At 36.3% G+C, this 66,901-nt stretch overlaps 1 protein-coding gene, 2 long non-coding RNA genes and 1 pseudogene across 5 annotated transcripts in view; 1 reads left to right on the top strand and 3 right to left on the bottom strand.

Annotated features, from left to right (window-relative positions):
- LOC146907716 (uncharacterized) overlaps window positions 1–2,604 on the bottom strand; it is a 3,343-nt gene extending 739 nt beyond the window's left edge. Inside the window, exons 1-3 of the mRNA XM_085727406.1 lie at window positions 2,193–2,604; window positions 400–1,863; window positions 1–278 (exon numbers count right to left, since the gene is read on the bottom strand). The exon at window positions 1–278 is cut by the window's left edge and continues 125 nt beyond it. Coding sequence (XP_085583532.1) covers window positions 1–278; window positions 400–1,853 — 1,732 coding nt within the window. The 5' untranslated portion in view covers window positions 1,854–1,863; window positions 2,193–2,604. The remainder of the gene's footprint in view (window positions 279–399; window positions 1,864–2,192) is intronic.
- A 5,637-nt stretch (window positions 2,605–8,241) lies between these two features.
- LOC146907715 (polcalcin Cup a 4 pseudogene) lies at window positions 8,242–8,951 on the bottom strand (annotated as a pseudogene).
- A 17,167-nt stretch (window positions 8,952–26,118) lies between these two features.
- On the top strand, window positions 26,119–28,918 carry LOC146907714 (uncharacterized). 3 transcript variants are annotated; one of them, XR_015019914.1, is made up of 4 exons: window positions 26,119–26,835; window positions 27,841–27,903; window positions 28,017–28,107; window positions 28,578–28,918. It is a non-coding gene; the product is annotated as an uncharacterized LOC146907714 (long non-coding RNA). The 3 variants fall into 3 exon arrangements; XR_015019913.1 differs by having other exon boundaries at window positions 27,836–27,903; XR_015019915.1 differs by lacking the exon at window positions 27,841–27,903.
- Window positions 28,919–31,085: 2,167 nt separating this feature from the next.
- Window positions 31,086–31,471, bottom strand: LOC146907713 (uncharacterized). The gene is made up of 2 exons (XR_015019217.1): window positions 31,359–31,471; window positions 31,086–31,259 (listed from the first exon to the last, which is right to left on the bottom strand). It is a non-coding gene; the product is annotated as an uncharacterized LOC146907713 (long non-coding RNA).
- Window positions 31,472–66,901: the final 35,430 nt, after the last annotated feature.

Raw genomic sequence — 66,901 nt, 5'->3', positions numbered from 1 at the left:
CCATCTCTGCCCTAGCTTTCTTTGCATACTCGGAACCAAAAAGAGGCCCTCTAGAAAAATGAAAGTCTGCAAGTTGCGAATTTATCTTGGCCCTCTCTGCAGCATCACTTACCAACTTTGATATTACCGAAAATAGTCCATTTTTAATGTCAATATCATTACCTTTAAAATTAGGGCCAAAGTGAATTTGGGGATTAAGATAATATCCAGCTGCATGCAATGGCCTATAGAGCTGACCCATCCAACGTTGATCAATAATTTTACATACAGGTTCATAACTACAATAAAAATAAATAACAATGAACTATGACATAAAATTTATCAAACAGTACCAACTTAAACTATCACAAATATAATAATAAAAGTTTAAACAAGACAAATTATGTAAACTTAACTTACCATTTTTGAACATTGTTGAAGTTGTTTTGAATTTGTTTTTTGCAAGCATCCATCGCCTCATAAATGTAACCCATGGCGGGTTTTTCTTCTGAATCCACTAAATGAAGCACATCCATTAGAGGAGCTGCAGTTTTGAGGCATACACCAATATTCTTCCAAAAACGTTGATCCAAGATACCGGATGCCATTTTTTTCCCCTCTTCTGTAGTTGCAAACCTACTAGACTTCCAATCATTTGAGTCAAACATATTAATCAACGATGCTTTGAGATCATTGAGACATCCAATAGTCAAATATGCAGTGGCAAATCTTGTCAAAGCAGGCCTAATCAAATCCCTCCCATTTGTGAACTTCCTCACCATGGTAATTAGTATGGTTCTATTGTAAATATAAGTAGTGAACTTTCTTGCATTCTTTATGGTGACATTGTGAATTATCATCTCTTTTTCAAAATCCTCAAGTATCAAATCGATACAATGGGCAGCACAAGGTGTCCAGAACAACTTTGTTCGCTTCAGCATCAACAATTCCCCACCAGCTTTGAAATTTGCAGCATTATCGGTGACAACTTGGATCACATTATCCTCTCCAACAGCATCAACAGCATCATCTAACATCTTAAAAACTTTATCAGCTGTTTTGGAAATATCAGAAGTGTCCAATGAATATAGAAAAACTGTCCCCTTAGGACTGTTCACCATAAAGTTGCAAATTGAACGTCTTTTCCTATCTGTCCACCCATCAGACATGAGTGAACAACCAGTTGTCTTCCACTCTTCCTTATATGTGTCAACAATTTCATTAGTTTTATCCACTGCTCTTACCAATAATTTATCATTCATATCACGATAAGAAGGAGGTTTGTAGTCAGGTCCATATTTTCCAATTGCCACGCACATTTTTGCAAATGCTGGATTTTTTATACAGTTAAATGCAATCGCACTTGTGTAGAAAAACTCTGCAACAGCATCATCTGCCTCCACCTTTAAGGGTTTTTTAGCAATGGCATCAATTTTGGTTTGAGTCCCGGAAGCGGTAGCTTTCCCCTTTCCTTTTTGCTGAGGCTGAGAGACTTCAAATGCCATATTTTCAGTTACATTACCCTGAGCAATTTCAGCCATTTTTCGTTTCTTCTCTGCTGCCTCTTCAAGAGTTGCAACCCATTTCAACATTTCCATTTTTGCTTCATCTGACACTAGTGCACAAGGACCAGAATCATCACTAGTCCCCGCAAGATGATGCTTGAATCTATAAATTCCACCAGAGATGACTTTTGCGCAAAAACTACATTTAACTTTCCTAGCATTACCATGAACATCTGTTCCATATTTCCACCCAATATCAGTCCTATTACCCCTAATATTTTTCCTCCCTCTTCCTCTAAATGAAGAAGATGATCCACATGCACTTATGTTCCTTTCTAGTCCTCCACCATTACTATTCTCAGAAGCCATGATTGTGAACCTAGAAAACAAAACATAACCTAATTTAAATAACAAACTTTAACAAGCTTCTGAATATTAACAAACCAGTTATTTAGAAAAAGTGAAAACTGAAAAACACTACAAGCAGTAGCACTAGCACAATAACACCGGTTGTGAAAACTGATAAAAGAGAATCAACTGTCGGAATCGGAAAAGAAACAATAAAGGAAATCGAAGTACCTTTTGAATAAAGGAAAGGAAAAGAAACAATAACACAGCTTTTGAATAAAGAAACAATAAAGGAAATCGGAATCAACTGATAAAAGAAACAATAAAGGAAAGGAAAAAGAGAGTCTGAATTTGAAGTACCTTTTGAAGTTTGAAATCGGAGTTTCAACTGTCGGAATCGGAATTTCTTGTTTTCCGTCAGAAACCTAATTTTCGTTCGCCGCTCCCCTGTTCTTGAGGACTCAGAGAAATTGATATGAAACTTTCCCTTTAGGTTGAAACGTGTGTTGTAAAGTTAGAAAGTACTAGAAATGTTTCATTTGGGCTTTAAAATAATGGGCCAAAAAAATGGGCCATTTTTAATTTTTAAAAAAAGGCTGGACTAAACTCGCAAAAACGGTAAACTCGCCCGATTTTACGCGAGTTTACTACGAGTAAACTCGGTCAAACTCGTCAAACTTCCCGAGTTTACCAGAAATCGAGTTTACCTCCGAGTTAACACGTTTTCGGCACCTAAGCACGTAAACTCGGTAAACTCGCCGAGTTGACACGCGATTTGTAAAACACTGGACAGCAGCATGGTTTGGAAGCGGGTTGTCAAGGACATGGGGAACACTGTTCTCAAAAGTCAACCGTCCCTTTTCTATCAGATCTTTCACAATATATTTCAGAGCAAAGCAACCTTCGATATCATGGCCTTGAGCACCCTGATGAAATTCACATGTTAAGTCCTGACGGAACCTGGGAGGCAATGGATTAGGCGGAGGCTTGCCTGGTCTAGTGACACAGTGTCCCTTGGCCAGTAGAGTTGGGAGCAGTTCACCATACGACATTGGTATTGGTGGAAAAGAAGGCTTGGGTCGGGGACCCTGTTGTTGCTGTCGTTGCTGTTGAATAGGAGGTTGTTGTTGTGCTGGCTGAGGAATAGCATTGACGGGCATTGGTGGTTGACCCGGTGGCAGAGGGTATTGCTGGTAGAATGGTGGGAAGAACGGATGCTGAGAGTATTGCATGTAGTGATAAGGCAGAGGTAGTTGCATGGCTGCTGCAGACGGGTTACCAGACACCATCCCTACGTCAGATTCTTTCCTCTTGTGATGTCCGTTACCGTACTTCTTTGGTGCACTGTTTGAAGATTCACCTTTTTCTAGGACAATAATACCGTCTCGGACGGCCTCCTCTAATCGAGTGCCCATTGTAACCATATCAGAGAAGTTGTTTGGGGCAGAGACTATCATTCTCTCCTTGTATTCCTTCTTCAGAGTCTTCAGGAATGTCTGTGTCAACTCTTCCTCATCAAGTCGGGGAGAAACACGGGCAGCTGCCCCTCTCCACCTTTGAGCATATTCACGGAAGGTTTCATCTGATTTCTGAGATAGGGCTTTGAGAGAGTCCCTGTTTTGCCTCAGACGGGTATTGAATTCATATTGACCTTCGAAAGCAGCAGCGAGTTCCTCAAAGGTATGAATGTTATCTTTGCTCAGACTAGTGTACCAATCTGCTGCATCATCTGTCAAGCTACTCTGAAAGCAGTGGATCATCAGTGCATCATTGTCGGCGTAGTTAGCCATCTTTCGGACATACCGGATAACATGGTTATGTGGGCAAGAAGTCCCATTGTACTTGTCAAATTCTGGCTCTTTGAATTTCTTAGGAACTTCAAATCGGGATACCAAGCACAGATCACGAGCTTTAGCAGGAGCACCATTGTTTCCTCGGCTAGCCTTGACCTCACGGAGTTCTCCAGCCAACTCCCTTAACTGTCTCTTCATAGCTTCCATTGCGGGATCTTGTCCACGCGGAGTATCAACATCAATCACCTGTTGCACAGTGTGTACAATAGGGTCGGTAACAACAGTGGTTACTTGAGGCATAGCAGTAGACACAGGAATCTGTCCTTGACCAGCAAAACCAGAGACACCAGCAGCAGTATTAGGAGATTAGTAAGCTGAGAGGCCATAAGGACGGCCGTTGGGCATAACAAAACGAGCATCAGTAGCCACAGTAGATAGTGGGATAGAGGGAATCACCTCAGCAGTAACTGGAATAGAAGTGGCTGGCTGTTCCTGTGAAGCCATCATAGCGGACATAGCGTCATGAGCCTTAGCCAAGTCTTCTTTCATAGCAGCCAGTTCGGCACGGAGCTGAGCATTCTCTTCTTCAAAACTAGCCATCATCCTTCTCTTGTGAAATCTTGTTTGATGAATTCTGTCTGGTTGGTAGATTTTGCGAACACGAGCCACTTTTCAGACTGCGGCGGACAAAACCAGGAGGCAATGAGCACGAGAGAAGTTTTTTGTAGCCAATGAATGCATATGATGCATGAAATGTGTTAATGCATATGCAAAAAAAAAAAAGACTCTTTTTGTGTTATCGAAGGGTTTTAGACAAATTATAAACTCGTAAACATTACTAAACAACAATTAACATAAACGGGAAACAAATAACCAACATATAGTTTTACAAGACAATTTCAACATAAGCAAATGGAAATAACAACAGGCAATGGAAATCCTCAAGCATAGGAAGTGGAAGCGTCGTCCTCAGAGTCGGACTCATAGTCGCAGTATCGTGCATAGAAGTCACGGGCACTCCTAGCCCTCTTGGAGTCCCTCATAAGCAACCTATCTTTCTCTTCAATCTCCCTCTTAGCCTTAGCTAACTCTTTCTTCAGTGTCAAGACTTCATGAGTCTGCTGCTCACCTTTTCCATCCAAAGTCATGATCAAGTTCTCAGCCTCATAGTATCTAGCTCTCCACTGATGCTTCTCCCGACTCTCCATAGCTAGATGCTCCTGATACATCTCCTGGGTAGGTGGGAGTAGAGGCAAGGGCCTGGTAGGAACAGTTGCAGACACATATCTCATAGAGGGGTAAGGCGTACCAGCCTCCTCAGCTCGGCTTATCACCCACTGTGTATAGGCCTCATGAGCGATACCGGACCTCACACCCATATGCTTTACCTCTTTCTTCCGAAGCTTGGTCCAAGCTTGCATGAAATCTTCTCTAATGCCTGTGGGAGCATTGGAGTAGTGAAAGAAGTAAGGAGCTGTAGCAAGATTGATGGGCTTATCTTTCATCGGGAAACCAAATTGTCGCAAAGCAAGCTCCGGGTTATAGTTGATTCCACCCCGGGTACCAAGAAGAGGTACATTAAGAAACTTTCCACCCCCAAAGATGATTTCCTTGACCCTAGAAGCGGGAGTGAGCCAAACCACTTCATTAGGAGTGAGAGCCATAATCCTTTGTGAAATAGACCAATTCCTCGGATTGTCGTGGAAAGACTGCGGGAGGTGCGAAATAAACCACCTATAGAGGAGAGGCACACAACAAAGAATGTATCCACGACCTTTGCTGGAACGATCGTGAATAGCATGGTATGTGTCAGCTAGCAAAGTAGGAACCGGATTCTTGGAGTGGAAGATCATAATAGCATTCATGTCTACGAAGCCATCAAGATTCGGAAAGAGAATAAGCCCATAGATGAGGAGTGCAAGAACAGCCTCGAGAGTGTCCTGACAAGTGGTATTGAGGTTGGCTTTCCCAAGAAGATACTCTGAAGTGAACCCTCGGATATGTGCCTTAGTAACAAGATTCTTGGAGACATCGGTGGTCTTGAGATAGAGATCTTTAGCAATAACCAATGGAGGAAGAGGATCTTCAGGTCCTGAGAAAGGTATCCCCTTAGCAATAGATAGACCTGTCAAGGAAGAATAAGCCTCTAGAGTAGGCACCAACTGAAAGTCTGGAAAAGTGAAGCACCGATACCCCGGATCATAGAATTGCACTAGAGTGTGCACAAGCTTCTCATCCACATTAGTATGGAGAATAGGAAGTAAAGCCCCGTAACGACGTCGGAAACCAGTCGGATCCTCAATCTTGAGTGCCAAATCCCTCAAACTAGCCAAATCCACTTCCTTGAACTTGTAGGACTTAGTCATCTTCATCCCTACAATGTTTACAATTTCAACTTGTCTAAGCCCTTCGATGACAATGCATGACAAAAAAGTTTATGCATGTATGCATGTATGCATGAATGCATGATTATGTTCAAGTTCGGAGAAAACATGGTGGGTTTGAAGTTCAAAGTCGAGGAGTCATGGGTGGACACGGTGTCCGGTGAAACTAGGGCTTTAGGATAATAGTAACCGGGTTCTAAGAAGGTTCCCAAGTTGCAACCTCTCCGACGTATCTCATGGTGTCAAGAGACAACTCTCGCTCCATGATTATACGTGGAAGGTCTAACTTGAGTGTAGCATCGCGTGACGACTAAAACTCGAGACGACACTCGGTTTAGCCTCCGCACTACGTCCTAGAAAATGGCCATGGATGGGTTTGGTTATCTACGGTTCATAGCGTCATAGAACAATTAGAAGTAAAGTGCCTAAACGCGACAACTCGCGCCGACAACATCACCTCCAAAATGCCTCAGCTATGTGGGATTGATCGCATAATCCAAAACACGAGGCAACCCCCGGAATGAATTGTCGATTATATCCCCCCTAAATCCTAAGTTCACTCAGCCCGGGTGCAGGACTTTTGATATTCTCACCCCACACGTTTGCAAGAAATTAAACATTTATTCACATAGGAAAGCAAGTAAAAGAAGCAAGTAAAAATACAAGCGCAAACGTGGAAATAAAACTAGGCGTAACTCTCGAATCTCCCCAGTGAAGTCGCCAGCTGTTTTATCTTGGTTTTCGGGTGTCAAACATTGATTACGTTTGAACCTTTTAAACCGGTGATATCTTATTTTTTCTTGGGAAGGGAAAAAGTAAGCAAAACCCTTGAGAATCGAGGTCCGGGAGTTGTTTTCGCTACGGGAAGGTGTTAGGCACCCATAACGACTATAGTAACCTATAGGAACCGTCTTTAATTTCTACGCGCGCGCTTTATTTTTAAATGCTATTTTGAAATGCTTATTAAACCTAAGGATGTTCTAAGTGAAGAATTGGAGGGAGAAGAATGTTTTTGGATTTTTATTTTAGTTGAATTGAAGGAATTTTGTTCCTTGCCTACGTACCCGATTAAGGGATCAAATCCACCGTAGTTCTCTTTCAAAAAATGTTTTTGTTTTTGTTGGTTGATTTTAAGTTTGAAAATTGGAGTTTGAAGAATAGAAAGAGGCCTTAAAGGCATGGGATTGTAAAAAAGTGAGGTTGGATTAGTCATTTGCAAAAGAAGTCAAAGTTTGATTATTTTTCATTGAAGTTTGATTAAGAAAATGGAAAAGAAAATACAATGGGATATTGGATCCCAAGGTTTGTTTGGAAAAGATTTGAGTGAAGTTGTTCACATTTGTTTGGAAAATTGGTTTTTTCTAAGTATAAATCCTAGGCATTCATCTAAACATACAATCATAGACATACATCTAAACATGCATATTCTAGCTATAGTGGTGTGTGTGCATGTGTCGGTGCTTGTGTCGGTGTACATCATTAGAGTCCATTGTCCTTTACATCATACCCTAGATACATTCTATGGCCTCTTTGCCAAGAAATTAAAAGCATGAAAGTAAAATATTACAAGAGTTCCTAAGTGTTTACATTCTAATTTTTTGCATGAAATTGAAACTTAAAGTGCAAGAAATAAGATGGAGAAGAAGATGAAGTGTGGAATGCTCATGAATGAATAAAACATGAAACGAAAGTGGTTAGTAGCACAAGATATTAAGCAAGTCAAAGCTATCATAACAAAAGTAAGAAAATTTACATAAAAAACAAGCAAAAACAATGTGAAATAGGCCTAAAAGATTCATCACCAATGCAAGGCTTGAATATGACCTATAATCCTCATGTTTCAAGGGTTCCCAAAGAATTTCAATTCAGTTTTCACAAAGAGGATTAAAGGAATATATACTACCAAGCATTTAAGACAAAAATTAGGCAAATTTCACATTATTTATTCACAAACAAAACTTGGAATACAAGGCATTAACGAAACATTCACAAACAGCACCAATTTCATGGATTCGAAGTCACAATATTCATAAAATTCATATAGCAAAGTTCCATATCAAACACTCAAGATTAAGGGCCAAGATCATGCAAGGTTTTTTCCTAGTTCTTCACAAAGTATCACACATAAGCAAGAAAATTCCTACATTATTTTTTTATCAATTTTAAAATTGTAAAAACACTGCAAAAATACCACAAATGTACTTAGAAACGTATAGAAAAGAGAAAAAAAAATTAGGACATTAACATGAAAATTGAGCAACATAGGGGTATACCTGGCAAGAAGCAAGGTGCAAATAGCGGAAACTCATCAAGAATGTAGCAAGGAGCAAGAGTGTGCAAGGACAAAGCCCAGGCCCAAATTTGGGAACCATGAGGCCACGCAGCATTCTCCATCATCATTATCTGAAACATTGATGCTGCACATTTCAACAAGGAGAAAGCAATTTCGCAAAAAAACTCCATCGCCGTCGCAAACATTACTCCGATCATTTTCCGGCACTCCGCCAACGAGCATTCTTCACCAAGGCTTCTTATAACCGTATTAAGCTCTTCCGCCGTAATGGAACCACTCCCATCCATATCAAAAACAGCAAAAGCATCTTTCAAATTCTCCAAGATCTCATCAGAATCAACGCCTTTGGTGTTGAGTTCGATGAATTCTTGTAAACTGATGCAACCGTCACCGTCTCCGTCGACTTCACGGATCATGTTGTTGAGTTCTTGTTCGGATGTTGGTTGACCTAAGCTTCCCATAATGGATCCGAGTTCTAATGCAGAGATCTTGCCGTCGCCGTTGACGTCGAATTTTTTGAAAACTTCTTCGAGTTCGCCGGCGAGACGAGTGCGTGAACGCACGGAGAGGGAGGTAGATCGGGAAGGAGGATCTGAGGATGAAGATGGCTTGTTGAACATTGATTTCAAACCCATAGGCATGGCTTGTTTTATTCCTCTTAATTCTTTCTTTGTGATGGATGAATTTGTTCTGTGCTTCTTCGATCTGGATCGTTTATGGCTCCGAAACGAACGTCTTTCTTCTTCCTTCTCTGCGGTTTGAACCTTCGAGGCTGGAAGCTTCAATTCGTCCACATTTTGTTCGGTCCAGCTAGCATTCTTCCTCTTCGAAACAGGTTCCGATTTGTTGATGATTGGAACGGTTACGTTTTGGTCGGCGTCACCGAATTGGAATTCGAAGATGATGGAACTTGGAGGTTTGGAACGATTGAAATTGAGTTTGGACTATGGCAATTTGTGATGAATTTTGGTGATGAGTGTTGATGATGATGAAGGTGGAAGAAAGGTTGTTGTGGTAATTTTTGGAGGTTGAAAAATGGAGGTTGAGAGTTAGTTAGGGTGGTTATAGGTGGAGGAGGAGGTTGTTATGGTGGAGAGAGAAAGTTGTTATGGTGGTGGAAGTGGTGGAGAGAAGTGGTTATAGTTTGTTAGAAGGGAGGGAAAAAATGAGAGAAAAATAAATATGAACTTTTGTAATTTTTGTGGAGTTTTTGTGAAATGATTTTTTGTTATGAATGAATTGACCCTTTGACCAATTTATAGGCTAAGTCTTTGACCTTGGACCAATAGGATAGAGACATGTGGCGCTGGACATAACAAACTGGACCAATAGAAAAAAGACACGTGGCACTGGACTTAACAAACTTTTGGACTAAATTGCAAATGACTAAAAATAAGGGACTAATATGCAAAAATGACAAAAAGGACTTAAAAGTAATTAATAATAAAATTGGTAAAAACGTAATTTGGAAATACACGTAAAGTGAAACGATTAAAACTGACAAAACGGACTAAAACGAACCAATGGCCTAAATGAGGTACTTTAAAGTAACCTCTCTCTGCCGAAATTTCGTGTGAAATGACCAAAATGCCCCTGGGGCTAAAACGACTAAAAATGACTCAGATGCAATTGGAGAAAATGGATTTTTAACAGAAATTGAATCAAAGACTCATACAAGCAAAATTAAAAGACTCAGAGACAATTTTTAGGATTTAAACAGTGACTTGACACTTGAAATGACCAAAATGCCCCTAGGGGCAAAACTGACTCAAAATGACTTCAAATGCAAATTTTGGAATGGATTTTGACATAGAATGAAACAAAGACTTATTCAACCTATTTGACAGGACTCAAACAAAGTTTTGAAAGACTGAGAGAAATTTGACATAGGAAATGACTAAAATACCCTTGTGTGTAAATTTTGCAAACAATATTGAAATAAAATGCAGGGAAAGATGCAATTGATCCGAGACATATCAAATGACTTATAATGCAAGAAAGGAAAAATTGACTAGTATTTTTAGGTCCAAAATTAGGGTATAACAGTACTTTTCAATTCAAGAAAGAAGACGTTGATAGTAATAATGTAAACTTCCATTTCAATAAATAACTTTGAATAACATTCAACGCACAACTGAGAAATGCCACGCCTCCAAGCACACTCTAGACCGTGATAGATACCGTACATCACTGTACGAAGAGTATCACAAGCATCAATCATGTCAATACTACTTTTGTTATTATTACAATACTCTAACCCGTGTGATGAACGAGTTTTTGCTGTGATTGACCGTGATTCATATGCATTTGAAATTCAGTAACATATTTAACTATGATCACTATCATTGTGAACAATTCGACATGCGTGCATAGAAAGAAGCAATAAAAGAAAGAGAAAAAAAAATGATCAATTCACATAATTTGGAGAGAAGGAAAATAATCTAAAAATCATGACGGATCTTCTGGTCACTAGTAATCATGTATTTCAATATAAGCCATTCAACCCGTGCAACCAAAGTTCTAACAACAATTAATACATTTTTTTTGGTGGTGGCCGGGGTTCATATATTATGCATTGTCCATACCAACTGAGCTAAGATCACGAGGACCAACAATTAATACACTAAAATAACTCTTTAATTTCAATTCATTGAAATAATTGTTTGAACCAATATTTAAGAACAAAAAAGATACGTGTAACTGAGTGATAAAATGATAGTTAATCAGAGATTTGATGTGTTGAATATATCGTTTCAAAGCGAAATTATTTCACAAAAACTGGTGTGATTTATGATAAATTTTGAGTGTCTTTTATTGAAAGTCCACCTTCCCATGTTTTCTATTTACTCGTGATTTTTGCAATGACTTGTTACTATATATTAGGAAGAGCAGGTATTACTCTCACATTAATATTTTCTTTTTGACCAAATCAAATTATCTTTCACATATTTGGCAAACGTGACCCATCGTTTTAGGATGATTACAACTAATTTTGTTCCTTTAATATAAGTAAATCTCAAGCATTTGCAAGGCAGAGAAATAATATATATGTTACCCATATGGATTGTTGAAATCTTTATTCCACCATCATCATACAACACAATTATGTGCAAGACAGTGAAATAATATATATTTGGAAGTTCACATTGGGGTATTAACATTATAAACATCATCTTTGATGATTGAAGGATAAGTTCCTAGTTACCTTGTTCTTTTTTCTCATTTCTTGATAGTCTCGGTATGATTATCGTTGAAAAGAATAGTTGTATTCTGAAGTTGCCCGGTCAGTCTTGCGGATAAATGTTGTGGGATTCATCGGTAATGTTAAATCTTTATTCTCTTAAATCATTCAGAAGAATCAGGTTCATATTCAGTGGCGAATCTTGACTTAAATATTTGGGGGTGCCAAACTTCTATGAAATATATATTAAATGGTTTCAACCAATAGCAATAATTAACAACTGGCCTAGTGGTGTGAGTTGTTTGAATGTAGCAGGAGAATGTGGGTTTGAATCCCATCAAAATCGTTTTTTTTAATACAGTTTGTAAAAGTAAAAGATAAATAAAGATAAATATGTGAAAAAGAAGCCATATAAGAAGCCATATAGATATCGAACCTGCGACCTTTACAACATTGTACCCTCAACCACTGCGGCAGATAGAATTTGTTGGACAAATTACATCTAATATACTATATAAGCAAAATCTGGGGGTTGCCGTGGCCCCCGCCGACCACTGAAGAGATCCGCCACTGTTCATATTCTAAGCTTTAAACCTCCCAAATAGTATTGATTTTTGTGTTGAAATTGTGATTGTGTATATATTGAATCTGTTTGGAATACCATGATTCTAATATCACTTGATTAAAGAATATTGAGTGAGGTGACATTTTTTTCGATATATGTACGAATTTCCTTCTAATTGAAAGAATCTAAACTATGTTTGTGTACTATTGAACGAATATTGAGTGAAGGTTTATTTTTAACCATCCATATCTTGAGGCTCATTTAAAAATCTTTTGAGATTGCTTTTTCTGGCTCAAATCTTTTGACATTTGGAATTATTTTCTCATTTAAAAATTGTGAACAAATTAATGAAATAAAGCTGTTCTTTATTAAACGATGTTTTTTTTTATTGTGGTAACGAATTATTTTAATCTTAAGGCCCATGTTTATTATTGAAATTACTAATATATCCATATATGTATATTTTATTTTTTTGAAGGAATATATGTATATGTTTATTTTATTAGTCATCTTTTATCTGAATTTGATTTTAGATAGTTACCTCAGTTTTCAAATGTGATTTTAATTGGTCAATTTAGTCAATAGAATTACTTGTTGTTTGATAAAAAAAAAGAAAAAAGAATTACCTGTTGTAAATTTTGTGTATGTTGCAAAAGTTTTAAGTATATTGTGTCTCATATTTTTAGTTGAGAAATATGATGAAAAAACCACTTGGTTTTCATTTTGAGATTTCTTGCTGAATACTTGTAGTAGTTTACATATAGCTTAAGTAGTGTTTATGTGTAAACAGAATTTAATGAGGCTTAATGAATTGTTAGCTGTGTTTTATAACTGGATTTGGTTTTAAAACATAACAAAATTTAAAACCATTCAAAACCAAACCTGGAATAAGTGGGGTGTTCGAACCCCGACTCTGTATATATTATGCAATGTCTCCATCAACTGAGCTATGCTTACAAGGACCACGTGAAACTAAATTTGAATCAATTCAAACCAGGTTTATTAGAACTAAACAATTACTTTTTTTTGGTCCCTACAAACTATTACTTTTCAATCATATGTAATTATAAACATCTGGGAATATACTTGAAAGCAATTACAAACAATTAATATTGAACCTTGCATCAATATAACTCAAGATCATAATATAATGATGTTCATTTTCAATTAAACTATCAACGTCTTCTTTCTTGAATTAAAAATTACAAGGAAGTTTATATCCCATCCGTGACACTAACATAAAAATAACTAATGCTAATGAAAAACAAGTAAAAAACCAACCTAGATTGCAATAATAACTTCATCAAAATATATATATGAATATGCAAATACATAATAATAATAATAATAATAATAATAATAATAATAATAATAATAATAATAATAATAATAATAATAATAATAATAATAATAATAAGTATGTCAAATATAGTTAGGATGACAACTGAGAAGCCCAGAGAAGAATATATGATCACATATCATTCCTATCGTGCGCCGCCGCATGAAGTTTGGATATTGGGTCACTATTATTTTAAAAAGGATGAAGAGGAGGATGGAGACAGTGTAAAGTAAGAATGTTGTCATTCTAATTCCCTCAACCTCTTTCCCTATTTGGGGTTGGTAGTTCATAATAGAATCCATTGTTGAAAAGTATCAACATGACCATTAATTTTATCGTTACATAGTCGTTTACCTTTAATTTGAAAAGTGTGTCCTGTTGTTCTTCGACGGATCTATTCACGGGTGTTCAGTAGACATGTTAGCTAGAAAAGAATGGTTATTCTAGAGAGAGAAAGAGCATGTGTGTTTGCGCGCGTGTAGGATCAAAGCTAGAAGTTGTTGCATATATATTTCAAAAAATACATCGAAATAGTGGATGATTTTTTGACTAAATGTATGCAGAATTTCCTTAACTGTTGGAATCCTCATCATCCATTTTCATTACACCACTGAAATTTACTCTCACACATTTTTCATCACCAAAAATCACTCATTTTCATTCTTAATCACCTAAAGATTGAGTCAGAGACACATTTTTCATCACCAAAAATCACTCATTTTCATTCTTAATCACCTAAAGAATGAGTCACAGTGAATTTCGGTGATGAAGAATGATTCAAAGTAAATTTCTGTGGTGGAATGAAAATGAGTGATGTGGATTCCTACATTCAAGGGAATTCTGCAATCACTCAGTTAATAAATCCTCCACTATTTCTATGTATTTTCTGAAATATATTGGCCAACATACTTCTAGGGGAATGGATCCTCTCCAGTTAAAATTCCTCCTGTTTTCTCCTGTGGATAAATCTCAGCCCTCCATTCCTTTTTAATGGCAGATCAATGGCTTAGAACAAAACCAATTAAATCTGATGGATTTTTCCTAAAAGAACAAACCGATGAATTTTGTCTCTTTCCTTTCACACATTTGACATTCCTCACGTGTCCCCTTCCTTCATCCTTCTCTTTTATCCCTCTTCCTTCCTTTTCACGTTCTCTGTGTATATTTTCTGATGTTGTTTAAGGTTGCTTTCATTTGCTTTCCATTTCTTATTGCTCTAATTAACCTAATTTTGAATTTACTTGATGCAAAATGGTTTGGTTGAATATGAATTTCAGAGTTTCTTGTCTCTGGCCGGGTTGAAATAAAACATTACATGCTTGGAAATAGTTACAATTGCTTGGATTTGCTTTGAAACACTAATTCAGATCATGTCATGATAATTGCTTGAAACCACTTATTTTGTTGTTGTTGTTGTTGTTTAAGATGACAGGGTTATGATGTTTTACGGAAAGAGTTTCTCGATGGAAGAAAGAGGAAAATGAAATAAACAAAATTTATGTTGAATTTAATTGGTTTTATTCTAAGCCATTGATCTGCCATTAAAAAGGAATGGAGGGCTGAGATTTATCTACAGGAGAAAACAGGAGGAATTTTAACAGGAGAGGATCCATTCCCTAGTTCTAGCTATGATCATACGCGCACACACACGGTCTCTCTCTCTTTCTCTCTATAAAACAATCATTCTCTTCTAGCTAACATATCTAATGAACCCCTCTTGAATAGATCTCTCGAAGAACATGACACACTTTTCAAACTAAAGGTAAAATACTATATAACGATAAAATTAATGGTCTTGTTGAAGCTTTTCAACAGTGGATTCTATTATGAACCATCAACCCCAGAAATAGGAAAAGAGGTTAAGGAAATTAGAATGGTAGCATTCTTTTGTTACACTGACTCCATCCTCCTCTTCATCAAAATAAAAAAGACCAAATATCCAAACTTCATGCGACAACACATCATAGGAATGATCTGTGATAATATATTCTTCTTTTGCTTGGAAATTGAACGAATGACGTTAATTATGATGATTCGAACAAATTTAGTTGGTTGCTTGAAAAAAGAATAAGAATTTGCAACGAAGGCGGAAGAAAAAAAAAACAAAGATGGCGGCCAAAGTTTACGCAAAAACGAATCCTAAAAATCAAGAGCTTTGTGATACCCTATTGTAAAAGGGAATTTTCATATATTGAGATTATGCTTGCAGTGTCGAAATACTTATGAGGCTCATTAAACCTAACGGGCATTGTTTTAATGAGCCTCACTATAATAATGGAAAGCAAATAAAAATTACTATTACTGTTTTATTTACTGTTACAAGTTGTTGTTCTAACATGATTTAGTCTTAAATAATACTCATGAGCCCAAGAGCACATGCATCTATGAGATGATTCAGATCTCTTCCATCTTAACCAAAGATCTTGCATTCGACTTTTAACCTGACAATGTAGCATGTGTATAACTCTTGAAGGAAGGTTTTATTGACCATTGTAGTCCTACGCGATTCGAGAATACACAGAGAATTAATACCTTGTTACACACAAATATAATGATCATGAATTTATTTTTATTTGTGATAAATTAGCGATGATAACAAAAGGGTCCACCTATATGCTCAGACAATTATGGGTTTGTCCTCAACAAATAGAGATATTCTATACCATTCAAATAAACTTCAAGAATAAAACTCTTAATGGTCCTCACGTATAGAACATCTGCCAAAAGTATTAGATTTGTTGATATATATTCTTTATGGAATGAAGTGTTTCCATGAAGCTAGGTAATCTCATTGCATGGTGGTGCAGCCTTGTGGTTCTGCCTCTGTTGGTATCTATTCTGATCTATATACTTTTCAGGAAAGCGGTCAAGTTAAGAATCTTAAAAAAATGATTGGTAAAACCTATCATAATCGAATATATTTGAAGCACAATATAAACTCCTATGAAGATACAGATGAGTCTCAATCAAACCTAACTCAATCATTCTTCCCTTAGAGTGTTTGCTCATGCTCTTTCTTTCTTGTACTCCCATTTTCTTAATACTAATTGCAATTGAAGTCCTTGGGATTTAAATTACATTTTCCTTAGTACCAATACTAAACACTCTTGTTGAATGAGGATATATTGGGATCAGATGAGATAATCTGCATCCTGAGGTTTAGAACAACAAATGCGTAATTGTATCTAAGCCTTGGAATGCAGATTATCTCTTCCTTATCACCAATGCAAAACTATGAAATCAATTTGACAGTTCTATTTTCCATTAGAGCAATATGTCATCATCATGATGGAGCTGGTAGAAATAATGGGAAAGGTATAGATAATCTGCGTCCTGAGGTTTATAGAAATATTGTAGTTGTCTTTAATCCTTGGAATGCAGATTATCCTTTTCTTATTGTCAATGCAAAATCGTTTGATCACTTTATTGTAGTATAACAATGCCACTTCACAAAACCATGGACAAACATTACGACAAAGCTAGCAGGTAACATTATGAAACCATGGCCTTTTCTATTATTACCTATTAAAAAATCAGCTTTGTCTACTATTTTGTGACATAATCTAACTGCTGAAAATTCCTACGTTTGCCAAGATATATGCTTTGTTTTTTTTCTTCCCTAAAGAAGGAATATAGATTCTTAAGCCTTTTATATGTTGTTTGCTTTTATCTATTTATTTATCTTTATAATTAAAGCTGACATCAGATTCTAAATATGTTTTATTAAGATTTTCCAGAATAAAGTGAAGTGAAAAGAACATATGTTTTCACATTTTTGGACAAAGTTTCTCTTTTTAATCTGTTGTCTCTTCACTTTCAAGCTTTGTGAACACTTATGTGGTAGGCAAATCTGTTGTTTGCATGTTATCTTTTTCTTTTTTCTTCCTTGGATCTTCATACAAACTTGCTGTAGCATATAGTATCTAGGCATAACAACTTTATGTCTTTGTGATTAAATAGATAGATTATAGATGCAAATTTTGAGAATAAACCTTTTTTACAAACTCATGTATAAATCCTCACTTGAAATGTTCATTATTAGGATATTTTGTTATTTATTTTGTATCTGTTTAGGACCTTTTTACTTAAAGGGAGAGAAAAGACTATTTTCGTGCCAGGTCATTGAAAAACAATTTTTTTTTAAAAATAAACTAATGTGTCGTAACCTAGAAACAACATCTTGTGTAAAAATAGAGTAAGACTTTATACAATACATCAAATGGTAGGATTCTTTCCCGGACCTAGGGAAATAGGGACTTGTTCAGTAAGAATATATTGGGTGAGGATGGGATAATTTTCATCTTGAGGTTTAGAACAATAATTGCTTAATTTCCTTAAAAAGAAAATAGTTGCGTAATTGTTTCTAAGCCTTGGATTGCAGATTATATTTTCCTAAACACCAATGAAGAATAATGAAATCAATTTGATAACTTCTATTTTTCACGTAGAATGTCCTCATTGATGGAGTCCGAATAAATATTGGGTAAGAAATAGGTAATCTCCATCATGAGGTTTAGAGTAATATTTTAGTTTCCTATAATCTTTGGGATGCAGATTATCATTTCCTTATCGCCAATGCAAAATATAATTTAACTAACTTGATGCGGTTAATGTTGTAAAGCAAGTAACTATTTCACTACTCTTGGAAATAATGTATCCTTTCCTCAATTGTAATTTCATTTTCTTTAAGTGATTGACATGAGGAACTCTTTCACTCAGTTAAGAGTTTTCTATTTTCTCCGGTAGAGTGTATGGTACAGTTATTTTTGTGTTTTTTAAGCTACATTAAATAATGCATAAAAATATATAGAGGCAAACTAATAAAAAGAGATAAAAATGGGAAATGAGTTTGATTGATCGAACTTGTCTAATTAATTACAATGTAAAAACTGGGTATTTATAGCAAAATCTATTCCTATTATCAAATGACGTGGCCTACAATGTCAAGCCTGCCCCACTAATTTTGCAGTTATCGCGTGAATTTCCCTTGTTGTGGGCATCTTGGAGCCTTGATGACACCCAGTCATACAGTGTTTTTGGCTTTAGGAGTCAATTTAGAGCCATTCTAGCAAGTTTTCATTCTATTTAGTCGAGTTTTTGTAAATGAATCGGTGGATGAGCATATAAGAGAATTTATGAGCACAAGGCCTTGAACCATGTTAAATCACACAAACCAAACAACTATAAGGTCATGTTATGCTTTATAAAAGATTATCAAATGTTTTCTTGTGGTATATTATCCCCATGCATGTTTCGATGAAGAGAAGATGAAGGGACATCCACTACCTAATTATCGATGTGTGCTATGAGTTATGAGTTATGTGTCATGCTTCCAAGAAGGAAGATCAAATGTACAACTATTGTCTCAAGCACGATGCACACTAGGATGCGCTTGTCAGGCACAAACTATTACTGTAATATTGGAAACCTTACCAATAAATATTGGAAAAACATGCTTTGAAAAATCCGAAACAAGTGAAATCAGGGGTTAGGAAGGTTACCAGCGACCGGAAGCATTTCGAAGGCGAGAAATCATCATACAGTGATTTTATGCCAAGCATTTTTGACACATTTGCTTGGTCTGGTTAACCAAAAGTGAAAAGAATATTTATATGCACATTTACTAATTTTGACACATTTGCTTCCCCTCTTTTCATAAATATATCTATGATTCTTAATCGTGTCACTTTGTGATGATAAAGGCAATATATGAATATGAACAACATTATGAAGCTCCTCTCAAAACAAAACAAAAAATGAACAACATTTAAGCTATCTTCAATAATTTAATTATATCAACCCACAATTTTAACTTGGGACCACATAATTAAAATGAAGGTGGAAATATGTATTTACTTCACTATAAAAATATTTATTTATTGTTAAAAATTAAGAAGTCTCACATAGGTAGAAACCTAGAAATCAAAGATGTCAGTCTATTGGCTTCAAACATTTATGGATCTCCACACTTAATAACACAAACTGTCCCACTACTATGCCACACTGCAATTGATATCCACCCATAATATACACCTTTTTAGTTTTGTTTTAGTCCTACAAAATATTTGTGAATATTAAAATGTATCCTTGTAAACTCATTTGGGTTGGTCTGGTGGTATTGGCTTAGGACTTGGGAATGTGCTCATCCTTGAGGTCTCAGGTTCGATTCTTTCCAATGCCAATTTAGGTGGGCTTGTAATGTGCTCATCCTTGACGTCTCAGGTTCGATTCTCTCCAATGCCAATTTAGGTGGGCTTGTAATATTATTTAAGTCGTTATTTACTTTTGAGGATTAAAATCAAATATTTTACATGTTACATATATCAAGATCAATATTAACAAATTTTGTAGGGATCCCTTTTGAGAAACAATTTTGTAGAGATTAAAACCAAACAACAAAATACTGTTTAGCTTCTTCAATTTTTTTTTATCCTTGTAATATTATTTAAGTCGTTATTTACTTTTGAGGATTAAAATCAAATATTATACATGTTACAAATATCAAGATCAATATTAACAAAATTTGTAGGGATCCCTTTTGAGAAACAATTTTGTAGGGATTAAAACCAAACAACAAAATACTGTTGTTCATTGTCAAGTTATTATTTCCTATAACAATCGAACAAAGAGCCTTCTTGAATGGTCAAATGATTAGACTGTGTGGAGACCATCGAACAAAGTACAAATTCAAGTGGGGCTTTCTTTCCCTTTCAAATAGTTCATTATCATTTTTGGAGATTGAAAGAGCAAAAGAGTAACATTCTTTAGTTTCTTACTTTACAGATATTGGAAACTTCAAACATACTGAAACAATTACAGATATGCATCACAGCTACACTTTTCTGTGTACAATAAGAAAAAGTGTGTATGTAAATACTCATCTCATATGATGGAATAACATGTAAAACAGATTTTGTCATTATTTTGTGACCCACCTTCCATTATCACATAGTCATTCACAAGTTAACATAGCATGAATTCATCATCAAACATTTATCACATCAAGAACAACATTCATTCATTTAGCGCAATTTGCATTTAGACACGACTAAGCATTTTCACCAAGTTAATCAGTACATCATGTGCGTATCAATCACAAATTCAAACATTATCCACCATATTATCACGAACATAAACCATTTACAAGCAACTATGTCATAATCCATCATTTTACCAAAGTTCGTCTATTTTTTTCATATTTCATTAAAATTTAAATTTTCACAATCATAAACGTCCTTGTCAACCCTACACGCTTCTTCTACATTAATTATCACAAAAATTAACATTTCATTTAAGAAAAACCTTACTTCGTTTTTTTTTCTTCCAAAAAATCATGTTCATGAATATTCAAAGTTCGTCTCAAATCGTATAATTCATTCAATCTCAAGTAAACATGATTACACATACTTAATTCATCAAAATAGCATCAAAACAATATATAAGGAACACTTAGGGATGTCCAAAAACACTCCAAAACAGCAAAACGTGGTAAGCAGCAAGTGCTGTTCAACACTTCTCGCCGTAACGCAGGATGTGCTTGCCATGGCACAGGCTCGCCGTGGCGTAAAAGCTGCCTGCCATGGCGCCAGCTCTGTTCCCGGGAGCTCAAATTTTGGGTTCCCTCTCGGGAAACCCTTCAATTTTCACCCAAAACCCCATTTTTGATCCTAATTGATCAAAAATCGTTTTACAAACTTCACCTAATGCTAACATAGTTCAAAATAACATTCAAAACATGGATTCAATCATCAAATTCATGAAATCATCATCACTTTTCCAAAATTCACAAAAACTCACAATTTGATTCAATACTCGTTTTTAACAAACACACTTGCATAGATTTCGACATACAAACATACCCAATCATATGACAAGCATCAAGATCATGTTTTGAACAATAATCATTAATCATATCATGATTTTCACACATTTAAGATAAAACTTTACAAACAAATTATTCTCTAACCTCATACATGAATTTAAACGTGGAAAAAACTCAATTTCATAAAGTTCATCACACCCATAGTTCACGTAATCAATAAGCACAAAAATCAACTTAACATATTATCAATTTCTTAAAAATCATCAAACAAAACATGATCCAAATGTCATAAAAGTGATTATAGCTTATTATGAGAATGTAATCTTCCCCCTTATCTCAATCTCTCAAAAGCTTAAACTATAGCTTCAAGTGACGTTGTTTTTTTGTTGTTGAAAAAACCTAAAAACAGGCGATGTAAAAAACCTAAATTTTTTTTTTTTTTTTCAACCAAAAAGGTAGCTAGCAAAGCACTAGGCTACCGAAAATATATAAAGGGAAGAGAAAAATACAAAGAAAAGGAGGGGGGCCAAACCAAACCTCCTTAATGAGTAACAAACCTAAAATTAGGCATCCCTAACTTGTTCTGAGATACAAAAGCGCTAATGCTACTAGGGAGCTGCATCCAGATGTAAGGAACATTACAAGTTAAACCTATGTTTGCCAAGTGATCAGCACATTGGTTACCTTCCCTAAAAATATGTGATACAATGAAATTCATGTTGCTAATAGTGTTCAAGCAGTTATCCCATCTATTCCTTAACCTCCAAGGGACTAAGGCTTTGTTCTTGAAAGCATTAACCACTAGCATTGAATCAAGTTCTAGCCAAAGATTGAGCTAATTGAATTGTTTTGCTAATTCAATCGCTCTCAAAGCACCTGATAACTCAGCATAATAAGCATCTTCTTGACCAGTATTCTCAGCAAAACAAAGAAGAAAATCTGAATTATGGTTTCGAAATATACCACCACAGCCGGAGGTGAGAGAGGTTGAGGACCCATCAGAATTGCACTTTATCCAATTTAGAATAGGTGGATGCCATAAAACCTCTATGATTTGAGGGGCCCTAGGAGGATGCAAAGTGATGTTGAATTTTTTTATGATAGTAAAATCATACATGCTGGAAGAAGAAGTTGCAAGAGTGTTATTACCAGAGAGGTTGGTGCTGGAAATAAGATTAGCTATGGATGTTCTCCAATGAATGGTTTTGTTGTTGAATCTTTTTTGGTTCCTTGCAAACCAGATTACATTGAAGATATTAATCATTGCAACAGTAATAACTAACTTACCTTGTGGGCTGGAGCATTTGTCAATGGTGGACCACATTTCTTCTTTAGATTGAAACTGAAGCGGACAGTTTAAACAAGTAGCAAACCATCTCCAAATATTAACTGCATACTGACAAAGAAAAAATAGATGAAAAATGGATTCTTCTTGAGCCAAGCATAGGGAACAAACTGAAGGAAGATGACATCCTCGGGAGGCTAAGACTTCATCAGTAGGTAATTTGTCCAGCATCATTCTCCAAACAAGCAGAGATTTGGAGGGGGGAATATCCTTTGACCAAATGAGCCTTGCCCACTTAATCTTGGGAAAGTGATGTTTTTTGAAAGCATATGCATCTTTCTGAGTTAGGTCGCCTTTAGAAGAGTGATTCCAAACAAGTGTATCTCTCTGATCATTATAAGGAAGGGTAATCCGTGAAACCAACGATCTCAGATTAGGGAAGTTTTGATTCAATTCTTCTGAAATGTTCCAATTGTGATTGTTGATGTAGTTCTCCAACTTCTTAGGTAACAGCTGAAGCATATGATCAGACACGTTGTAAGTTTGAGCAAGAACCTGTCCACACCAAGAGTCTGACCAAAAATTTATTTGTCTCCCATTACCAACTATCCAAGAACAGTTGTTCATGATAACTTGAAATTCACCTTTAACTCCACTCCATATAGATGAGAAGATGTGATGAATAATGCATTTATGGTCTCTTAAAACTCTGCTTCGAATTATGATTGCCCATTGCTCATCTGACTGGAGTAAGTTCCAACACATTTTCAGGTTAGTAGCTTCATTCAAACATATGAGAGATTTGAGACCTAGACCACCCTCTTCAAAGTCTGCACATATTTTCCTCCAAGCTACTGTCACCATTTTCCTCTTTGTGATATCACCACTCCACATGAAGTTTTTTATCCATTTCTCCATATCTCTAAGAATTTTAATTGGCCAAGAATAAATAGACATTGTATGTACCAGCATGCCTTGGACCACCGATTTTACAAGTTGAATTCTTCCGGCAATAGAGAGTAGTGAAGCTTTCCATTTTGCAAGTTTGGCCTTCACCTTGTCAGCTATAGGTTGGAAGTGTATGCATTTAGGTTTACCCTTAAAAATGGGAGCCCCAAGATAAGTAAAAGGGAGTGAACCTACAGAAAAACCAAGCAAGTTGACAATATAATTCATTCTAGAATCAGTAATGCCACCAGCAAAAATAAAAGATTTCCTCAGATTCATGACTTGACCAGAACATGCAGCATATCTGGTGAATAGAGATTTTAATGATTCCAAGCTAGAGACCTTCCCTTTGCAGAACACCATTAAATCATCCGCATAAAAGCAATGTGAGGGGATGTTGTTATTCCTTGAAGCAACAATAAGATCTATTTTCCCTTGATCCACCAATATGGAGATACTCCTGCTTAACACCTCTTCAGCAATACAAAAGAGAAGGGGAGATAAGGGATCGCCCTGTCTCACTCCTCTATTACAATTAAAGAAACCATGTTGAGCACCATTCATAGAAATAGACATTTTGGAAGAATGAAGAATTGAACAAATCCAGTTGCAGAATAACTCATTAAAACCAAAAGTTTTGAGAACAAGAAGAAGAAACTCCCAATTTAAAGTATCAAAAGCTTTAGATACATCTACTTTGAGAGCAAGGTTCCCTCCGAAACATTTTTTATCCTGCACATTAATAGCTTCAGAGGTAAGGGCAATGCAATCTCTTATGTTCCTACCTTGAACAAAACCTCTTTGTTCTTTTGAAATGATACTAGGAAGGATTTTTGCTAACCTATCTGCAAGAACTTTGCTGATGATTTTGAATTTAAAATTGGCTAAAGCAATAGGTCGAAATTGATCAATACTATCAGCATTGGGAGTTTTTGGAATAAGAATGATTGAGTTAGCATTGAAATTGGGGGGAAACAAACCAGTTCTGAAAAATTCAAGCACAGCTTCATAAACATCCTTCTGCACAATACTCCAATATGATTGAAAAAAACAAGCACCAAATCCATCAGGTCCAGGTGCTCCATCTGAGTTTAAATCAAAGACTGCATTCTTTACTTCTTCTTTTGATGGTAACATTGTGAGAATCCTGTTTGAAGTTTCATCAACAAGCTTTGGGATTGCCTCTTCAACAAGTGACTGATCCTGCAAAAAATAGTTAGTAGAAAAAAACAAATTTTTATAATAAGAAACCACATGCTCAGAAATTCTTTCTTGATCTGTGATGATGTCTTCACCATTCCTGAGTGATGAAATAATTTTAGTTTTATTTTTAATTTTAGTAAGCCTATGAAAATACTTGGTATTTCTATCACCATCCACATGCCACTTAAGTTTAGCTTTCTCCAACCAGAAGGTCTCTTGTTTGTGTAAGGCTAGGTCAAGGTTTGTTTGAGCAATTTTTTCTTCAATCATAAGAGTATCATTGTGCTCTGAGATGTTGATCTGGTCTTGAATATCATTCAGAATTTTTTCAGCTTCTGTTACTTGCAAATGAATGTTACCAAAGACTTCTTTGTTCCAGACTTTGAGTTTCGCTTTGAGCATCTTTAATTTAGAACTAAGGATATACATAGGGCTGCCAAGAATTCTAACATTCCAACTCTCTTCAATCACTTTATGGCAGGTATCATGCAATGTCCACATTTTAAGGAATTTAAAGCTTGAGGCAATTTGTAGGTTTAGGGTTCGAAAATCAAGAAGTAAAGGGTAATGATCTGATCTAAGTTTAGTCAAATATGAACAAGATATAACAGCACAAGAATCTAACCATTGTTGGTTGCAAATAGTTCGATCTAACCTTTTCTTTGTGTGCCTCCTACCAAATCTTCTATTGTCCCAAGTAAATTCAACTCCCCTAGTAGGAAGGTGTAACAAACTGTGCAAGTCTGACCAGCTTTGAAAATCATTCATAGGGGCCCTAGCTGGTTGAAATGCTCCTTTATGCTCATGTGATCCTAAAATAACATTAATGTCTCCAATAAAAGCCCATGGCGCATCAAATTGAGTTTGCAATGAGGTGAGCTTCTGCCATAATTCTTTCCTTTTCCAGTAACTTGTAGAGGCATATACCGCAGACACATAAAAAGTATTTTCCTCCAAAATGAAAGAAAATGAAACTTGTTGTTCATCTTTATTTACAACTATAGGGTTATAATTAAAAGTACAAAAACACCAGAGATTAGGTAGAAGATTTTCTCTTGAGTTGCAGGAGAAAATCTTAAATCCTAATCTATGGAACCAAGTAAGAGGAAAATTAGAATAATCCATCCAGGGTTCAGCAACAAACACAAAATCAGGTTTATGTTTTAAAATGAGTCTCTTCAAAGCCAATCTCGATGGGGCATTGGCTATTCCTCTTATATTAGATAAGAACAGGCGATGTAAAAAAGATTAGAACAACATACAAATTGAAATAAAAAAAAAAATTTAACCAGAAAACTAATTATTAATTTCATTTATTTATTAAAATATATTATTATAATTATGTAGTGACATTATTTCTTTTAGGGAATTATGCTATGGCTTTGTTTTTTTGTTGTTGAAGAATTATGTAGTTACGTTGTTGTTAGCGATATCTTGACGAAGGTAATAATACATGTGTAATATGATTAAGGAAAAAGATTGGTGAACACCCTTTTGGTGATACACCTCCTACCACTCCTTATGTGGCATGGGGCAATTTTGTCCATTTGTAAAAAATAAGGGGTGATTTTGTCCAAAACAAACCCTATCTCTCTTCCTTCACCCTCATTTTTTCTTTCCTTCTTTCTCTTCTCTCAAACCCTCCACCATCTCCACAACCTCCACCGACCATTTGCTGTTTACGGCGACGACGGCGGCGAAGACCAAAGGTCCAACCTTCATCCTCACTTTTCTCATCTCTCTCCCATCCATATTCTTATTTCGTCGACACCTTCATCATTCTCGACGGCTGACGACCGTCACACACTCTCACCACCACCACCATCGCCGACTCATATCTGACACCACCGTCATTCTTGCAATTGTGTCCCATCGTCCCCATCAGAACCCAGAAAACACAACATTCAAAATCAGCAAAACAAAACATAGATCTTAACTAGAAACACAATCATCAACAAAATCTCAATTTTCAGATGTATTGTTCGAATCTGAGCAAAAAAGAAGAAGAGAGTTTGTTTGGATTTTCAGATGAGTGAAATGAAGTTTGCGATAATAAATTAGGAGTTGTTCCCTTTGATTTGCTCACACGTTTTTTTTATTGTGTTGGGCTCATTGCTGGACTGCATCTACAGATTTACCACTCTCTATTGTCGGACTGCCTCTATTGCTGATTCTCCATCTTTGTTGAAGGTGAGATCTATCTCAAATTTTTCCTTCAATTTGTGGGTTTGAGGGTTGTAATTTAGGGATTTTGTGTTTTGAAAATGGTTTTGAAAAATTACATTGAATAATGTTAATAATTGAAAAACAACTTTAGTTTTGAAATTGGTAAACACTGATAAACTCTTCTTAGTTTCGAAATTAGTAAACACTGATTTTGAAATTAGTTTTTCAAAATCAAAGTTAATTTTTTGCATTTAATGAATTCGGTTTAATGTTATAAGCACTTATCATGATAGTTTTCTAGGTTTTTAGTATTTAATTTGCTGATAATACTAGACTTGATAAAGATGATGAAGAATTTTGAGAATCACTTAAGCTTTAGATAATTTTGGTTTGGTTGAATGGTGTTGGAAGTATAATTGAGGATCAAGTGTTTAGGGATGATTTACGTCTATTGCAGCTCGATTCAATTCAATCAAAATAATAGTGAATCTTCTTGCTTGTCGCCAAAATTCAATAGAACATCTGACATATCTCGTGGTCAATATAGGATGATATTAAATTTGGACATCATATAATTACGGTGTGGCATTGCCATGCACCACCATCAAGATGAATTGAATACAACCATACCTTGAATTTTGGTGGAGGGTTATCTTGAGATAAGAATAGTGAAGACTTGTGCAGCCTCTCATTCACCTTTGATCCATCAAATTGAGGTGTTGAGAATATTGTGTATTTAATTTAAATTTGCTCAAGGTTTGAGTCATTTTGTTTCAGCATGTTTAAACATCTTTCCACTAATGGGATGTGATTGTTATGCAAACTGATTATTAATGTTAATTTTTGTTTGTTACAGCTTTTAACATAATTGGTTTGCTTATGTTTTCTCTGATAGACATATAGCCTACTTGTTTGGTGGAACATTTGTTATTTGTATATTGTTCTTGTTCTTGTATCATTTGGTTTTGATTCTTTCTATATCGCAACAGAGGTCATGTATTTAAACAATTTTTTTTGCTGTTAGACCAGACAAATTGTCAAATTGATCCAAAATCCTTGAAATTTAGGAAGAACAAGTATGGCAAGCCTGAGGTGTGTCTTTCTATTCTTAATTATTTATTGTTTGTAACTTTTGAAAGATTGCCTTTGTTGCAAATATTTCTCTCTATGTTGCTTTTCTTATACATTTGTATACATTTGAAAAGGTGCACATAGGGCCTCTGGAATCTGGATGAGACCTTCAACAATTCTCTATATTCCTCTTTTCGTTTGTATACAACTCATCTCTTAAAACAAGTAAGAGAAGGCCCTGTCATGCTGCATTGGTTAGTCACAGGGACTTGGAACTCTAATTTGTAAGGAAAACCTATAAGAAGAAAGAGTGTATTATGTATATGTTAGAGACCTGAGTAGGAGTCATAAGGAAAAAGAGGGTATCATGCAATAATAATGAATGTGGTAAGGATATATGGTAAATAAAGAGTGAGGTAGGATGCTTAGTTGGTTGGTTTGTTATGCTTTAGTAGTATATATAGCGAGGTAAGTGAGTTGTAGTGATTATGCAAGAATATTGGCTGAACCATTATGGTTAGGCAGAGAGAAAGTTTTCTCCATCTATGAGGAGCTTGGCTCTGGGGTAGATTGGGATTCACTCCCTTCTACATATTTCCTTTCTTCATCAATTAAACACTTTCCATTTTCTATTTATTATCTCTTTCATTACTTAATTTCTGTTTCTGACTTTTGTGTAAATGGTTCATTTTCAGGTACAGTTAAGGCATGTTTTTGAAACGAAATCATTGATAGAAGTCAATAAAAAATCCGAGTCAAGCTCAGAAGAATCAACTTCAAGCAACTACGTTCAATTTTTTGAATTTTATTTTATTATGTGATGTACTAATTCGACCATGTATATGATATGGCTAACTTATTTAGTTTTAGTTTTATTGTTTGAAGCACTTATTCCACCATGTATTTTCTATTGTTTGATGTACTACATTTTATCACTTTTGATATTTCAGTGATAACTCGCCTTAAAATAATATTGTTTTCACAGGAAAATTATGTATAACCAAATATTTGAAGTGTGTAACCACAATTTTACAAAGGCGTAACCGTGTTTTTTTTTCTTTCATGTGTTTAAATAAACCTTGATCTAAGTGACAGACCATATATTTGGTCATACAGACCATATATTTGGCTAAGTAACCATGTTTTTTTTACCACTATTTTTTCTTTCATGTGTTTTTTTTATTTCATGTAAAAATGTGGTCATACAGACCATATATTTGGCTAGTTTATATTTCCCAGATGTAAATAATTTTGTTTTAGGCGAATAGAACGCATGATCTCATTTGATCACTGCATTAAAAGCCTTTCAAACGATAAATAATTTCTTTTACAATCTGCAAGTTTATCACGCCTAAAGACGGACAAGTTCTAATTTCTGAAAAAATAGTGGTCACGTATTTGTAAAAATGTGGTCATACATGTCATATATCTGGCTAGTTTATATTTCCCAGATGTAAATAATTTCGTTTTAGGCAAATAGAACGCATGATCTCATTTGATCACTGCATTAAAAGCCTTTCAAACGATAAATAACTTATTTTACAATCTGCAAGTTTATCACGCCTAAAGACGGACAAGTTCTAATTTCTGAAAAAATAGTGGTCACGTATTTGTAAAAATGTGGTCATACATGTCATATATCTGGCTAGTTTATATTTCCCAGATGTAAATAATTTCGTTTTAGGCAAATAGAACGCATGATCTCATTTGATCACTGCATTAAAAGCCTTTCAAACGATAAATAACTTCTTTTACAATCTGCAAGTTTATCACGCCTAAAGACGGACAAGTTCTAATTTCTGAAAAAATAGTGGTCACGCACCTTAAAATATGTGGTCACACAAAACATATATTTGGCTAGTTTATATTTCCCATGTATAAATAATCTTGTTTTATGCGAATCAAACACATAATCTAATTTGATCACTACACTAAAAGCAATTCCAACAATAAATAACTTATTTTACAATTTACGAGTTTATCACGCCTAAAGACGAACAAGTTCTAATTTATGAAAAAATAGTGGTCACGCATATGTAATAATGTGGTCACACATACCATATATTTGGCTAGTTTATATTTACCAGGTGTAAATAATATCGTTTTAGGCGAATCGAACGCATGATCTCATTTGATCACTGCACTAAAAGCATTTCCAACCATAAATAAACAGTTTTACACTCGGCAAGTTTATCACGCCTAAGTACGGACAAGTTCTAATTTATGAAAAAATAGTGGTCATGTATTTGTAAAAATGTGGTCATACAAACCATATTTTTGGCTAGTTTTTCTTTCCCAGGTGTAAATAATATCCTTTTAGGCGAATCGAACGCATGATCTCATTTGATCACCGTACTAAAAGCATTTCCAACCATAAATAACCTGATTTACAATCGGCGAGTTTATCACGCTAAAGACGGACAAGTTCTAATTTATGAAAAAATAGCAGTCACGTATTTGTAAAAATGTGGTCATACAGACCATATATTTGGCTAGTTTATATTTCTCAGGGGTAAAATTGGAATTTCCATATCCATTTTTTCTGAATTCACCCTCCAACTATCTCTTCTCATTTTCTCTGAACCTTCTTCCTCCTCCAACCCCCTCTTGCCACCGCCACCCTCTTGCCTTGTCGCCGCCGCCGCCCCTCTCCTTGCTTGCTTCTATCTTTTGCTTTTGATTCTCCCTCTCTCTCTCTTTCTCTTCTCCCTTCTATCTCTAAACACAAACACAGATCTCTCTCTCCACCACACACACCACCCTCTGCAACGCAACAACCACCATCATACCGGCGACATCACGTTGCCACCACCGTTAGCGCCACTCTCAACAACAATTTCTTTTTATAATAAAAAAAATGACAAAATAAAAAAGAAAAAGAAGAGGAATATGTTTGATCTGATTCGTTCTTTGCAGAGAGGAGTAAATTTCACAGATTTTTTTTTAAACCCATCAAACATATTGCTGTCAAACCAATCTCTTGCATCTCTCTTAGATCTGTGTGTGGAGGTGGCAAAGGGTGGCCGACGGTGGTGAAAGAAGAGGGAGAAGAGATGGTGAAGGAAAGAGACAGAAGAGAGAGTGGAGAGACAAATGAGTTGGGCTGAGTTTTTTTGTGTGTGGGACCAAGTTGACACATGTCAATATTCTGTGTGGAGGTTGAAAGGTGTATGCCACGTTAGGGTGTATGTCTATCAGGACTCTATGATTAATGATTACTCTTTATTTATTAAAACTATTTTCTCAGGTGTACATACTTATTTTTAAACTTAATTATTACTCTTCACGAGTAATAATAAATTTACAATAACCGTTAATGCACTTTATATTATAAAGTTCATAAAAACAATCTTTGTCACTAGTGCAGGGCGTCTCAGCTGTATTAACAAATAAGAAAAAAACAATGTTATTCAAAGGTGATAAAATATTACGTCTAAATAAATAATATAATTTAAAATATTGTGAAAATGACATACTTATACTTGCTTCAATCAGAAATGAAGAAAGAAAAATGATCAAAATATAAACAAACTTGAAAATTTGAGCCATATTTTTATACTTTGAATTGAATGTAATAAACAAAACCGTTTTAATGGCTTTATAAGTAAAAGTTGCTTTTTTTTTACATTAATTAAATAGTTTTTAGATCTTTGAAGTTGCAAGAGGTCATTTATAAAATTATAATAGTGTTAAATATAAAGAATTATATATTTATAAATAATTGACCACTTAACTTTTGTAAAGAATTCATGTACTAATCTTGATCATCATAAAAAATCATTATATTCTTAGTCTCATTAAACTACATTGTATTTTTAATTTATGTTTTAGACTTTCAAAATATATAAGGGCCAAACTCCAAAAGAGAAACAAATTTAGTTAATGATTTAAAAAAACTAGACCATCGACCTGTGCTCCGCACGGATCTACTGACTTAAGAGGCAGCACTTCGTATGTTCATAATACTTGTCAAGAAAAATAAATTATACCAAAATAAAAGATAGTAACCATATAATTTGCATCATTAAAATGGATCCACAAACTTAAAAAAACATATGGATCCACACTAAACATATAAAGATAACATTCATATATTTGGAAAATAGAAAAGACAACATTATTTATGATAAATTACGAAATACTTCTTTGTAGACCACATTTGACGTCACATTAGTATCTTCACTGTCTTCATTGTTTAGCAATATCTTCAACTCTTCCCTTGATGTGACCCTTGATATTGCAACGTATAACTGATCATGTGAGAACACAGACGTTGGAAGGTATATCCCAACGTGTTTTTTGTGATTGACCTTAATTCTTATTAATGATCATTGCAAAGGAAACTACCAAAGAAAATTGTCTTCGATTAAATTTAAAAGGGATTTTTACGTCAGAATGCATTAACAATAACCTGGGTATAAAAACCTTCTCTCAATGAACCATCAATATAATGATAAAATGGTCCTCCTGCCTGCCGTAACAAAATGGTCCCCAACAAATTGAGATATTCAATACCATTCAAATAAACTTCAAGAATAACACTCTCAATGGTCCTCACGAGTAGAACATCTGCCAAAAGTGTTAGATTTGTTGATATATATTCTTTATGGAATTAAGTGTTTCCATGAAGCTAGATAATCTCATTGCAGGGTGGTGCATCCTTGTGGCTCTCTATCTGTTGGTATCTATTCTGATCGGAAAAAAGACAAATTTCAGTATAAGCCTACATATTGAATTTGAATGTGACATTTTGTCAAGAACAAGTGATCTTTATACTTTTCAGAAAAGCGGTCAAGTTAAGAATCCTAAAAAAATGATTGGCAAACCAATCTTGATGGAATATATTTGAAGCACAATATAAACTCCTATGATGATGCAGACGACTCTCAATCAAACCTAACTCAAGCATTCTTCCTTATAGTATTTACTCACACTCTTTCTTGTACTCCCATTTTCTTAATACTACTTGCAATTGGAGTCCTTGGGATTGAAATTACATTTTCCTTAGTACCAATACTAAACATTCTTGTTGAATAGGATATATTGGGATCAGATGAGATAATCTGCATCCTGAGGTTTAGAACAACCGATGCGTAACTGTATCTAAGCCTTGGAATGCAGATTATCTCTTCCTTATCGCCAATGCGTAACTGAAATCAACTTGATAGTTTCCATTTTCTATTAGTGCTATATGTCGTCATGATGAAGTCGGTAGAAATATTGGGTAAGGATTAGATAATCTGCATCCTGAGATTTATAGCAATATTTTAGTTGTCTTTAATCCTTGGAATGCAGATTATCCTTTCCTTATTGCCAATGCAAAATCGTTTGATCACTTGGATGTAATATAACAACGTCGGTTCACAAAACGTCGACAAGTATTTGACAATGCTAGTAGGTAACATTAGTTTATAGAAAGTTGGCGACTTAATGTGATAGATCCAAAAATTTAATCGGTGGGGGCAAGATTTTATAACGTATTTTTTTTTATAAAAAAAATCAATGTAGGAGTGATAAAAATTTAAACTAAGAAAGTTATACTATTTTGTAACTTGAGAGAGCCTTAAAGAGGGAATCCTTGGGAGAATAGAAGACTATGGGTTGAGTGATTTTGAGTTATAATCTTGGATTGGGAAACATTCTAATTAAACACCCAGGTGAGTGAAATCAATGAGTGTATTGTTCAAGCAAAGAGATTGAGAAAATGGTAGAAATTAGGTTATTGATGAAGGGTAATTCTTGGAACATGTGTGGAAATTGAGTAAAAATACTAAACACAAATTCTCATGTTGGGTAGAACTAGTGTTGTGTGAATTGAAAAAAGTGGAAGTCTCACCTCGGATGGAACACACACATTCGTAGTGTTTATATAGTGGGGGTGTACCTTTAATAAGGATACATAATTATGTGAACGAAGTAAGCACTAGAGAAAAAATATATATTGATATATATTTTATTATTTGGAAATGATAAATTAAATAATTAATTTAATCATTATTAGAAAGTGCTTTCTTAGTCCCCAAGTTTTGCTAAAATATTTTGGAACGCAATCTAGAATATTTCGGAACACAATCTGAAATATTTGGGTAGGCAATCTAATATATTTTAGTACTTGATCTGAAATATATATTGGTACATAATATAATATATTTTTGTACTCAATATGATATATTTTGTACTCAATTGAGATATTTTTGTACTAGATCTAATATGTGACTTACTTAATCACATAGTAATGTATTACTTGTTCCCAAATTTCTCACTAATGTATTACTTGTTCCCAAATTTCTCACTTATTAGGTGTGAATTTTCTCTATAAATCGAGAGCTCACATAGTGCATTCTACACATCGAAATTCGCAGTTGATGCTTCCTATGTCTTTCCTCTCTTCTCCCTCCTTCGACTTGTGTTAACAAATCCTTCTCCTTTTTCTACTCCCTTCTGTCCCTTCGGAATTAAGAGTGTTCTTAAGACCATGTAGTCCCTTTTCGGTATATTGTCCCTTCGGAATCAAGAATGGTTTTAAGAGCATAGTCCCTTCAATTATTTATGTCTTTTTAGAATAAATAATATTTAAGATCATAGTCCCTTTTCGGTATAATAAGAATGATATTAAACATTAATATTCTTCTTCAATTCATGGAGAAGTTAGATGTTAGAATGGTCGTAACACCATATTTGAGTGGTTGAAATACCATATTGATATTTGGAGAAGTTAAGAATTAGAATGGTGGTAACACCATATTTGAGTGGTCTCAACATCATAATTGAGTGGTTATAATACCATATTGGTTTCAGTATTAAAAGAGTGGTCTTAGTACCATATTGAAGGTGTAATTCTCGAACGGTTTTCTACAGTGCAGTAGTTAACCGCACAGTTGTAGCTGAGCTTGTTTTATCCTGGAGGCGGCGTGGTTGATAGTCTGCCTTGCACAATTTTGGGCAGTGCCACGAAACGTCTTAAAGAGAGCGACCTGGTCGTGACTCAACCTAGTAACAACTTCAGTAGATAATATAATTTGGAAATCCAAATACAACATTTTGGAAATCTAAAAACAACAATTTTAAGACGTTTCGAACTGTCATGTCTACTGAAGAAGTTACTTATTAAGGTTCAGTTGTCCCTAAATAAAACAAGGATAAATCAAGTTATATAAATACATCTTTCCACTGAAACAATGAAGTGTTTGTTGTTACAACAACAACACTAAGAAATTCACATGTCGCTTTTAATGGTAAAGCGTGGAATTAATTGTGGATAGAAAATTGTCTCGTCAAATCCATATATTTTGGCAAAAATTATGCAAGTTAAATCCTATTTATTTGATAGAAGGATTAAGTGTTCCTCTCTCTGATAATTATGCAATCAACAACATGAAATTAGTAACCAATCGGTTTTGGTGTGAGAGTAGTCGAAATGCCTTGGCTCCGGTTGCCTAGTGGAATACCTTTTGACCGCCCCTAATCAAAGCTCTTTTGAATAGCTGGAATGTACCGAGTAATAGGAGGACAATTTCATCAGTCCTTTTGCTATATGTATGAATTGAAAAGTGAACATTGAAAAATCAAAGAATGAACTAATTGAAAAGTTTTTTTGATGAAATGGAAATTATATGAGAAAATTTGTTTCAAATATTTCACATAAAAATAAGAAAGAATCTGAATTTCAGATTTCTATTGAATAAGACTGAGTTGACTCAGACTTAAAGAGAGATTTGTGCACCATGCATTCTTGTGGGAAAAGACTGCGCCTTTGATGATACGTTCAAAATTAAATTATCCTTATATTTTATAAGTTGTGTGATTTTAATATTTGACATATCAAAAATTTATTATATGAACAAGCGTTTAATTTTAAACTTGAGTAACTTGGATTTAATTCCAAAGTTATATGATTAGACAATTTTATTTTTTACAGTCAAGATTAATGAACCAAAAGTTCATATAAATCAGTGTTTAGAGAATTTGAATCTCTAAACTCAATAAATTATGATATGTGCGAACTTGATGACACATAACCTAGAAATGATAAAATGATATTTTATCATATTTATTGATGACTGCGAATTTTGAAAAATAAAATTGATATGCTCAATTTCTTTAACGAAAATTGAAATTTATGTTGGATAGAGTACCCAAGCCTATGAACAAAAATTCTAATTAAGAAATTTTTGAAGAAAAGACAATCCAACTTGTCTTATTTTTTGAACTTGGGATTGTCTGACATAAGTTCGGATTTCGAACCCAAGAGAGTTAGTAGAGCCTATGAATGTGTATTCATTGGGTATGCTATAATTAGGGATGTGATGACAGTCAGTCATTCACTATTTTTAAAGTCTTTTTAGTTATGTTTTTATTATATTCTTATTAGTTTGGTACTTAATTTAGAGTCATTTTAAATAAATTGTTGTTTTTGATTTATTGAGTCATATTATTAGTATTGGTCAATTAATGACTAGTAAAGAGAATGAAACAAAAACATGGTTTTATGATGAATGTGATTGGCCAAGAAAAATGATAACAAGTTGAAACAAAAGAAAAAAGACCACACAATGTTGCATCAGGGTGCAGGAATTAAAACCAATATAATTGGGCTTTCTTTCATGACGTTGAACCAAGAAAAAGAAAAGAAAAGGCAACTTGCTGCACAATTTTAATTTGGAAGGAAAAATAGGTTTGACAAGCTATAAAAGGAGACCACGCACAGGAACAAAGTATTCACGTTTTGGAGGCTGGGAGATTACGGCTTGGAAAAGAAACGCAGAGAAACACAGCCGGTGAATCACGATTTGGAGAGAGAAGAAAAACGCTAGGCATAAGTAACAAATGAGCATCAAGAACTCAACAACAGCGATTGGAATTAATTTGAGAAGCAACGCCGAGTCGCCCACAACGACGGAACTCTATCGGTTATTTTCCTTTACTATCTTGTTTATTACTTTAACCGTCTGTTATACTCTAATTTTGGACCTAAAAATACTAGCTCAATTCTTCTTTTCTTGCATTTCAAGTCATTTGAATTTGTCTCTGATTAATTGCATTTTTCTCTGTATTTTATTTCAATGTTATTTGCAAAATTCATGAAAAAGGGCATTTTAGTCATTTCCTATGTTAAAATTTCTCTCAATCTTTGAAAAATTGTTTGAGTCTTTTCAACTGGTTTGAATAAGTCCTTATTTCAATTCTATGTCAAAAATCCATTTCAAAAATTGCATTTGAAGTCATTTTGAGTCAGTTTAGCCCCTAGGGGCATTTTAGTCCTTTCATGAGTTAAAACTCTGTTTAAATTCTAAAAATTGTCTCTGAGTCTTTTCATTTGGTTTAAATAAACTCGTGCTTTAATTTCATGATAAAATCCATTTTAAAATTGCATCTGAGTCGTTTTGAGTCGTTTTGGTCCTCAGGGGCATTTTGGTCATTTCACACGAAATTTTGGCAGAGAGAGGTTACTTTAAAGTACCTCATTTAAGTAATTGGTTCGTTTTAGTCTGTTTTGTTGTTTTTAATCGTTTCACTTTACGTTATTTTCCATTTTACATTTTTTAATCAATTTTAGTTTTAATTGCATTTTAGTCCTTGAAGTCTTGTTATTTGCATTTTGGTCCTTTTAGTTTGTTATTTTTGCAGGTCAAAGTTGGTCAAAGTTTGTTACAAGTCCAGTGCCACATGGCATCAGCAGATTGGTCCAGTCATCACAGTCATCACCTATAAATCCCAGTCATCACAGTCAAAGGGTCAACACCAATCATTTTCACACTTCCCAAAAATTTCACAAAAAAATCAGAAAAAAGAGAGAGAAAAATTATTTCTCTCTCTTCTAACCAACTTTCTCTCTCTTTTTCCAACCCTCTCCACCGTAACAACTCACTCCACCACCACTCCACCACCGTAACCAACTCACTCCACCACCACTCCACCACCCTAACCAATCTAAACCACCATTCAAACCACTCAACCACCGCAACAGACTAAACCTACCACCACATTCATCACTGTTATCATTCCAAAATCCATAACCACCTATAATCCTCACCTTCACAAACACTCCGAAATTTGAAGATCCAAGCAATCATCAACAACTTCAAAATCGCAAATCAACAACGCTGGAACGGATTCGAACAAAACCGCATCAAAGTGAGCAAAACCGAATCAAATTGGATCGGAAGAAAGAAAGAGAAGAAGGATCGAATCCAACACCTCCAAATATGTACGTTTCCAGATCGACGAAGCAGCTTACTAGATCGGTGTATTTGATGCTGCTTTTCATCTGAAGGTTTTCCTCCGATTGCTTCCTAAGGTATTACCACTTCTTTTTTGGTTCGATCTATGTCTATACCGTCTTTTGATTTGCGATTTGCGTTGTATGTTAAGTCTTTTCCACCGTTGTTGCGTTGAATTTGAGAGGTTGATTGAAGCCTTGCACTGTTATTTCGTGGTTCAATCTGGTGATTTGTTTTCTTCAAATCGAGTTTTGAATGTTATGTTTGCGTTTTCTTTCTGAGTTTAGCCGTGACTGTATGTATGTTTGGTTGTTTTGTTAAATTTTCTTTGAAAGTAAGGTTGAACGAAAAAGGAAGGACGATTTGAGGGATGTGAGGGTCTTAGTTGAGTCAGCTTGCATATGTTGTTGTTGTGAGGTGAAGAACGGTCGAAAAGGAAAAGAAGAATGAAGGAGAACGATTGAAAGAAGAAGATGGGAGTATATTTGAGCGGCTGTAGTTAGATTAGGGTTATACTGAATTCCTGTGCGTTTTTAGCTTATATACCCTTACCCAATCGTATGTGTGTGTGCCTAGTGGACCTATGGTGCGTCTCCCTTGCCAGCCGTTAGATCCCTGATCTAACGACTAATGTTAATTCCTCCTTGAACCGGTTCTAACCCGTTTTTGCTCCATGACCCAAACCCAACCCGTTTTCCTTTGGGCCTACTAGCTTATCTTGTTTTCTGCATCTCTACATCTTTACTTGTTAAACCCCTATGTGTGCTTACATCACCCCCCTGTTTGATTGTTTTTTGCACTAAAAATTTTGCAATGCTCTTCTTGTTAATCCTAACTGTTTTTTAGCATTAATACATGATTAATTTGGATCTAAAAAATATGGGAAGATATGTTGATTTCTTTATCCATCCATTGATTTTCATTTTTTTTGTTAAAGTAATGAGAAAAAACTCCAAATTAATCATGTATTTCTTGCATAGTCTTTTCTCGTGTGTGTTTCTTGAATTTGTGCACATTAAATTTTACCTCCAAAGCATGAAAAATGTGCGTGAGTTTCCTTCTTGTTTGCTTGTTAAGTTTGCATTCGAATCTTGATAAAAATGTGGAAATAAATGTGATAACTATGCTTATAGGAATCGTTGTGAATTTTGTGAAATATTAGTCCTTTTGACTCTTGTATCATGACTGAAAATTTGGCTATGATGTTAGAATCATTGGATTCACATTTTACAAGGTCCATAATGTTTTATCTTGGTTTTCGGGTGTCAAACATTGATTACGTTTGAACCTTTTAAACCGGTGATATCTTATTTTTTCTTGGGAAGGGAAAAAGTAAGCAAAACCCTTGAGAATCGAGGTCCGGGAGTTGTTTTCGCTACGGGAAGGTGTTAGGCACCCATAACGACTATAGTATCCTATAGGAACCGTCTTTAATTTCTACGTACGCGCTCTATTTTTAAATGCTATTTTGAAAGTGTTTTATTGAACCTAAAGGGATTCTAAGTGAAGAATTGGAGGGAGAAGAATGTTTTTGGATTTTTATTTTAGTTGAATTGAAGGAATTTTGTTCCTTGCCTACGTACCCGTTTAAGGGATCAAATCCACCGTAGTTCTCTTCCAAAAATGTTTTTGTTTTTTGTTGGTTGATTTTAGGTTTGAAAATGGGAATTTGAAGAATAGTAAGAGGCCTCAAGGGCATGAGATTGTAAAAAGTGGGGGTTGAATTAGTCATTTGCAAAATATGGTCTAAGTATGATTACTTTCATTGAATTTTTTGATTAAGAAAACAAAAGGGAAAATACAATGGGATTTTGATCCCAAGGTTTATTTTGAAAATGGTTTGGGTGATGTTGTTCACATTTGTTTGGAAAATTGATTTTTCTAGGTTTAAAGCCTAAACATACATCTAAACATACAATCCTAAACATACATCTAAACATGCATATTCTAGCTATATACTATAGTGATGTGTGTGTATGTGTCGGTGCTTGTGTCGGTGTACATTATTAGAGTCCATTGTCCTTTACATCATACCCTAGATACATTCTATGGCCTCTTTGCCAAGAAATTAAAATTGCAAAAAAGTAACGTACAAAAATTCCTAAGTTTTTACATACTAAGTCTTGACAAAACTTATAGTGCAAGAAATGAAGTGAAGCAAGGAATGAAATGGGAATGCTTATGAAGAATATGAGACATGAGATGAAATGGTTAGTAACACATGATAATATCAAAAGAAATGAAGCAAGAGAAATACTATAGCATAAAGCATAGAAAATAACCCAAAATAAAGGCAAGAATGAGTGCAAATATGGCTAGAATTTGCTCATAAAGTGCAAGACTCATGTGACTTATAATCCTCACATTCCAACAGTTTAGAATCAAATTTTGGAATGGGAATTAAGGCAACATGACTAACTTGACACTTTAGAAGCAAAATTAGGCACATTTACATTATTTATTTACACAAGTAACTTGTAAACTAAGTAACCTACCAAAATTCACAATCATGCAGCAATATTAAACACAAACAGTGGTTAAAACCCCATAGAATCAAATGGCATAGGTCACAAGTGTTCATCAAGAAAGTGGGATTGGAATCAAGCAAATTTCCATCAATTTTAGCATAAAATATCACAAAATAGCAAGAAAATTAACACCTCACCTTTTAACCAATTTTAACATGTGAAAATTATCACAAAATGCTACAAAACTATCAAGAAGCCTATATGAATTTTTTAGGAATTTTTTAAAGGTTTTAGGCTCAAGAACTTCACAATTTTTGACAAGAAATGGTAAACATTTTACAAGAAAATACTACTTATTTTTTTGATCAAGATTTAGCACATAATAACATTACAAAAATATCAAGAAAATAATCCAGAACACCTAGGAATTTGTTTAGAATTTTTTGCACAAAAATTTGACATGAGGGAGGTGTAAAAAGCAAGAAACCAGTAGAACGTGCAAGAAATAGGGGGTGTGTATAGCAAGATTCACGCAGGTAGGTGATTGGGCCTAAGAATTGCAAGGAATGGGTCGGTTTGGGGCATGGAGCGGGTTGAACCGTGGGTTGAACCGGTTCGTTGGCCTATATAAGGCCTTGAACCGGTTCTGGTTCATCTCCCCTCTCCACTTCTCTCTCTAAGCCGTTGCCTAGTGAGAGAAGCTCTCACCTCTCTCTTCATGATCTTCATCTTCTACCTCTGGTTTTTCTAGAAAAATGACGAACACTGATGAAGTTTCCGGCGACAGTTAGACTTCCGGTGACGGAACCACCGTGCCGGAACTTCATACTTGCATATTTTGAAAACTTTTTACACTAACGTGTTCGTCCTTCTTCCCTGAGTTCCAAAATCCACTCTAATTTTCCTAAACCTTCCTAGATCTGCGTAGATCTACGTCCAAATGTTACGGTTCCTAGGGTTTTCAAGTTTTTCAATCTTCTTTGAAATCTAACCCTAAACTGGCCTATTTTCCATGCTGATAACAGATTTGGACTCGTTTTTGCAAAATAAACGGTGAACCTTCGCGGATTTATGTGTTAGGGTTGTGATTTCAAGTTTTTTCGAATCTTTTTCACTCTTCTTCAAACGAACAAGCCTCAGGACTTGTTATCTCGCTTGATTCACCGTTTATTTTGTTCACGGACCTTCGATGAAGATTTGAAACAGAACGAGAAGGTTTTTGAGGTTTACCTGGATTTTTCTGGAGATTCGAACGATGATCCTGGGAAAAGCTTTCGATTCTTCTTCTTCTCACTCTTTCTCTGACTGTGATCGTGTGAATCTACTGGATTTGCACTTGAATTGTAGTCATCATAGTTCGATGATGATGATTCTTCGAAGAATCTCTGAGAACCTAGCACGAAATCCACTTCGATTTTGTTCAATTAGTGACTCTGGGAACTTTTAGGGTTCGCACGTGATTTAGCTAATTTCTTGCTTCCTGTGAAATTGAAATGATTCTGATGATCGTGATGGCTTTGTGACGTTGAATCTGGTGAAAATTGAAGGATTTTGTGATGAATTTGTGATTTGGAAATGGAATTGAATTGGTTAGGGTTTGAAGATTCGTTGAATCTTCAAACTGTTCTTGATTTCTCTGGATTTCGATCTGTTTTGGTGGAGTTGGAGAAACTGAAATGTGTTTGTGGTGATTTTTGATGAGTTGGCGTGAAGTGTGTGGTTCTGCAATGATTGGGGGCCTTTTATAGGCTGCCAAGTGTACTATTGGACCAATAGAAACTTGACACCTGGAAACTGATTCGGACTTGCTGGATTTTTGACAAAAGGACCTTTGTGCAATTTTGAGAACTTCAAGGACTGACCTGCAAAAATGTGAAGGACTAATCTGCAAATAAAAACTTAAAACAATAAAATTTCGAAATAGACCAAAGACTTAAAAATAAAACTTGAAATTTAAAAAGGGACTTGGATGCAATTTTTTGGAAGTTTTGGACTAAAAAATAAAACTAAAAAAAAAAAATAAAATTGGAATAAAAAAATGGTAATTTGACTAAACGTAAAGTGAAACGACTTAAAATTTGACAAAACGGACTAAAACGAATCAATGGCCTAAATGAGGTACTTTAAAGTAACCTCTCTCTGCCAAAATTTCGTGTGAAATGACCAAAATGCCCCTAGGGCTAAAACGACTGAAAATGACTCAGATGCAAATTTAAAATGGACTTTGACATAGAATTGAAATAAGGACTTATTCAAACTACTTGAAAGGACTCAAACAAAATTTTAAAAGACTGAGAGAAATTTGACATAGGAAATGACTAAAATACCCTTGCATGTAAATTTTGCAAATAACATTGAAATAAAATGCAGAGAAAGATGCAATTGATCAGAGACATATCAAGTGACTTGAAATGCAAGATAAGAAGAAATGAGTTAGTATTTTTAGGTCCAAAATTAGGGTATAACAGCTGCCCCTATTTAAGTTTCTTTGTCCGGAGGGTCAAGAGACGAAGTCTTTGATTTGACGGGACGAAGATACTTAAATATTAACATTTGCGCTGCTTTTGGACATAAAAATACGTTTTCAGATTTTCAAAAACATGAATGTCATGCAATATTTTGATTATGAATGCAATACAAACAAACTGGAGTCTATGGAACCTGTCATGTCACTGGGGATTCAGGTGGACATTGACTGGGTAGACAAACCAAAGGATAGAAAAAGAGGTACAAGTTGTTCTTTGGGATCGAACTAGTCACTTGACCAAGGAATACAAGACAAGAGATAGGTGCAAGCTATTCTTTGGGATCGAACTTGGCACTTGACCGGAAACATAGACATATAGGCAGATATGAGCTGTTCTTTGGATCGAACTTGACACTTGATTGAAGATACAAACAGATAGGCATACACAAACTGTTCTTTGGACTGAACTGGCCGTTTGGCTGGAGACATAGACAAAAGGGTAGATACAAACTGTTCTTTGGATCGAACTCGCCGCTGGATTATCACCACATCATGTGGGTGGGTGCAAACTGTTCTTTTAGATCGAACTTGCCGTTTGACCGATAACAAAGCATAAGCTGGGTACAAACTGTTCTTCAGATTGAACTTGTCGTTTGTCCGGAAGTATAGGTATACAAGCGGGTACAAGTGGTTCTTTTTGGATCGAACCTGGCACTTGACCAGTAACAAGATACAAATTGAAAGTCTGGTTTAACAAGATACCAATTGAGGGTAAATTGTCATAGACTTGATTTGAAGGTAGACATGACCATTTTTGTTGGCCCAAGAGTAAATTGAGAGTGGATTGACATTGATTTGAATTGAATTGAAAGTTGGCATGATTTGAGAGATTGGAAGTTGGGATTGAATAGAGACATAGACATAGACATTGGATTGGAGAGTTGCAATTGAAAGAGACATTGGAAATCGAAATTGGATTGAGACATAGACATTGACATTGGGTTGGAGAGTTGCAATTGACTTTGAGATTGGATTGGAATTGAATTGAAAGTTGGCATTGACATTGACATTGACATTGGATATTGACATTGACATTGACATTGACATTGGATATTGACATTGACATTGACATTGGATATTGACATTGGAGATTGTCATTGAAATTGGAATTGAAATTGGAGATTGACATTGAAATTGGAATTGAAATTGGAGATTGACATTGAAATTGGAATTGAAATTGGAGATTGGAAATTGCTTCGAATTGTCATTGAATTGAAATTGAAATTGAGATTGCTTCGAACTTGACAGTTGAAATTGAATTGAATTTGACATTGGAATTGGAATTGAAATTGGAATTGAATTTGACAGTTGACCGTTGGATATGCAACATGTATGTATGGTATAGCAAGATTATTGGATGTATGAGCACATAAAATGCATGATTATGCATGTATGAATGCTTGAAATGCATGATTGGTTTGCAACTTGACAGAGAAATTTCACAAAGGCAGACAAAACATTGGAAGGTTGGGCATGTAGTGGCTCGTGCTGCAACATATTCACAGGGGAAAAACCTCTTTGGAGAGACCGTCGTTGAGAGACGTATCAAAACCATGGCTGAGGGCAATAAAACTTGTAAAGGAGGGACCCTTGGAATGTCCTTAGATACAGGTCGCCGTTGCTAGGCGTGTCAGTGCTGGGTAATCATTGGATGTTCGCATCTGTGGTCAATGCTTTTTCAATATTCTTTTCATTTTTCATTTTCAAGTCCCATTTTTGCCTGAACCGCCCTTTCGGGTTTTCGATTCACCGGGGAGTAAGAATCTTTTCACTGCCCCATTTTTGCCTGAATTGCCTTCATAGGTTGTCAATCAGCGGGGTGCTCATTTTTGCCTAAGCCGCCCTTTCGGGTTTTCAACTTAGCGAGCTTTTCATTTTCATTTTTTCCATTTTTCATTTTCATTCTGTTTTTCATTCTTACCATTGACCACCGATCATCCTGGGGAGTAACCTGCTTGTGACATGTATTGAAATAGACATTGACATTCATTTATTCATGCACGTTTCATTGAAATGTACCCTATTGCTCAGGTTTGCTTTCAAAATAGACAGAAAAAGATTTTTAAGTTTTCAAAAGATGTTTGTTTCAGACATTAACATTATCAAATAGAAAGAAAATGTTTTGTATATAGCATTGAAAGTAGAAAGAAAAATAGAGTTCCAAACAACAGAAAGGCTCAAATTGATGTAGAAGGGTGAGGGTCAGCCAAAGGCATGACTTCACAGATTTACAAAGCTTGGAAAATGGTAATTTTATTGGTTGGTGATACATTGAACACGATGACCGCTACATTTCATAGAAATTTTGAATTCACAAGTACAGAAGCTTCTGATGAAGAAGACCATTGACAGTTGTAGATGCCCCAAGGGGTGATGGTGATTTGCCAGATATAGTTACTTGTCTTTTATCAACCTCATTTTTGCATGAACCGCCCTTTCGGGTTTTCGGCTCATCGAGGCGCTCATTCTTGCCTGAGTTGCGTACAATCTCAGCGAGCTTTTTCATATTCATTTTTTTTTGTCCCTAACTTTTGCCTGGATCGCCCTTTCGGGTTTTCGATCCACCGGGAAGCGCATTTTTGCCTAGGCCGCCCTTTCGGGTTTTCGACCTACCACGCTGTTCTTTTCTTTCTAGACAAAGTATTTCTTGATTATATCGGCATTAACAGGGTTTGGGAGTTCAACACCATCCATGTGTGTAAGAATCAAGGCACCACCAGAGAAAGCCTTCTTGACAATATAAGGACCTTCATAGTTAGGTGTCCACTTGCCCCTTGGGTCGGGTTGCTGACTTATTCTTCTTTTCAATACAAGTTCGCCTTCCTTGAATTCCCGAGGTCGGACTTTCTTGTCAAAAGCATTCTTCATTCGCACTTGATACAACTGTCCATGAGTCATAGCATCCATACGTTTCTCTTCAATCAGATTCAATTGATCGTACTGACTTTGACACCATTCAGCCTCAGTTAATTTGGCTTCCATGATTACTCGAAGAGATGGAATCTCCACTTCCAGAGGGAGAACTGCTTAAATACCATACACAAGAGAGAAAGGGGTTGCCCCGGTTGAACTACGCACTGTAGTACGGTAACCATGCAAGGCAAACGGTAGCATTTCATGCCAGTCTTTGTAAGTTGTGACCATCTTCTGAACAATCTTCTTGATGTTCTTGTTAGCGGCCTCAACTGCACCATTCATCTGAGGTCTATAAGGAGAAGAGTTGTGATGTTCGATTTTGAATTCTTCACATAAAGCTTGCATCATACTATTGTTCAGATTGGAACCATTGTCAGTGATGATCTTGTTGGGAACACCATATCTACAGATGATGTTATTCTTGATAAACTTGACAACCACTTGCTTGGTCACATTTGCATAGGAAGCAGCTTCAACCCACTTGGTGAAATAGTCAATTGCCACTAGGATGAAACGATGTCCGTTGGAAGCTTTTGGCTCAATTCTTCCGATCATGTCAATGCCCCACATAGATAAAGGCCATGGGGAAGATATAACATTGAGAGCGTGTGGAGGCACATGAATCTTGTCAGCATAAATTTGACATTTATGGCATCTCTTAGCATGTTTGTGGCAGTCACGCTCCATGGTTATCCAGTAATAGCCGGCTCTTAACAGTTTCCTTGACATGGCATGGCCCGAAGCATGGGTCACAAAAGTACCATCATGTACATCATGCATCAACTTCTCAGCTTCTTGTCTGTCAACACATCTCAACAAGACCATGTCATAGTTCCTTTTGTATAGGATTTCTCCATCCAGAAGGAATTTGCTAGCCCATCGTCTCAAAGTCTTTTTATCCCTATTGGAAGCACCAGGTGGATATTCACGATTCTGCAAGAATTGCTTGATGTTGTAATACCAAGGCTTTTTATCATTCACAACCTCATCAGCCTGATCTGGCATATTTTCAATAGTAAACACATGAGCGGGTCTATCAAGACGTTGCACCTTGATCACGGGCACATCATTCCAGTGATTAACACGAAACATAGAAGACAACGTAGCAAGAGCGTCAGCCATCTGATTTTCATCCCGAGGGATGTGGTGCAGCTCAACTTTTGTAAAGTATGTCAACAGACGTCTTGCATAGTCACGGTAAGGGATCAGCTTCTCATGATGAGTCTCCCATTCACCCTTTATCTGATTAATAACAAGTGCAGAATCTCCATAGATGTCAAGGTGCTTAATTCTCAGATCAAGGGCTTCTTCAATGCCCAAGATACATGCTTCATATTCAGCTATGTTGTTTGTGCATTCAAAAGTTATTCGAGCGGTGAAAGGAATGTGGTGCCCCTGTGGAGTTACAATGATGGCCCCAATTCCTTTACCATAAGCATTAACAGCACCATCAAACACCAATCCCCACTTGCTATTGGGATCCGGCCCTTCATTGATCAGTGGTTCTTCACAGTCTTTTGCTTTCAAGTACATAATCTCTTCATCAGGGAAATCAAACTTAATTGGCTGGTAATCATCAAGAGGTTGACAAGCAAGATGCTCAGCAAGGATGCTTCCTTTGATTGCTTTCTGAGCTTTGTACACAATATCATATTCAGACAACAACATTTGCCAACGGGCAATCTTTCCAGTAACAGCAGGCTTTTCAAAGATGTATTTGATTGGATCCATTCGGGATATCAACCAAGTTGTATGATTCACCATATAATGACGCAGGCGTTTGGCAGCCCAAGCTAAAGCACAACAAGTTTTTTCAAGCATTGTATACCGAGTCTCACAGTCGGTGAACTTCTTGCTCAGATAGTAGATAGCATGCTCTTTCTTACCAGTCTCGTCTTGCTGACCGAGAACACAGCCCACTGAATCATCTAACACTGACAGATACATAATCAAAGGCCTTCCTTCCACTGGCGGGACAAGGATAGGTGGCTCCAACAGGTATTCTTTAATGCTATCAAAAGCTTCCTGACATTCATCATTCCATACAACGGGCTGATTCTTTCTGAGCAATTTGAAAATTGGACCACAAGTAGTAGTCATATGAGATATGAACCTTGAAATATAATTCAGACGTCCGAGGAAACCTCTGACTTGCTTCTCAGTTTGAGGGGCCGGCATCTCTCTGATGGCTCGGACTTTGTCTGGATCAACTTCAATGCCTCTTTGACTGACAATGAAGCCCAGCAACTTTCCAGATCTTACACCAAATGTGCACTTGTTAGGATTCAACCGCAGCTTGTACTTTCTCAATCTTTCAAACATCTTTTTCAAATACACAACATGCTGCTCTTCATCACTTGATTTCACAATCATATCATCAACATATACTTCGATCTCTTTGTGAATCATATCATGAAACAGAGTGGTCATACCCCTTTGATAAGTAGCACCAGCATTTATTAAGCCAAACGGCATCACTTTATAACAGAACGTTCCCCATGGAGTAATGAAGGACGTCTTTTCTCTATCTTCAGGTGACATTCGTATCTGATTATAACCAGAAAAACCATCCATAAAGGAGAACACTTTGGATTGAGCAGTACTGTCAACAAGCACGTCAATATGAGGCAATGGGAAGTTGTCTTTTGGACTGGCTTTATTCAAATCTCTGTAATCAACACACATTCGAACTTTCCCATCTTTCTTCGGTACTGGTACAATGTTGGCAATCCACTCAGGGTATTCAGCTGTCATGAGGAAACCCGCATCAATTTGCTTCTGCACCTCAGCCTTGATTTTAAGAGCCATGTCTGGACGAGACCTTCTCAATTTCTGCTTGACAGGAGGACATTCGGTATCCGATGTTCCACAATCTTGGGATCTAGACCTGGCATATCTTCATAGGACCATGCAAAGACATCTGGATAATCATGGAGAAGCTGAGTAATCTTCTTTTTTACTTCTGGCTCAAGTGCAGCACCGATCTTGATCTCTCGCTTGTTCTCTTCGGTGCCCAGGTTGATGAGTTCAATTTCTTCCTGGTGAGGCCGAATGGCTCTTCTTTCTTGCTCAAGCAGTCGAGTGATCTCATACGGTATCTCTTCATCATCCTCCTCATCTTCAGCTTCATATACAGGGAATTCAAAATTTGGAGGAACCATAGGGTCACTGTGTTCAACGGGTTTATTGTGGTTCAATCTGCATAATATGATTGGGATGATTTTAGAAAAATGTGTTTTTTTTTCATGCAGATTTTTGAAATTAATAAGAAAATACAGATGTTTTGGTTTTTTCTGGCATTACCATTATTTCCAAGGAAAAGGCGCTAAAAGTAAAAAACAAAGAGTCGTGAGAAAGACGACAACTTTTATTGATAACGGCAATGCCGAAACAAACATGCCCTTACAATGATATCACTTTCGCCTTGGGCAGAGCGAAAGGATTGTTATTTTGAAAACAAAAAACATGAGCAACAAGACACATTACATGGAAGCATGCATGACTAAAGGAACATCAATGGCCTCCCAATTTCTCACAGTGCCTCCTGGTATAACAAATGTAGGCACGTAACTACTTCCAGCAGTATCTTCAGCAATAGCATTGATGAACCCAGCACTGTAGAAAGTTCCTTTTGAAACACCAGAGGTCGGGGAGAATCCAAGGCCCTCTTTACGCTTGTTTTCCAAGATCTGAATTACCTTGCCCCATCCAGCAGCTTGCCCTGCTTGAACAGCCTTCTGGGCGTCTTTTAGTGAAGCCATAGCAGTACCAGCTCTCCGGGGCTCTGCACCTTCAACAGTTAAGCCTTGAAATGATGTCCCTTCGGCGGACCCTGCTTCAACACAAGAGAAAAATGATACTTGGCTAACCAGAAATGCCTCTTCACCATGTACAGTGACAATCTTACCGTTCCTCATGAACTTGAGCTTTTGATGCAAAGTAGAAGTTACTGCCCCAGCGTCGTGAATCCACGGCCTTCCGAGAAGACAGCTGTAAGAAGCATTGATATCCATAACCTGGAAAGTGATCTGAAATGTCTCAGGACCAATGGTGATTGGCAAGTCTACTTCCCCGAGAACATCCTTGCGAGATCCATCGAAGGCCTTAACCAGATAGCTGCTACCCCTCAGAGAAATTCCATGATGGCTCAATTGCCTTAGTGTGGATTCAGGCATTACATTCAGAGATGATCCGGTGTCCACCAACACATTGGATATCATGTCGGACTTACAGTGTACCGAGATATGCAGAGCCAAGTTGTGGTATTTCCCTGCTTCGGGGAGTTCATCGTCACCAAACCCCAAGTTGTTGCAGGCAGTAATATTACTCACTATCCCATCAAACTGATCCACAGAGACTTCGTGGTCAACATAAGCTTGCTCCAGTATCTTCATCAACACCCTCCTGTGAGCCTCTGAGCTCATGAGTAGAGACAAAATGGATATCTTTGACGGGGTTTGCAGCAGCTGGTCAACAATTTTATAGTCACTCTTCTTAATGAGCCTCAGAATCTCATCCAGATTAGACTCTTCAATGGATTGGCCTGATGGGCCGGTGTTCTTGTCAACAGGAGGGGCAACTGGTGGAGTAATCGTGGCAATGGGTGTAACCACCTTCTTTTGAAACAAGGGTGGACGGACTTTTCCGCTTCTCAGAGCTGTAATTTCTCCTGCAACATTATCAACCGTAGCTGGGGATACCAGAGGCACTTCCACTCCATTCTCGATCATGGTTGCATTGTATTTGTAAGGAATTGCTTTGGTAGAGGTATAAGATACCGGACCAGGTAACCTGATCACCAAGGGCTCAACATCCCTTGTCTGAGATACACTTTCAACAGGAGAGTCATGGAACACTGGCACAATCACACATACATCACTGGCAATCAAGTGTTTGTTATCCATCAGACTCTGGATATCACCTTGCACAACACAACAGCCCATAGGATTCCGAAGACACTCTGAACAAGAAGCATGATCATGATTGAACAAAGAAGCCTGACATAGTTTGGCATGTAATGGCACCAAGGGAGTGACAACAGTGCGGACATCCAGCATGAGATCATCTTGAGGAACGGGGATTCCTTCGAAGGCCTCGATCATGTTAACAGCAGCATGGTTTGGAAGCGGATTGTCAAGAACATGAGGAACACTATTCTCAAAAGTCAACCGTCCTTTTTCTATCAGGTCCTTCACAATATATTTCAGAGCAAAGCAACCTTCAACATCGTGGCCTTGAGCACCCTGATGGAATTCACATGTTAGGTCCTGACGGAATCTGGGAGGCAATGGATTAGGCGGAGGCTTGCCTGGTCTAGTGACGCAGTGTCCTTTAGCAAGTAGGGTTGGGAGCAGCTCACCATACCGCATTGGTATTGGTGGAAAAGAAGGTTTGGGTCGGGGACCCTGTTGTTGCTGCCGTTGCTGTTGGGCAGGAGGCTGTTGTTGTACTTGCTGAGCAATGGCATTGACGGGCACTGGCGGTTGACCCGGTGGCAGAGGATATTGCTGATAGAATGGTGGGAAGAAAGGACGTTGAGAGTACTGCATGTAGTGATAGGGCAGAGGTAATTGTGTAGTAGCTGCAGATGGGTTACCAGATACCATCCCTACTTCGGATTCTTTCCTCTTATGGTGGCCATTACCGTACTTCTTTGGTGCACTGGCTGAAGATTCACCCTTCTCAAGGACAATAATGCCCTCTCGGACAGCCTCCTCTAGACGAGTTCCCATTGTGAACATATCAGAGAAGTTGTTTGGAGCAGAGACTATCATTCTCTCCTTATATTCCTTCTTCAGAGTCTTCAGGAATGTCCGTGTCAATTCTTCCTCATCAAGTCGAGGAGAAACACAGGCAGCTGCCCCCCTCCATCTCTGAGCATACTCACGGAAGGTTTCATCTGATTTCTGAGATAGGGCTTTAAGAGAGTCCCTATTTGGCTTCAGACGAGTATTGAATTCATATTGACCCTCAAAAGCAGCAGCGAGTTCCTCAAAAGTATGGATGTTGTCTTTGCTCAAACTAGTGTACCAATATGCTGCATCATCTGTCAAGCTACTCTGAAAGCAGTGGATCATTAGTGCATCATTATCTGCGTAATTAGCCATCTTTCGGACATACCGGATGACATGGTTGTGTGGGCAAGAAGTCCCGTTGTATTTGTCAAATTCTGGCTCTTTGAATTTCTTAGGAACCTCAAATCGGGATACCAAGCATAGATCACGAGCTTTAGCAGGAGTACCATTGCTTCCCCGGCTAGCCTTGACCTCACGGAGTTCTCCAGCCAACTCCTTTAACTGTCTCTTCATAGCTTCCATTGCGGGATTTTGTCCACGCAGAGTGTCAACATCAATCACCTGTTGCACAGTGTGTACAATAGGGTCGGTAACAACAGTGGTTACTTGAGGCATAGCAGTGGATACAGGAATCTGTCCTTGACCAGCAAAACCAGAGACACCAGCAGCAGTATTATGAGAGTAGTAAGCTGAGAGGCCATAGGGACGGCCGTTGGGCATAACAAAACGAGCATCAGTAGCCACAGTAGATAGTGGTATAGAGGGAATCACCTCAGCGGTAACTGGGATAGAAGTGGCTGGCTGTTCTTATGCAGCCATCATAGCGGACATAGCGTCATGAGCCTTAGCCAAGTCTTCCTTCATAGCAGCCAATTCGGCACGGAGCTGAGCATTCTCTTCTTCAAAGTTAGCCATCATTCTTCTCTTGTGAAATCTTGTTTGATGAATTCTATCTGGTTGGTAGACTTTGCGAACACGAGCCACTTTTCAGACCGCGGCGGACAAAACCAGGAGGCAATGAGCACGAGAGAAGTTTTTTGTGACCAATGAATGCATATGATGCATGAAATGTGTTAATGCATATGCAAAAAAAGACTCTTTTTGTGTTATCGAAGGGTTTTAGACAAATTATAAACTTGTAAACATTACTAAACAACAATTAACATGAATGAGAAACAAACAAACAACATATAGTTTTACAAGACAATTTCAACATAAACAAATGGAAATAACAACAGGAAATGGAAATCCTCAAGCATAGGAAGTGGAAGCATCATCCTCAGACTCAGACTCATAGCTGCAGTATCGTGCATAGAAGTCACGGGCACCCTTAGCTCTCTTGGAGTCCCTTATAAGCAACCTATCTTTCTCTTCAATCTCTCTCTTAGCCTTAGCTAACTCTTTCTTCAGTGTCAGGACCTCATGAGTCTGCTGCTCATCCTTTCCGTCCAAAGTCATGATCAAATTCTCAGCCTCATAATATCTAGCCCTCCACTGATGCTTCTCCCGACTCTCCATAGCTAGATGCTCCTGATACATCTCCTGGGTAGGTGGGAGTAGAGGCAAGGGCATGGTAGGAACAGATGCGGACACATATCTCATAGAGGGGTAAGGCATACCAATCTCCTCAGCTTGGTTTATCACCCACTGTGTATAGGCCTCATGAGCAATACCGGACCTTACACCTATATGCTTCACCTCTTTCTTCCGAAGCTTGGACCAAGCATCCATGAAATCCTCTCTTATTCCTGTGGGAGCATTGGAGTAGTGGAAGAAGTAAGGAGTTGTAGCAAGATTGATGGGCTTTCCTTTCATCGGGAAACCAAATTGTCGCAAGGCGAGCTCCGGGTTATAGTTGATTCCACCCCGGGTACCAAGAAGAGGTACATTAAGAAACTTACCACCACCAAAGATAATTTCCTTAACCCTAGAAGCGGGAGTGAGCCAAACCACTTCATTAGGAGTGAGAGCCATAATCCTCTGTGAAATAGACCAATTCTCCGGATTGGCGTGGAAAGACTCCGGAAGGTGCGAAATAAACCACCTATAGAGGAGAGGCACACAATAAAGAATATAACCACGACCCTTGCCGGAACGATCATGAATAGCATGGTATGTGTCAGCTAGCAAAGTAGGGACCGGATTCTTGGAGTGGAAGATCATAATAGCATTCATGTCCACGAAGCCATCAAGATTCGGAAAGAGAATAAGCCCATAGATGAGAAGTGCAAGAATAGCCTCGAGAGTGTCCTGACAAGTGGTATTGAGGTTGGCTTTCCCAAGAAGATACTCTGAAGTGAACCCTCGGATGCGTGCCTTAGTGACAAGATTCTTGGAGACATCGGTGGTCTGGAGATAGAGATCTTTAGCAATAACCAATGGAGTAGGAGGATTTTCAGGTCCTGAGAAAGGTATCCCCTTAGCAATAGATAGATCCATCAATGAAGAATAAGCCTCTAGAGTAGGCACCAACTGAAAGTCGGGGAAAGTAAAGCACCGACACTCCGGATCATAGAATTGCACTAGAGTGTGCACAAGCTTCTCATCTACATTAGTCTGGAGAATAGTAAGTAAAGCCCCGTAGCGACGTCGGAAACCAGTCGGATCCTCAATCTTGAGTGCCAAATCTCTCAAACTAGCCAAATCCACTTCCTTGAACTTGTAGGAGTTAGTCCTCTTCATTCCTACGATGTTTACAAATTCAACTTGTCTAAGCCCTTCGATAATAATGCATGGAAAAAGTTTATGCATGTATGCATGTATGCATGAGTGCATGATTATGTTCAAGTTCGGAGAAAACATGGTGGGTTTGAAGTTCAAAGTCGAGGAGTCATGGGTGGACACGGCGTCCGGTGAATCTAGGGCTTTAGGATAATAGTAACCGGGTTCTAAAAAGGTTCCCAAGTTGCAACCTCTCCGATGTATATCATGGTGTCACGAGACAACACTCGCTCCATGATTATGCGTGGAAGGTCTAACTTGAGTGTAGTATCGCGTGACGACTAAAACTCGAGACGACACTCGGTTTAGCGTCCGCACTACGTCCTAGAAAATGGCCATGAATGGGTTTGGTTATCTACGGTTCATAGCGTCATAGAACAATTAGAAGTAAAGTGCCTAAACGCGACAACACGCGCCGACAACATCACCCCCAAAATGCCTCAGCTATGTGGGATTGATCGCATAATCCAAAACATGAGGCAACCCCCGGAATGAATTGTCGGTTATATCCCTCCTAAATCCTAAGTTCACTCAGCCCGGGTGCAGGACTTTTGATATTCTCACCCCACACGTTTGCAAGAATTTAAACATTTATTCACACAGGAAAGCAAGTAAAAGAAGCAAGTAAAACGAAAGCGCAAGCGTGGAAATAAAGACTAGGCGTAACTCTCGAATCTCCCCAGTGAAGTCGCCAGCTGTTTTATCTTGGTTTTCGGGTGTCAAACATTGATTACGTTTGAACCTTTTAAACCGGTGATATCTTATTTTTTCTTGGGAAGGGAAAAAGTAAGCAAAACCCTTGAGAATCGAGGTCCGGGAGTTGTTTTCGCTACGGGAAGGTGTTAGGCACCCATAACGACTATAGTATCCTATAGGAACCGTCTTTAATTTCTACGTACGCGCTCTATTTTTAAATGCTATTTTGAAAGTGTTTTATTGAACCTAAAGGGATTCTAAGTGAAGAATTGGAGGGAGAAGAATGTTTTTGGATTTTTATTTTAGTTGAATTGAAGGAATTTTGTTCCTTGCCTACGTACCCGTTTAAGGGATCAAATCCACCGTAGTTCTCTTCCAAAAATGTTTTTGTTTTTTGTTGGTTGATTTTAGGTTTGAAAATGGGAATTTGAAGAATAGTAAGAGGCCTCAAGGGCATGAGATTGTAAAAAGTGGGGGTTGAATTAGTCATTTGCAAAATATGGTCTAAGTATGATTACTTTCATTGAATTTTTTGATTAAGAAAACAAAAGGGAAAATACAATGGGATTTTGATCCCAAGGTTTATTTTGAAAATGGTTTGGGTGATGTTGTTCACATTTGTTTGGAAAATTGATTTTTCTAGGTTTAAAGCCTAAACATACATCTAAACATACAATCCTAAACATACATCTAAACATGCATATTCTAGATATATACTATAGTGATGTGTGTGTATGTGTCGGTGCTTGTGTCGGTGTACATTATTAGAGTCCATTGTCCTTTACATCATACCCTAGATGCATTCTATGGCCTCTTTGCCAAGAAATTAAAATTGCATAAAAGTAACGTACAAAAATTCCTAAGTTTTTACATACTAAGTCTTGACAAAACTTATAGTGCAAGAAATGAAGTGAAGCAAGGAATGAAATGGGAATGCTTATGAAGAATATGAGACATGAGATGAAATGGTTAGTAACACATGATAATATCAAAAGAAATGAAGCAAGAGAAATACTATAGCATAAAGCATAGAAAATAACCCAAAATAAAGGCAAGAATGAGTGCAAATATGGCTAGAATTTGCTCATAAAGTGCAAGACTCATGTGACTTATAATCCTCACATTCCAACACATTTTTAAAGGTTTAGAATCAAATTTTGGAATGGGAATTAAGGCAACATGACTAACTTGACACTTTAGAAGCAAAATTAGGCACATTTACATTATTTATTTACACAAGTAACTTGTAAACTAAGTAACCTACCAAAATTCACAATCATGCAGCAATATTAAACACAAACAGTGGTTAAAACCCCATAGAATCAAATGGCATAGGTCACAAGTGTTCATCAAGAAAGTGGGATTGGAATCAAGCAAATTTCCATCAATTTTAGCATAAAATATCACAAAATAGCAAGAAAATTAACACCTCACCTTTTAACCAATTTTAACATGTGAAAATTATCACAAAATGCTACAAAACTATCAAGAAGCCTATATGAATTTTTTAGGAATTTTTTAAAGGTTTTAGGCTCAAGAACTTCACAATTTTTGACAAGAAATGGTAAACATTTTACAAGAAAATACTACTTATTTTTTTGATCAAGATTTAGCACATAATAACATTACAAAAATATCAAGAAAATAATCCAGAACACCTAGGAATTTGTTTAGAATTTTTTGCACAAAAATTTGACATGAGGGAGGTGTAAAAAGCAAGAAACCAGTAGAACGTGCAAGAAATAGGGGGTGTGTATAGCAAGATTCACGCAGGTAGGTGATTGGGCCTAAGAATTGCAAGGAATGGGTCGGTTTGGGGCATGGAGCGGGTTGAACCGTGGGTTGAACCGGTTCGTTGGCCTATATAAGGCCTTGAACCGGTTCTGGTTCATTTCCCCTCTCCACTTCTCTCTCTAAGCCGTTGCCTAGTGAGAGAAGCTCTCACCTCTCTCTTCATGATCTTCATCTTCTACCTCTGGTTTTTCTGGAAAAATGACGAACACTGATGAAGTTTCCGGCGACAGTTAGACTTCCGGTGACGGAACCACCGTGCCGGAACTTCATACTTGCATATTTTGAAAACTTTTTACACTAACGTGTTCGTCCTTCTTCCCCGAGTTCAAAAATCCACTCTATTTTTCCTAAACCTTCCTAGATCTGCGTAGATCTACGTCCAAATGTTACGGTTCCTAGGGTTTTTAAGTTTTTCAATCTTCTTTGAAATCTAACCCTAAACTGGCCTATTTTCCATGCTGATAACAGATTTGGACTCGTTTTTGCAAAATAAACGGTGAACCTTCGCGGATTTATGTGTTAGGGTTGTGATTTCAAGTTTTTTCGAATCTTTTTCACTCTTCTTCAAACGAACAAGCCTCAGGACTTGTTATCTCGCTTGATTCACCGTTTATTTTGTTCACGGACCTTCGATGAAGATTTGAAACAGAACGAGAAGGTTTTTGAGGTTTACCTGGATTTTTCTGGAGATTCGAACGATGATCCTGGGAAAAGCTTTCGATTCTTCTTCTTCTCACTCTTTCTCTGACTGTGATCGTGTGAATCTACTGGATTTGCACTTGAATTGTAGTCATCATAGTTCGATGATGATGATTCTTCGAAGAATCTCTGAGAACCTAGCACGAAATCCACTTCGATTTTGTTCAATTAGTGACTCTGGGAACTTTTAGGGTTCGCACGTGATTTAGCTAATTTCTTGCTTCCTGTGAAATTGAAATGATTCTGATGATCGTGATGGCTTTGTGACGTTGAATCTGGTGAAAATTGAAGGATTTTGTGATGAATTTGTGATTTGGAAATGGAATTGAATCGGTTAGGGTTTGAAGATTCGTTGAATCTTCAAACTGTTCTTGATTTCTCTGGATTTCGATCTGTTTTGGTGGAGTTGGAGAAACTGAAATGTGTTTGTGGTGATTTTTGATGAGTTGGCGTGAAGTGTGTGGTTCTGCAATGATTGGGGGCCTTTTATAGGCTGCCAAGTGTACTATTGGACCAATAGAAACTTGACACCTGGAAACTGATTCGGACTTGCTGGATTTTTGACAAAAGGACCTTTGTGCAATTTTGAGAACTTCAAGGACTGACCTGCAAAAATGTGAAGGACTAATCTGCAAATAAAAACTTAAAACAATAAAATTTCGAAATAGACCAAAGACTTAAAAATAAAACTTGAAATTTAAAAAGGGACTTGGATGCAATTTTTTGGAAGTTTTGGACTAAAAAATAAAACTAAAAAAAAAAAATAAAATTGGAATAAAAAAATGGTAATTTGACTAAACGTAAAGTGAAACGACTTAAAATTTGACAAAACGGACTAAAACGAACCAATGGCCTAAATGAGGTACTTTAAAGTAACCTCTCTCTGCCAAAATTTCGTGTGAAATGACCAAAATGCCCCTAGGGCTAAAACGACTGAAAATGACTCAGATGCAAATTTAAAATGGACTTTGACATAGAATTGAAATAAGGATTTATTCAAACTACTTGAAAGGACTCAAACAAAATTTTAAAAGACTGAGAGAAATTTGACATAGGAAATGACTAAAATACCCTTGCATGCAAATTTTGCAAATAACATTGAAATAAAATGCAGAGAAAGATGCAATTGATCAGAGACATATCAAGTGACTTGAAATGCAAGATAAGAAGAAATGAGTTAGTATTTTTAGGTCCAAAATTAGGGTATAACACATAATGATTTATTTTAGGCATGCTATTATGTCGATCCCTTGCACTTTAATCTTTTATTGCTCTTGGTAAATTCTTGGCTTCAAGATGTGTCAAAATATATGCTCATAATCCCTTGGTTACTTCCATGTCATTGCCTTATTTTTTCTATGATTTTACCCTTTCAAAATGTCTAAAAAGTGTCAAGTTTCAATGTGTTTTTTGCTTACTTTACTTGCTTCATCTTTTGCTATTATGTCATTTGTGCTACTAACCCTTTCACTTCATGTTTCATTCATCCATGAACATTTCATCTCCCTCTTATCTTCTTAGTATTTATTTTCTTACACTTTAAATTTCATGCAAAAGCTAGAATGTAAAACTTAGAAATTTTTGTAATATTTTTCTTATGCTTTTAATTCCTTGCAAGACCATAGAATGTATCTAGGCCAATGATGTAAAGGACAATGGACTCTAATAATGTACACCGACACAATCACCGACACATGCACACACATCACATAGATATTTTTAGATGTATGCTTAGGTTATGCATGTTTAGATGTATGTTTAGGATTACATGTTTAGATGAATGCTTAGGATTTACACTTAGAAAAATCAATTTTCCAAAAAAACTTGAACAACATCACTCAAATCATTTTCACAATAAACCTTGGGGTCCAAAACCCCATTGATTTTCTCTTTTATTTTCTTAATCAAATTTCAATGAAAATTAATCATACTTGACTTTTATTTCCAAAATAAGTAATCAAACCTCATTTTTTCTTCAATCTCATGCCTTTAAGGCCTCTCTCTCTCATTCTTCAAATTCCAATTTTCAAACTTAAAATCAATCAACAAAAACAAAAACATTTTTGGAAGAGAACTACGGTGGATTTGATCCCTTAAACGGGTACGTAGGCAAGGAATCAAAATTCCTTCAATTCAAATAAAATAAAAATTCAAACACTTTCTTCTCCCTCCAATTCATGACTTAGTAAACCTTTAGGTGTAAATATCACTTTTCAAATAGCATTTAAAAATAAAGCGCGCGCGTAGAAAATAAAGACGGTTCCTATAGGATACTATAGTCGTTATGGGTGCCTAGCACCTTCCCGTAGCGAAAACAACTCCCGAACCTCGATTCTCAAGGGTTTTGCTTATTTTTCCCTTCCCAAGAAAAAATGAGATATCAAAGGTTAAAAAGGTTCAAACGTAATCAATGTTTGACACCCGAAAAACCAAGATAAAACACCGTCTAGCTAATTTCCTTTAGGTCTGAGATGATTTTAATTTGAGCTGTTTGAACCATGTGATTGTATAAACTCTTTTCAATACAATTATAATCTTAGTTTTATTCAGAATTGTTTGCTCTTAATGCTTTTTGTATACTAATCACATATAAACTGAATTCAAATATCAATTGACTACTGACCCTAGCTATTGAATTGGATCTAATAATTCTGGTTAATCTAACGGGTCAGTCTAGGGATAGATGATTGTTAGGTTATGACATAAAAATTAACGTTCATAAAACCTTCAACGGTTACGAACTCACCTAAGGGATTAGGGTGTTGTAGCTTTAGAAGAGTGTTCTGAGTCAAGGGATTGATCAAAACTATTTTGTTACTTTGTCGTGAGTCTAGGAGAATAATTATAGAGACTAGCTGCAATTTACCAAACAGCGATAATTAATTGATTCGAAAGACCTGATCACTTTTTATCTCTATATTTTCCAAAACCATTTATTTTTATTTTTATTTGTTGTTGAACTCAAACAAATATATGCTCTACATACCTGTTATTTGTTAAATCCTTTATTTTAACGCTTTTGCCGATTAGAAATTGAAACAGTCCCTGTGGATACGACCTTATAAATTTTATTACTTCGATATATTTTTAGTACACTTGCTAAAAGTCTATCAAGTTTGTGGCGCCGTTGCCGGGGACTGTTAAATCATTTCAACTTGGCAATTTTGTTTTTATTTAGGATTTCTGTCATTTATATTTTTGTATATATATATTGAAAAAAAAATAGATTTATGCTTTTAGTTTTCTTCTTATTGTACAGTGCTACTAAAAAGTTTATCCAAGTTTTGCAGCTACGATGGACAGGTTAGTAGACAGGTTACGCCTCTATGACACATAAGAGATTGTTACGTTGCAGTATGAAAAATATATTCTATCTTTGACGATAAAATATTTGGACTTGATATTAAATTTTAGAAGTGGTCGTTATGAGGCGAATCAACCAGGTAGTAATTGTGAAGGGAAGAAAGAGGTGATCAACATCGATTACAATACTCAACTTCAAAATATTTTAGATGATTTCTTGATGTCAAATCAAGTTTCATTTGATAAGTTAGATGTTCAGTGTGGTGATCTTGTTGAGAAAGCACAGAAGTCTCAGAGGATGTTGGTTCAGATGGAGACTGAGTGTTGTGTTGGAAGAAAATCCAAAAGTGAAGAGTGTTGATATTTTCCCGAAGTCTGAACTATTGGGGTTTAAAGAAATCACTCGTGTGCAAACCAATACATATTCTTCTTTATGGTGAGAGAACTCCAATTTCAAAAGTTTAACAATGGGAGCATGAGAGCATCTGCTTCTTTTTATGAAGTTTATGGAATTCCTACCAAACAAGAGGAAGAAGAAAGATGATATATTTTTTCTGTCATTTTTGCCACCCTAATAGTGGTTGAAGTGTCAAGCTCAATGACGTAAAAGAAAGCGTTTGGTGGGAGGCAACCCATCCTTTTTTTTTCTCTAATGTTTTTTATTTTGCAGGTATTTTTATTCAGTAAAAAAAATGAAAAAAATAAAGCAAACAAAAAAAAATGTGAAAAGATGGACAAAAAAAAAAATCAGAGTCCACATCAGTTCTTATTTTTTTCAATAACTTGTCTTTGTCAGATGTCAGTTGTGTTAGTTCTCAGTTTGATTCTCTTTTATTGTAACTTTAAATGTTTGCTTGTTTATTATTAATGAATTTTCCTGTTTCTTGAAATTTTCCAGTTTGATAACAGTCTGTTTCACCAATGATAACATCAAAGTTCATATGGAGGTAGTGACTTGAATTTCAAAGGCGAAGTGTGTTGGAACAAAATGTGTTTAACAATGAACCTTAGAATGTTTTGATGATAACAAGGTATTAAAAATTGTAAATTGGACTAGCTAATATTTGTTCAAGTTTACAGGACCACAGTTAAAAAGTTACATCATTAATTGGTTCTGAATGAGCAAATAAAGAGCAAAAGAAAATGAAGCTTAGACGCTTCTGAAGGCAATACGCTTCTGAAGACGGAAAGCGCTCCTGAAGTCAAGCTGCTCCTGAAGAAAGTAAAGCGCTCCTGAAGTCAAGCTGCTCCTGAAGAGAGTAAAGCGCTCCTGAAGAAATGGTGCTCCTGAAGATTACTGCTTCTGAAGACAAGAAGTCCAGAAGCCACATCATCAGAAGCTGCATTATCAGAAGCTGCGTTATCAGAAGCTGCATTATCAGAAGCTGCGTTATCAGAAGCTGCATCATCAGAAGCTGCCTCATCAGAAGTCATTTCACCAGAAGCTGAAAATCAACTGGATTTACAAAAGATTCAAAGATTGAAGAATCAACACTGCAAAAGCTGTCTATTGGATTCGAAAACATAGCAGAAAATTAGTGGAACATTGCAACGGTCATTTCAAAGGTGTTTGAAGGCATGTGCTTGCAATTTTGGACGAAAGCGTTGACATTGTACTTCTGTACGAATTGTACAACCACCTTCTCCACTACTCTGTTTTGTGTCCACACTACAAGACAAGAAAACAGCTCCAGAATACGGCTTCGCCTGCATAGATGTTCCTTTGGATAAGGAATGGATTTCAAATTGGTTCTTCATAGGACAACAACCAAATCAGGCAAAAGATCATTGGTGAAAGATCAAGCTTCAACAACGACTCTTTGATGTGCTGGCAATTTCACAACGTCTCTTTCACACCTCTATATAAAGGAGTGAAAACTTAGAGAATTGGTAATCCAAGAACGCTGAACGAAAGACTCACAACATTTTTACAAGTGCCAAACCTCTGCTGAAATTTGTTCTGCATTCACTTAGAATTTCTGTGTCTCAAAGTCATATCTTAGAAATTCTTAAGTCATTGAGTCTGTATCTGATTTGTATTGTGAGCACCTCTGATTGTATATCAAGTGTTCAACCTTAAACAATTTTATGTGTAATTTTGTTTAGTTAGAAGTCTCTTGCAGTTGTGCTTGAGCAAGGAAGTCTCTTGATTGTGTTCTTTAGCAAAGGAAATCTCTTGCTTGTGTGCTTGAGCAAAGGAAGTCTCTTGCTTGTGTGCTTGAGCAATTGTAATCAGATATTACTCTTAGTGAAATCTCCTTGGAAGTGCAAGGGGGACTGGACTACTTCCGGATTGTGGAAGGAACCAGTATAATTGCTTTGTGTCTCTCTTCTTCTCTCTCTTTGTTTTATTCCGCTGCATTTAGATTCTGATTATAACTTCAGAAGCTGTCTCACTTAGCTTCTGATCAAGTGTGTTCAGTTTTAGGAGAAACGAAGAATTTTCCAAAACACAATTCAACCCCCCCTTCTTGTGTTTTTCTCACCTTCAAAGTGTACGACATGTGTGATAGGCAGTCACAACTCCCAGAAATCTAAACATTGTAAGGTTCATGGTCAAATTTTATTTTTCCAATTTACTTATATAGAGTGTTCCATGCATTTACATTTCTAGAACTTGCATTGTTTCTCTACTGTCGATTGATCTTTGTCATTAGCACACTGAGGCAAAAGTGCTTGGTCCTGTGAGCCTTTTGAAGCCTACCCTGATATTAATTGTTATTTTTATCCTTTTCTTAGCCAATTTGAGCCGGTAGGATTAGAACTTTTTGTTAGGTGACAAACTACATTACAAGCTTAGAGACTTTTAGGACTTGTCCCATATTGTTTTTCTGAGTTAGGCATTGTAGAATGTTGCTAAAGAATAAGTTTGGGGTTGCTAATGGAATTTGCAACCAATTAAGTTTGGAGTGAGGATACTAGAGAACAAAGAAAGAATATTAACATGAAAAATACACACAAATAAAAAAAATGGTGTATAAAAAAAAAGAATGAAAAGCAATGGGGACAAACATTGAAAAATCCGAGGAATCTCAAACTCGATTGTCCCAATAGTTACAAATATTCTCTAGTACCTCTACCATTGTTGTTTCAAAAGGTGAATGAGGGATTGAATTTATGTTTTAATTTTCGTAGGAGTGCCTAACTCAAATTTTGTGTAGCCTACTTATCCAAATATTATCCCACCTTTACCTAAGCCCCGTTATAACCCATAAAGACCTCAAGGTGTGTAATGACATTGATTTTGATTGACGTTTAGAAATTTTTCAAGCGTGTGGTAATATGTAGACATGCATGTTGATTGAGTGTGAACCCTTATCATATTGTTGCGTGGAGTTGTGAATGGTGGATGCAAGCAAGTCAAACTAGCGCATCATATGGCTAGTAGGGAGATGAACTTTGAGGATATCATTGGTTGGTGAGCTGTTATTTTACTGTCATTTTTCATTTAACAAGTTCGTTCCTTGAGGACAAGTAACAATTTAAGTTTGGGGTTGTGATGACAGTCAGTCATTCACTATTTTTAGAGTCTTTTTAGTTATGTTTTTATTATATTCTTATTAGTTTGGTACTTAATTTAGAGTCATTTTAAATAAATTGTTGTTTTTGATTTATTGAGTCATATTATTAGTATTGGTCAATTAATGACTAGTAAAGAGAATGAAACAAAAACATGGTTTTATGATGAATGTGATTGGCCAAGAAAAATGATAACAAGTTGAAACAAAAGAAAAAAGACCACACAATGTTGCATCAGGGTGCAGGAATTAAAACTAATATAATAGGGCTTTCTTTCATGACGTTGAACCAAGAAATAGAAAAGAAAAGGCAACTTGCTGCACAATTTTAATTTGGAAGGAAAAATAGGTTTGACAAGCTATAAAAGGAGACCACGCACAGGAACAAAGTATTCACGTTTTGGAGGCTGGGAGATTACGGCTTGGAAAAGATACGCAGAGAAACGCAGCCGGTGAATCACGATTTGGAGAGAGAAGAAAAACGCTAGGCATAAGTAACAAATGAGCATCAAGAACTCAACAACAGCGATTGGAATTAATTTGAGAAGCAACGCCGAGTCGCCCACAACGACGGAACTCTATCGGTTATTTTCCTTTACTATGTTGTTTATTACTTTAACCAATGTCTAGCTAATTTCCTTTAGGTCTGAGATGATTTTAATTTGAGTTGTTTGAACCATGTGATTGTATAAACTCTTTTCAATACAATTATAATCTTAGTTTTATTCAGAATTGTTTGCTCTTAATGCTTTTTGTATACTGATCACATATAAACTGAATTCAAATATCAATTGACTACTGACCCTAGCTATTGAATTGGATCTAATAATTCTGGTTAATCTAACGGGTCAGTCTAGGGATAGATGATTGTTAGGTTATGACATAAAAATTAACGTTCATAAAGCCTTCAACGGTTACGAACTCACCTAAGGGATTAGGGTGTTGTAGCTTTAGAAGAGTGTTCTGGGTCAAGGGATTGATCAAAACTATTTTGTTACTTTGTCGTGAGTCTAGGAGAATAATTGTAGAGACTTGGTGCAATTTACCAAACAGCGATAATTAATTTATTCGAAAGACCTGATCACTTTTTATCTCTATATTTTCCAAAACCATTTATTTTTATTTTTATTTGTTGTTGAACTCAAACAAATATATGCTCTACATACCTGTTATTTGTTAAATCCTTTATTTTAACGCTTTTGCCGAGTAGAAATTGAAAGTCCCTGTGGGTACGACCTTATAAATTTTATTACTTCGATATTTTTAGTACACTTGCTAAAAGTCTATCAGGAAGCTTATAGGTTTTATGACCTAAATGCTAAAGTGATCATAAAGTCAACGGATGTTGATTTCCATGAAGTAAGTACCCCTGTAAATTAAAGAATAATGGGGGCACTAGTGGGGGTAAACTAAATTCCCTTTGTATATTAAGAACTAGTGGGGGCACTATATTTGATCACATTTTAGTAATCAGAAATAGTTATGAAAACATCGTACGAGATGTTATAGAACCTCGAAGAGGTAAGAAAGCAAGAATTGCTAAGAGTATGGACCTTGTGGTTTATATATTGGAAGAAGATCCATTAAGCTTTAAAGAAGCTATATCCTCATTGGATGCTGAATTATGGCAAGAAGCAATAAACGATGAAATAGATTCTCTAGATTCTAACGAAACATGACACTTGGTTGACTTGTCTCATAGTTGCAAACTAATCGGTTGAATTTGGATTTTAGGAAAAAGAACTAAAACCTGATGGTACAGTTGATGAATATAAGGCTCTCCTTGTAGTCAAAGGTTTTAGACAAAAGAGAAAAATATAGACTTCGTCGATACTCGTTCACCAGTCACTAGAATCATATTCATAAGAGTACTAGACCCCTTAACCACCGTTCATAACTCGATAGTACTCCAAATGGATGTGAAAGTTGCCTTTTTTATGGTGAACTAGAAGAAGAAATCTATATTAAACAACCTAAAGGTTTTGTGATTCATGGACAAGAAAACAAGGTCTGTAAGTTAGATAATTCTTTGTGAGGTCTAAAATAAACTCTTAAGGAATGACATGAAAAATTTGACATTCTAATGTTGTCGAATGAGTATAAAGTGAATGAAAGTGACAAATATATTTACAACAAATATGTAAATAATATTTTCACGATCATATGTCTGTATGAAGACTACTTGCTCACATTTGGTTTAAAGATTCTTGTTATGAATTATGTGAAATCATTGTTTATCAATAACATTGATAAGAAAGACCTAGACAAAGTTGAAATAATTCTTGGTTTCAAGATTACTAGATCAGAAAAGAGAACTTTTCTGATGAATCTCACAAAGTGGAGAATATCTTAAGGAAATTTA

This window comes from Medicago sativa, chromosome 7 (genome assembly GCF_051527215.1).
Source record: "Medicago sativa cultivar Bolivia chromosome 7, Bolivia_mono, whole genome shotgun sequence".
Lineage (NCBI taxonomy): Eukaryota > Viridiplantae > Streptophyta > Magnoliopsida > Fabales > Fabaceae > Medicago > Medicago sativa.
This window is presented reverse-complemented; position numbering and strand designations above follow the sequence as displayed.